This window comes from Triticum aestivum, chromosome 2B (genome assembly GCF_018294505.1).
Source record: "Triticum aestivum cultivar Chinese Spring chromosome 2B, IWGSC CS RefSeq v2.1, whole genome shotgun sequence".
Taxonomy (NCBI): Eukaryota; Viridiplantae; Streptophyta; class Magnoliopsida; order Poales; family Poaceae; genus Triticum; species Triticum aestivum.
This window is the reverse complement of record NC_057798.1, coordinates 757,506,224-757,578,312: the sequence shown is the minus strand read 5'-3', so window position 1 is coordinate 757,578,312 and position 72,089 is coordinate 757,506,224. Positions and strand designations below refer to the sequence as shown.

The window sequence follows — 72,089 nt, the reverse complement described above, 5'->3', positions numbered from 1 at the left end:
ATTAATGGATCATCACATTATGGGGGAGTGCTATGTTTTACGCATATCACAAACCTTAAATGTGTATATATGTGGGATACCACCTAGTATTGTTAGTGCAATATTATCTAGTTACTATGTGGTATGTAAAGCTCATTTGAAACTCAAATTCTCATCCATTAATTATCCTTAGTTGGGTTTCATTTGCTTCTTCTGGATAATACATGGATCATCATATTATGGGGGAGTGATATGCTTTGTGCATATCACAATCCTTGTTAATATGAACAATTGAGGGATGCCACTTAGAATTTATATTTGAGATTATCTTATATCTCCGTGGCATGCAATGCCTTGTTTACGTATGGCATTCTTGTGCGGTTTTTCCCATGGTTATCTTTAAAATCATATTTGGAAAATTGTTTGATTAAAGCTATTCCAATTGTTGGTTTGCATGATGATCTATCTAGTTGGAATGTTAATAATATGCTATCCAAGCATTGTGTTTATTTCTAAACTCTCATGTTATGCTTGTGTTAGTATAGATGATCATGTACTTATTTGGTTTCTACATTGAATGATAACCTGAAATACCATTTTGTTCGAATTCATCTTATTGCTCTATATGAGAGTTTGTTATCTCATTGTTTATAGTGTCCTATATCTACTTGAGTGAGATATTCCTATGAGTATGTGTGCAATGCATATCTTATATGCTCATTGGTTTTTTTCTTGGTTCATATGTTGAACTTTGTGTGCTATCATATGTTGATTTGTCACTTTGATTCATTTTGGACAACATGAATGACTAGTGATGTTATTGGAAGTATTAACGGTTATGTGTTCATTTGTCAAATTTGTATCTCCCTGGTTTTTGATAGGCCTGTGTTGTTGGAAATATGCCCTAGAGGCAATAATAAAAGGATTATTATTATATTTCCTTGTTCATGATAATTATCTTTATTCATGCTATAATTGTATTATCCGGAAATCGTAATACACGTGTGAATACATAGACCGTAATATGTCCCTAGTAAGCCTCTAGTTGACTAGCTCGTTGATCAACAGATAGTCATGGTTTCCTGACTATGGACATTAGATGTCGTTGATAACGGGATCACATCATTAGGAGAATGATGTGATGGACAAGACCCAATCCTAAGCATAGCACAAGATCGTGTAGTTCATTTTGCTAGAGCTTTTCCAATGTCAAGTATCTTTTCCTTAGACCATGAGATCGTGTAACTCCCGGATACCGTAGGAGTGCTTTGGGTGTACCCAACATCACAACATAACTGGGTGACTATAAAGGTACACTATAGGTATCTCCGAAAGTGTCTATTGGGTTGACACGGATCGAGACTGGGATTTGTCACTCCGTATGACGGAGAGGTATCTCTGGGCCCACTCGGTAATGCATCATCATAATGAGCTCAAAGTGACCAAGTGTTTGGTCACGGGATCATGCATTACGGTACGAGTAAAGTGACTTGCCGGTAACGAGACTGAACGAGGTATTGGGATACCGACGATCGAGTCTCGGGCAAGTAACGTACCGTTTGACAAAGGGAATTGTATACAGGGTTGATTGAATCCTCAACATCGTGGTTCATCCGATGAAATCATCGAGGAGCATGTGGGAGCCAACATGGGTATCTAGATCCCGCTGTTGGTTATTGACCGGAGAGCCGTCTCGGTCATGTCCGCGTGTCTCCCGAACCCGTAGGGTCTAAACACTTAAGGTTCGGTGACGCTAGGGTTATTAGGAAGACTTGTATGTGATTACCGAATGTTGTTCGGAGTCTTGGATGAGATCCCGGACGTCACGAGGAGTTCCGGAATGGTCCGGAGGTGAAGATTTATACTCCCTCCGTTCCTAAATATAAGGTGTATTAGTTTTTCAAAAAGTCAACTGTTGACTATGTTTGACCAACTTTACAGCAAAATATATAAAGATTTATAATACTAAATATATAAAATGTAAAAATATAGTTCATGATGAATCTAGTGATAATGATTTGGTATTCTAGATATTGATATTTTTGTCTATAAATTTGGTCAAACTTAGAGAAGTTTGACTTTTTGGAAAAATAATACACCTTATATTGAGGAACGGAGGGAGTATATGGGAAGTTGTCATACGGTCACCGGAAAGTTTCGGGGGCATATCGGTATTATACCGGGGCCACCGGAGGGGTTCTGGGGGTCCACCGGGAGGGGCCACCTCTCTCGGTGGGCCTCATGGGCCGTAAGGGGAAGGGAACCAGCCCGTGGAGGGCTGGGCGCCCCCCCTTTGGGCCCTTGCGCCTAGGGTTAGGGGGGAACCCTAAAGGGGGCGCCCCCCTTTGCTTGGGGGACAAGCCCCCTCCCTGGCCGCCGCCCCCCTCTAGATCTCATCTAGAGGGGGCCGGCCCCCTTCCCCCTTCCCCTATAAATAGAGGGGCGAGGGGAGGGCTGAACACCTGATCCAAGGCGCAGCCCCTCCCCTCCCCAACATCTCTCCTCCTCTGTTAAGTGCTTGGCGAAGCCCTGTTGGAGTACTGCCTCTCCACCACCACCACGCCGTCGTGCTGCTGTTGGAGTCTTCTTCCTCAACCTCTCCTTCCTCCTTGCTGGATCAAGAAGGACGAGACGTCATCCGCTCCGTACGTGTGTTGAACGCGGAGGTGCTGTCCGTTCGGCACTTGGTCATCGGTGATTTGGATCACGGCAAGTACAACTCCATCATCCCATTTCTCTTGAAAGCTTCCGCTCGCGATCTACAATGGTATGTAGATGCACTCTTATCACTCGTTGCTTAGATGAACTCATAGATGGATCTTGGTGAAACCATAGGAAATTTTTTATTTTCTGCAATGTTCCCCAACAGTGGCATCATGAGCCAGGTCTATGCGTAGTTCTCTATTGCACGAGTAGAACACAAATTTGTTGTGGGCGTAGATCTTGTCAACTTGCTTGCCGCTACTAGTCTTTTCTTGCTTCAGCGGTATTGTGGGATGAAGCGGCCCGGACCGACCTTACACGTACGCTTACGTGAGACAGGTTCCACCGACTGACATGCACTAGTTGCATAAGGTGGCTAGCGGGTGTCTGTCTCTCCTACTTTAGTTCGAGCCGATTCGATGAAAAGGGTCCTTATGAAGGGTAAATAGAAGTTGACAAAATCACGTTGTGGTTATTCGTAGATAAGAAAACGTTCTTGCTAGAACCCAATTGCAGCCACATAAAAGATGCAACAACAATTAGAGGACGTCTAACTTGTTTTTGCAGCAATTGTCATGTGATGTGATATGGCCAGAAGTTGTGATGAATGATGAATGATATATTGTGATGTATGAGATCATGTTCTTGTAATAGGAATCACGACTTGCATGTCGATGAGTATGACAACCGGCAGGAGCCATAGGAGTTGTCTTTATTTTTTGTATGACCTGCCTGTCATTGAAGAACACCATGTAAATTACTTTACTTTATTGCTAAACGTGTTAGCCATAGAAGTAGAAGTAGTCGTTGGCGTGACAACTTCATGAAGACACAATGATGGAGATCATGATGATGGAGATCATGGTGTCATGACGGTGACAAAGATGATCATGGAGCCCCGAAGATGGAGATCGAAGGAGCTATATGATATTGGCCATATCATGTCACTACTTTATATAATTGCATGTGATGTTTATTATGTTTTATGCATCTTGTTTACTTAGAACGGCGGTAGTAAATAAGATGATCCCTTATAATAATTTCAAGAAAGTGTTCCCCCTAATTGTGCACCGTTGCTAAAGTTCGTCGTTTCGAAGCACCACGTGATGATCGGGTGTGATAGATCCTTACGTTCACATACACCGGGTGTAAGACAGTTTTACACATGTAGAACACTTAGGGTTAACTTGACGAGCCTAGCATGTACAGACATGGCCTCGGAACACAGAGACCGAAAGGTTGAACATGAGTCGTATGGAAGATACAATCAACATGGAGATGTTCACCGATGATGACTAGTCCATCTCACGTGATGATCGGACACGGCCTAGTCGACTCGGATCGTGTAACACTTAGATGACTAGAGGGATGTCAATCTGAGTGGGAGTTCATTAAATAATTTGATTAGATGAACTTAATTATCATGAACTTAGTCTAAAACTTTTGCAAAAATATGTCTTGTAGATCAAATGGCCAACGCTCATGTCAACATGAACTTCAACGCGTTCCTAGAGAAAACCAAGCTGAAAGATGATGGCAGCAACTATTCGGACTGGGTCCGGAACCTCAGGATCATCCTCATAGCAGCCAAGAAAGCATATGTCCTAGATGAACCGCTAGGTGAAGCACCCATCCCAGAGAACCAAGATGTTATGAACGCTTGGCAGTCACGTGCTGATGATTACTCCCTTGTTCAGTGTGGCATGCTTTACAGCTTAGAACCGGGGCTCCAAAAGCATTTTGAGAAACACGAAGCATATGAGATGTTCGAGGAGCTGAAAATGGTTTTTCAAGCTCATGCCCGGGTCGAGAGATATGAAGTCTCCGACAAGTTCTATAGTTGTAAGATGGAGGAAAATAGTTCTGTCAGTGAGCACATACTCAAAATGTCTGGGTTGCACAACCGCCTGTCCCAGCTGGAGATCAACCTCCCGGACGAGGCAGTCATTGACAGAATCCTTCAGTCGCTCCCACCGAGCTACAAGAGCTTTGTGTTGAACTACAATATGCAGGGGATGGTGAAGACCATTCCTGAAGTATTTTCAATGCTGAAGTCAGCAGAGGTTGAAATCAAGAAAGAACATCAAGTGTTGATGGTCAATAAGACCACTAAGTTCAAGAAGGGCAAGGGTAATAAGAACTTCAAGAAGGACGGCAAAGAGGTTGCCGCGCCCGGTAAGCCAGTTGCCGGGAAGAAGTCAAAGAATGGACCCAAGCCTGAGACTGAGTGCTTTTATTGCAAGGGGAAGGGTCACTGGAAGCGGAACTGCCCCAAATACTTAGCGGACAAGAAGGCCGGCAACACTAAAGGTATATTTGATATACATGTAATTGATGTGCACCTTACCAGTACTCGTAGTAACTCCTGGGTATTTGATACCGGTGCCATTGCTCATATTTGTAACTCACAGCAGGAGCTGCGGAATAAGCGGAGACTGGCGAAGGACGAGGTGACGATGCGCGTCGGGAATGGTTCCAAGGTCGATGTGATCGCCGTCGGCACGCTACCTCTACATTTACCCACGGGATTAGTTATGAACCTCAATAATTGTTATTTAGTGCCAAGTTTGAGCATGAACATTGTATCTGGATCTCGTTTAATACGAGATGGCTACTCATTTAAATCCGAGAATAATGGTTGTTCTATTTACATGAGAGATATGTTTTATGGTCATGCCCCGATGGTCAATGGTTTATTCTTAATGAATCTCGAACGTAATGTTACACATATTCATAGCGTGAATACCAAAAGATGTAAAGTTGATAACGATAGTCCCACATACTTGTGGCACTGCCGCCTTGGTCACATTGGTGTCAAGCGCATGAAGAAGCTCCATGCTGATGGACTTTTAGAGTCTCTAGATTATGAATCATTTGACACATGCGAACCATGCCTCATGGGCAAAATGACCAAGACTCCGTTCTCCGGAACAATGGAGTGAGCAACAAACTTGTTGGAAATCATACATACCGATGTGTGCGGTCCAATGAGCGTTGAGGCTCGCGGAGGATATCGTTATGTTCTCACTCTCACTGATGACTTGAGTAGATATGGGTATGTCTACTTAATGAAACACAAGTCTGAAACCTTTGAAAAGTTCAAGGAATTTCAGAATGAGGTAGAGAATCAACGTGACTGAAAGATAAAGTTCCTACGATCAGATCGTGGAGGAGAATACTTAAGTCACGAATTTGGTACACACTTAAGGAAATGTGGAATCGTTTCACAACTCACGCCGCCTGGAACACCTCAGCGTAACGGTGTGTCCGAACGTCATAATCGCACTCTATTGGATATGGTGCGATCTATGATGTCTCTTACCGATTTACCGCTATCATTTTGGGGATACGCTCTAGAGACAGCTACATTCACTTTAAATAGGGCACCGTCTAAATTCGTTGAGACGACACCGTATGAATTATGGTTTGGAAAGAAACCTAAGTTATCGTTTCTAAAAGTTTGGGGATGTGATGCTTATGTCAAGAAACTACAACCTGAAAAGCTCGAACCCAAGTCGGAAGAATGCATCTTCATAGGATACCCTAAGGAAACCATTGGGTATACCTTCTACTTAAGATCCGAGGGCAAGACCTTTGTTGCCAAGAACGGATCCTTTCTGGAAAAAGAGTTTCTCTCGAAAGAAGTAAGTGGGAGGAAAGTAGAACTCGATGAAGTACTACCTCTTGAACCGGAAAGTAGCGCAGCTCAGGAAAATGTTCCTGTGGTGCCTACACCAACTAGAGAGGAAATTAATGATTGTGATCAAGGTAACTCAGATCAAATTGCTACTGAACCTTGTAGGTCCACAAGGACACGTTCCATACCAGAGTGGTATGGCAACCCTGTCCTGGAAATCATGTTGTTAGACAACGGTGAACCTTCGAACTATGAAGAAGCGATGGCGGGCCCAGATTCCAACAAAAGGCTTGAAGCCATGCAATCCGAGATAGAATCCATGTATGAAAACAAAGTATGGACTTTGACAGAATTGCCCGATGATCGGCGAGCGATAGAAAACAAATGGATCTTTAAGAAGAAGACGGACGCGGATGGTAATATTACCATCTATAAAGCTCGACTTGTCGCTAAGGGTTATCGACAAGTTCAAGGGGTTGACTACGATGAGACATTCTCTCCCGTAGCGAAGCTGAAGTCCGTCCGAATCATGTTAGCAATTGCCGCATACTATGATTATGAAATATGGCAGATGGACGTCAAAACGGCATTCCTTAATGGGCATCTTAAGGAAGAACTGTATATGATGCAGCCGGAGGGTTTTGTCGATCCTAAGAACGCTAACAAAGTATGCAAGCTCCAGCGATCCATTTATGGGCTGGTGCAAGCATCTCGGAGTTGGAACATTCGCTTTGATGAGATGATCAAAGCATTTGGGTTTATGCAGACTTATGGAGAAGCCTGTGTTTACAAGAAAGTGAGTGGGAGCTCTGTAGCATTTCTCATATTATATGTAGATGACATACTTTTGATGGGAAATGATATAGAACTTTTGGACAGCATTAAGGCCTACTTGAATAAGTGTTTTTCAATGAAGGACCTTGGAGAAGCTGCTTACATATTAGGCATCAAGATCTATAGGGATAGATCGAGACGCCTCATAGGTCTTTCACAAAGCACATACCTTGATAAGATTTTGAAGAAGTTCAAAATGGATGAGTCCAAGAAAGGGTTCTTGCCTGTATTGCAAGGTGTGAGATTGAGCTCAGCTCAATGCCCGACCATGGCAAAAGATAAAGAAGAGATGAGTGTCATCCCCTATGCTTCAGCCATAGGATCTATTATGTATGTCATGCTGTGTACCAGACCTGATGTAAACCTTGCCGTAAGTTTGATAGGGAGGTACCAAAGTAATCCCGGCAAGGAACACTGGACAGCGGTCAAGAATATCCTGAAGTACCTGAAAAGGACAAAGGACATGTTTCTCGTTTATGGAGGTGACGAAGAGCTCGCCGTAAAGGGTTACGTCGACGCTAGCTTCGACACAGATCTGGATGACTCTAAGTCACAAACCGGATACGTGTATACGTTGAATGGTGGAGCAGTAAGCTGCAGCTGCAAGCAGAGCGTCGTGGTGGGATCTACATGTGAAGCGGAGTACATGGCAGCCTCGGAGGCAGCACATGAAGCAATTTGGGTGAAGGAGTTCATCACCGACCTAGGAGTCATACCCAATGCGTCGGGGCCGATCAAACTCTTCTGTGACAACACTGGAGCTATTGCCCTTGCCAAGGAGCCCAGGTTTCACAAGAAGACCAGGCACATCAAGCGTCGTTTCAACTCCATCCGTGAAAATGTTCAAGATGGAGACATAGATATTTGCAAAGTACATACGGATCTGAATGCCGCAGATCCGTTGACTAAACCTCTCTCGCGAGCAAAACATGATCAACACCAGAACTCTATGGGTGTTCGATTCATCACAATGTAACTAGATTATTGACTCTAGTGCAAGTGGGAGACTATTGGAAATATGCCCTAGAGGCAATAATAAAAGGATTATTATTATATTTCCTTGTTCATGATAATTGTCTTTATTCATGCTATAATTGTATTATCCGAAAATCGTAATACACGTGTGAATACATAGGACATTAGATGTCGTTGATAACGGGATCACATCATTAGGAGAATGATGTGATGGACAAGACCCAATCCTAAGCATAGCACAAGATCGTGTAGTTCGTTTTGCTAGAGCTTTTCCAATGTCAAGTATCTTTTCCTTAGACCATGAGATCGTGTAACTCCCAGATACCGTAGGAGTGCTTTGGGTGTACTCAACATCACAACGTAACTGGGTGACTATAAAGGTACACTACAGGTATCTCCGAAAGTGTCTGTTGGGTTGACACGGATTGAGACTGGGATTTGTCACTCCGTATGACGGAGAGGTATCTCTGGGCCCACTCGGTAATGCATCATCATAATGAGCTCAAAGTGACCAAGTGTTTGGTCACGGGATCATGCATTACGGTACGAGTAAAGTGACTTGCCGGTAACGAGACTGAACGAGGTATTGGGATACCGACGATCGAGTCTCGGGCAAGTAACGTACCGTTTGACAAAGGGAATTGTATACGGGGTTGATTGAATCCTCGACATCGTGGTTCATCCGATGAAATCATCGAGGAGCATGTGGGAGCCAACATGGGTATCCAGATCCCGCTGTTGGTTATTGACAGGAGAGCCGTCTCGGTCATGTCTGCGTGTCTCCCGAACCCGTAGGGTCTACACACTTAAGGTTCGGTGACGCTAGGATTATTAGGAAGACATGTATGTGATTACCGAATGTTGTTCGGAGTCTCGGATGAGATCCTGGACGTCACAAGGAGTTCCGGAATGGTCTGGAGGTGAAGATTTATATATGGGAAGTTGTCATACGGTCACCAGAAAGTTTCGGGGGCATATCGGTATTGTACCGGGGCCACCGGAGGGGTTCCGGGGGTCCACCGGGAGGGGCCACCTCTCTCGGTGGGCCTCATGGGCCGTAAGGGGAAGGGAACCAGCCCCTGGAGGGCTGGGCGCCCCCCCCCCCCCTTTGGGCCCTTGCGCCTAGGGTTGGGGGGACCCTAAAGGGGGCGCCCTCCTTTGCTTGGGGGGCAAGCCCCCTCCCTGGCCGCCGCCCCCCCTCTAGATCTTATCTAGAGGGGGCCGGCCCCCTTCCCCTATAAATAGAGGGGCGAGGGGAGGGCTGAACACCTGATCCAAGGCGCGGCCCCTCCCCTCCCCAACATCTCTCCTCCTCCGTTAAGTGCTTGGCGAAGCCCTGTCAGAGTATTGCCTCTCCACCATCACCACACCGTCGTGCTGCTGCTGGAGTCTTCTTCCTCAACCTCTCCTTCCCCCTTGCTGGATCAAGAAGGAGGAGACGTCATGCGCTCCGTACGTGTGTTGAACGCGGAGGTGCTGTCCGTTCGGCACTTGGTCATCGATGATTTCGATCACGGCGAGTACGACTCCATCATCCCCTTTCTCTTGAAAGCTTCCACTCGCGATCTACAAAGGTATGTAGATGCACTCTTATCACTCGTTTCTTAGATGAACTCATAGATGGATCTTGGTGAAACCGTAGGAAAAAATTTATTTTCTGCAACGTTCCCCAACATGTGCATGCATATTTACTATGTGTAAATTCACATGCCTTGTTTGCTTTATTTGATCCAATATATATATATATATATATGGTAAATCCTTCAAATTCTTAATAGCTAAGATGTGCATGAAATTCAAATTCATATCAATATGCACATATTTAAGTGGTTTTACCCTATGTGTTGTAGTTATGCTAACTACTTCGGACCCAATAAGTTTGGGGACCATATTGTACTTAAAATGTTTTAGGTACATTTGAGAAGCATTGGGTGCTTGGCTTATTCATGAAAGTGGTGGCACTATGAGGAAATTAGAGCCAAGCTTGGACATTTTATTGATCTACGACTTCATACCAATGCTATCTCGGTAACAAGTATTTACTCCATGCATATATATATAGAAATGGGGTCAACCTTGTGTAGGTTGCATCATGGCATGGATTTCTTGACTCATTCCTGTGATACTTGTTTCCTTTCTCAAAGCATCCCAACAATGATCTCTTGTTGCTAGTTGTGATGTCTTTGATGGTTGTGTGTTTAGAGTTCATTAATATACAATAATATTATATTAAGCCACGTGCTAAGTGATGGATTCGGAGAGTAAATTGCTCAAGACCACCATCTTTGTGGCTAGGGTACTTCAAAACCACCGCTTTTGCCAAAAATCACAAATAACCACCACTTCTACGGCAGGTGGGTAACAAAATGCATTAAACGAGCTGTCAGCCGCGACTAACAACAAAACTGACAAGTTTGACCCACACGTCGGGGTGACATGGCAGGCCTATGTGGATAAGTTGCTGACGTGGCAATGGGTCCTACATGTCATTCCTACCTTCTTCCTCTCTCTTCCTACCTCATCTCTCTTATCTGCGTAGTGCCGCGCCGCCGTCCGCCTCCCGTTTGCTGCTGCACCCTCATGTCGCGCCGCTGTTCCTCATGGTTCGTCACTCGAGCGCCATGGCCGACGAGCCAGAGCAGGTGCTCGCCTCGCCCGACCCTACTTTACTCGATCTTGTCACTGACCCTGTCGTCGCGGCAGCTCCTTGCAGATCCATGGCCGCCACTCGAGTGTCGGCCGACGAGCCAGAGGAGGTGCTCACCTCACCTAGCCGTCCTCTGCTGAATCTGGTTGCCAACCCGGCTGGAGCGCCATGGCCCACGAGCCAGTGGAGGTGCTCGCCTCACCTGAGCCCTCCTCTACTGGATCCAATCGTCGCAGCTCCTAGCATGGACGGCGACAACACCACGAGGAACCTCACCGGCAGGTGCGTGCACACCTCCAGCCGCCAGCACTTGTTGCCAGCCTCTTGGACACGGGCGGCGTGAGCCGCCATCACCTCCTACAACCTCGCCCGTGCCATAGCCTGCTCCGGCAAGCCCTGCCAAGGTTGCCATGGCGCCAAGCGCTGCCCATTACCTGTTTGTAGAAATGCGCACGAAACAAATGGATTGAGAAGTACAAAAATGAAGAAAAAGAACACGAGTCATTGACATGTGGGACCTTGTCCAACTCATCATGCTGTGCACGCAAGCACGCCATGTCGGCCCGACAGGTGGGCCCAACTTGTCATTTTCGCTGTTAGAAGGAGCTAATGCAAGAATCAGTGTGATTTGTTACTCACTTGCCGCAGAAGTGGTGGTTATTTGTGATTTTTGACAAAAGCGGTGGTTTTGGAGTACCCTAGCCACAAATGTGGTGGTCTTGAGCAATTTACTCAGATTTAGATGATGTTTTAGAAATATCATCTCACATAAGCGTTGATGTAATGATGATGGACCAAACTGAAACACCACGAGAAGAGGTGCATATAACTAATCCTTCTTTATATGTATGTTATACAAAAGGTGCATGATATGATTATTGTTGCAGAACATGGGAGAAATAGAGATCTATTCTGGCAATGTTCAAAAATAATCCATCAACAAAGGTTCCGAGGCAACCTCGTTGGAAGGGGTTGAAAGTTTTCAAAACTTTTTACAACATAATGATGTGCAAGTAGTGATATCTCGTAACAAACCAAAAAAAAGTCATCGCACAAGGTAATTTTTCAATGTTATTATCGGTCTTTACTTCGTCCTGGTAAACTTTTTCCGTTGAACTAATTTGGCTCATTTTATATACCAATTTGGCTCATTTTTGTATCATGATGGTAAACTTTGTTTGTATCCCTAGATATATTACTGTCATCGAATCAATCATGACTGCCCCCAAGAAAACGATGATGATATGTTCTTGCACGATGGTGTAAAACCAGTCGCATAACCTTTGTACTTAATAATGGCAAGTGAGAGTGGGGGTCAATTATTATCCAATGGTGCCCGTGTTATATTGTCTCCACAGGTAAAATTTAATATGCATCATCTTTGCGAATAATCCCGAGTGGACATGCGGCCACGCGCGGTCGGTATCCACACCGCACTCTGCCGCGTGATTCGTGCAACTTGAATACCCGCGGGCCGTATAATGATTTCCGCCTCCCTGTATATCATCTGGTATAGCTGTGATTTGCATCTGACAGATGCAGTATATGGCCCACATGGCAGGCCAGGCATTGAATGGAGGCGTGCCCATCAGACTGACAAGAGCAGCTCATTTATTTGTAGCAGGTCACCAACACTCCAACAGCAACCTGCACCACGGGCTTAAAGGGAACATGCAGACCATCCCTTATCCATCGCGCAGCTTCACTCATCCTGCTGCTCTAATTCATATGCATGGCTAGCTAGAACTCATCCATGGTGATATGGAGCCCCTTTTGGAAGAAAAAAAATCCCCCGGCCCAGCTCATAGCTCCTCCCCTCTCATTCCTCCTCTTCCCCTTTAGCCATTTTCTTTTGTTCTTGTGATTGAGCAACTGTGTGGCGTTGTGCATAGTACACGACAGGGAAGATAGACTAGTTTGTTCTACATGAGGATCCAGCTCTTCTTGTGATAGACTAGTTTGTTCTACATGAGGATCCCGTTCTTCTTGTTCAGCTAATCATCCAATTAGTATTTCCATTAAGGTCTGCCCTACTTGTGCTAGGTAGTAATCAAGACTTAGCTGCTGACTATGTCATCAGTTAGATATTTTTTATAACTGGCTATGAACGACACACAACATTTTCTTCCAATCCTGGATTATGTTGTCCGGTGTGCTAACTAGCATCTGGAGTGCTAAATACAAAAAATAAAACAAATAAATCACATCGATTAAAATAGACTATTTGACTTAGGACCAGCTACTCTACGACATGAATCGATTAGCATGATGCGAAGAGGCAACAGTAGAGGTGGGAGTAGGAGTAGCTGCCCATAACAGAACATGGAGCTTGATTCATTCATACTAGGCGGTTGAAACCTATTGGTGAGTAACTCCACCTATTAAATGGTGAAGTGCATGTTGTTGGTGAATTAATTTTTCTGCCAGTGCATTGAAAATGCATGCAATCTCCTTAATGGTTGATACAGTACGTGGGTCAATATTATTAAGTGATAAACATTTCAAATGGACATTATAGTTAGTTTAGCATAAAAACCTGTATGAATTGGATTGCTACATTTTTTTCAACATTGATGCACATGACAGTAATATACAATACTTAGATATCACTGATTCTTTTAGGAGATGATTAACTAGAGTGCAACATGGAGCAGCTCATGAACTTAGAGTTTCAGCCATGAGATGAGCTAGCAGAGTCCCTCCGGAAAAGAATGAATGGAAGTGGTAGTCGACATCAAGAGGAGCTTCTTCTTCAGTGGTAACATATCTCACTGGATCCATCTTGTCAGCACCAAGGACAACACCCAACTCTTCTCCTCACTATCACAGTGCTCCTGCTCGCGGTTCCATTTGCGTGAGAGGGAAAGAGGTGGAGACGAGAGACACATATCCTATCACATCTCACCTGATGTTCGGCAACATTTATTGCCAATTATGTGTGTTGGCCCACTCTATGCATTTACATGTGTATTTGCAACTTTATGATTGTGTATCACCTCGTATTCAATTAATCACTATATTAAGTATGCATCTCAAAGCTTCAGTGGAATGCCTGGATATCATCCTCACGTGTAACCATGTCCCAAAAATCCGCGTCGTCATCTTTGTATAATTTTAGCAAAATATTTTAAATGTCCGTGGTAACGCACGGGCATTTTACTAGTATAAATAGTAACCCAGTAAAGTCAGGGCTGCTAGTATACATGGGCTGTTGGTCTCCCACGTAAGCCCAATAACAGGTTCCTTGACGTGGACCATCGCCTACCTCACGCCGCCGCTTCTTTTGCTGCTGCCTGCTCTGCTCTGCTCTCACTCACGCCCCCCTGCTCTGCTACAGTGCCAGTGCCAGTGCCGTATATTACTCCGCCGCAGACCAAGAACCAACCGCACCGCCGGACGACGGCGAGCCCCATCCGCCTCTTCCACACCTCTCATCCCCCTCCCAGGCAAGCTCCTCACCGCCCCCCTTGGCCTCCGCCGGCTAGCCATCGATCCGCTCCTTCCGGACTCCCCCCCTGATCTCAGATCCGCTTCCTAGCCCACGATCCCCGACTGCCTAGCGACCTAGCCAAGCTGGTCCAGAATGGCGGCATATCAGTGCGAGCTTTCTTCAGCCATCGTGGCCGAATCCGAGGACAGGTCGTTCGTGTTCAAGGTGCGTGGATACTCAAGGGCCAAGCAGCTGCTCAAGTGCGGCGAGTGCGTCACCTCGCCCCCGTTCACCGTCCAAGGCCACGACTGGGTGCTCAGGTATTACCCCAACGGCCGCTTGGCAACAGGTGCTGCTGCAGGTTACATGTCCCTGGTTCTTGACACCGCCGACGGCAAGGATGTGACCGTCAAAGCCAGGAACATCAGCGTGCTTGACAAGAATGGCCTGCCAGGCCGCTACTACGGCACCATGTTTGAAAACATCATGTTTGAGACGCCTGTCTCCTTCACCAGCAGAAATTCGTATCTGTGCCTCATGGTCAGGAAGGCAGGCTTGGAGCACTCAGGGGACATAATAGAGGACTCTTTCAGCATCAGATGTGATCTCACTCTCAAGGATATCGGCGAGCAGTTTGTCGTGGTCCCTCCGAGCGACATGCATCTGCATTTCGGCAGCCTTCTGGAGAGCATGGATGGAGCCGACGTCGCCTTTCTTGTCGGCGGGGAGAAGTTCTCGGCTCATAGGCTCGTGCTTGCTGCCAGGTCATCCGTGTTCAGGGCAGAGCTCCTCGGCGCCATGAAGGAGAAAACCGACAGCCTCATTGAAATCAGTGACATGGAACCTCATGTGTTCAGGTCCCTGCTCCATTTCATATACACCGACTCGCTGCCTGATCTTGAGATTGAGATGGCCAGCGAGCAAGGTGAAGCACATGGAGGAGATGTGGTGATGGCTAGCCATCTACTCGTGGCAGCAGACAGGTACGACATCGAGAGGCTGAAACTGATATGCGAGCACAAGTTATGCAGCCACATTGATACCAACATGGTGGCGACAAGTCTGGCCTTGGCCGAGCAGCATAGGTGCCATGGGCTTAAGGTAGCTTGTCTACAGTTCCTTGCTTCTCCTTCCAATTTGGAGGCCATGATGGCGAGTGATGGCTATCAGCATCTCAAGAGGAGTTGCCCATCTGCCCTTAAGGACCTAATTGCTAGTCTCCTGCCGGTCACAATGAAAGCGCCCAAGGATATTATCATGGAAATTTAATTTACTAGCTAGCGTGGCTCCGCATCTAAATTAGGTAAGTATATAATGTGCATGTTTCATCTTACTAGTTCTCTAGGTATGGTCGGATGTGTGCATCTATCTATCTATCTATCTATCTATCTAAGACTGTAATGCAAGTACAATGGGACTGATAGCGATAGGGTATCGCCAATATATTCTATTTGCTGAGATGAGATGCATGAGGGTTGAATCGAGCTTTCCTCTTGATGCAGTTTATTATGTTGGTATGGTATGTAAAGACTTGAAGTGCTCTATCTATATATGTGAACCTCTGTTGTACTACTTGATGCCTTGTTTCAGCTTGCAATCCTCTAGTTCATCTTACCTGGTTAAAAGTTAAATTGCTGAACCAGCTAGTTTTTTTGCCGCTGCTTTTGGTTGAGCTTCTCATTGTAGATGGCAACATATAATCCTGTTTGTTCTGGCTGGCTTTGATAGCTTTAGAGTGTCTATATGTGCAGTTGCTTTTTGGTGAGCTCCTCATTGTACAAGGCAACAGGTTCATCATATAATAAATCCTGTTTGTTCTGGGGGGAGAAACGATAACCTTGCTTTGACGGACGATATTTCGGGATCGGTCTCTCACCTTGTGGTCCGAAGTCCGAACTGAATCTATCTGTTAGTATGAGTGTAGTTTTCTGCTAACTCAAGTTTATGCGTTGGCAAGTCCTGCGTGGTGGCAAGAAAGTTTTAGAGGGTCCAAGCTGTAGCAGTAGACGTTTCAGATTTCAGAGTTTTGTTTTCTGAAACTAGTGCCGCCTCTGCACCTGGGGATGGACAAAGCCAAGTGTAGAATATAAACACTGAAGTGGAACACCTTTCAAAACAAAACACTGAAGTGGAATACTGTTCTATTCTACACCGTGTCGAATTGGCACTAGCTAGAGGTGTAGGAAAAATTGTTGGCACTCAAGTCATCACGCAGAGCAACAAGCCAGCCAGCAGGTGTAGGTTCTTTATTTTCAGCTCACAGTATCTGTTCTATTCTAACTGATCAGTATAAGCTACATTAGACTATATAGACAACAATAATGCCTCATGGGATCTGAACATTATTTTACAGGGTCGAGTTTCAGTTTGTCGAAAGGGCATCTAATCTATACTCACGGGTCAAAAGGGTGAACTGAGTACTCCCTCCGTTCGGAATTACTTGTCTCGGAAATGGATGTATCTAGAACTAAAATACATCTAGATACATCCATTTCTACGACAAGTAATTCTGAACGGAGGGAGTAGATGGCAACATATAATCCTGTTTGTTCTGGCTGATTTTGGGAGTGACGACAACTTTGCTTGAATAAGGCTTCAGAGTTTCAGATAAAAAAAATGTGTGTTAGCAAGCCCTGCGTCTGCGCGGATTATTCTGAAACTTTGAGATCTGCGTCAGCTAACCTAATCTGAGTGAATCAGCCAGTGTTCACGCTGCTGCTGTTGCTGTTGCTTTTGGACTGCATAAGTTTGGGGCTGAAGATTTTCTTGTGCGCTGTCAACATACCACTCCCTCCATAACTTAATATAAGACTTTTCAGACACTTGACATAGTGTGAAAAAAAGTCTTTACGGAGGGAGTGTACATAGCAAAGATCAAAGATCCGACAAGCATCACATATTCATTCAACAGCAGCTGATGGATTTCGAATCGATTTGTCACCCCCCTTCCCTTGTGATCCCTACCCTACCTAGCATATTTGGAGTTTCTGTCATGCACTGCCAATCTGAACTGAATCCGTTAGCACGCAGGCCTTTGAGAATGAATTCAGAGTTTTGTTTTCTGAAATGAAACTAGCTAGTGCCGACTGCCGAGTGAGAGAGGGGACCCTCCAGCCTGTGGCATAGAATGAGCACATTTTTCTTTTCTTTTCTTTGAATGTGGAAGAATAAATAAATAAATTGCTTTCTGAAACTAAATAAATAACACGAGCACTGAAGTGGACTCATACATACAGCTGGTATCAGTCCAGACATGATTTTCTCAGCTTGTTAGAAATGACTTCTAACAATCCAACTGAACTGAATCCGGGCAAGAAAATTCACACGGTCCTAGCACCCACCAACCTTTTTAGAGGTTATTATTACATCATTACATCAGTGAAAATTTAGTGCAGATCGGGGAGCAAAGAATAAGCAGCAGTACAAAGTGATCAAGATGACCGCCGCATGGGAAGGAATGGAACTTGTATTCATATTTGACAAGCCAAAACTACGGGTTCGATCGATGGCTGTGAATGAATGGGCAACTGCTCAAATTGCTGCTGATCCGCAGGCAGAGATGCACTGCAACACACGTGGAAAAAACAATCTAACAACAAACCGTTAAATCACAAGCACAAACAATGATAAAAGAAAAAAGCATGATAAATTGATTGCACATCTGAAACTGTACGAGTCATGCATATATAGGTACAATAGCATGCCCAAGCACTCTAGAGGTAGCAGCATCAGCTGGCAGAAACTGGCTTGCTCTGCCTACAATACAATACTGATCAATACTACTGTATGAGCTTAGACTAGAGAAGTAGAGATAACAACGGCTCATGGGATCTGAATCATAAGCACCTTCAATTGCCTCTTCGCTTTCCTCATACCCAGCGTATTGTTGAAGAAGGAAGTTTCTTGCACTATTGATCTCTTCTTCAGATGCATCACGATCAACACCAAGAAGCATGTAAGGATCCCATGTTTTTTGTCTTGGGAATACGGGAACATGCTCTACAAATACACATTAACTCGGCTCAAATAGAAATATAATTGCTCAAGATGGTACGGCAATACCTTACAATACAACACAAAACTGATGGAATCTCATAAGCTCTAGAGAAAAAACATGAAGTGACATAAGAGCAGTGAACAAGAAAATCATACAGAAGAGTATTCAGAACCCAAGGAAATGACAAAAGGCATGCATTCCAGGTTCATTCACCACAGGTTATGCTATACTTTGTTAATTCAGTCTCTACCACTCATTCGCAACTAGCAAAAATGCAGGCTTCAATTGCAACATTTACAATTCACCAGTGAAAATGCCAGGACAGCAAAATTATAATCCAACAAGAGTCTGTTGCAGTTAAAAAAACGAAAATGACGATTTGGATTCTTGTTTTGACCACTGGTTCAACAATACATAACACAGAATGATAACAAATCTAGTGAAGACAAAAATGATTTACATATGTACTTTACAACCTCTGGTTAATGAAACGCAGAATGATAACAAAATTACAGGAAGTTATGTTCAAAGTCTCACAATACTAAAAAAACGAGACCAGCCAGGAGCCCTTGGCGACATCTTTCTTATAGAAGAAACAACCTGAGCGTCCCATGGAGTCCGAGACTCGAACGTGCTTACCAACAGAGCTAGCGATGGCTCTGTCCTCAAAGTCTCACAATAGGAAAAGCGGGTGCCATACCTAGAACTAGAATCCACCTAGGTTTATCTCAGTAGGCCAATGAACCTAAGAAATAGCTTTGGGCAACCAGTTTGTAGATACATATGAAGGATATGGCTGGTCTACGCCCAATACAGATAGGGAATATGTGTTGATTTCACAGGTCTGCTTGTTTCTACCACATTTGTATCTCACAAAATGGCAAAAGGGTACTGCTTGATTCTACAACACTTGTATCTCACAAAATGGCAAAAGGGTACTGCTTGATTCTCCCGTGAAATTCGTCTGCTTCATGAAATTGATTCCAGCTACGAAGGACAAGGACAAGTAGTGCAAACAATTAACAGCAACATGGCAACTTCCAAGCCAAGACCAGTACTGGAAATCAATACAGCAAACATGGAAGTGACTTCGTATTGCCATCAAGCACCCTTGGTACTGCCGCTCGCGCAAATTGCTGCCACTACTTGTTTTAGTACTGAAATCGCCGTATTTGGGAGCCATACACCATTTGTAAGGGAAGGACTTGCCATTATTCGAACTTGCACGCAGTCACATATTCCCATATGACGTCTATCATGAAGGCTAGGATTCTGATTTCCACATCATTTTCCATTTTCACAAAATTGCAAGGTCCTTTGGTGTGTGAACCGCGACCTCGCGTAATTGTTTTCTTTTTTAACCACGATAAGCCGATAACTAGCATTAGCGAATGAACTGAAACAACGGCAAGAACTGATTCCTCGACTATGTCACAGTTAATATCGCATCGCCAAACCATACAAATGGTGTATTGCAGTTGCTATTTAACAGTGGTGGGGAGGGGTTTCAGCGGCAGGCGGTTAGGCGGGCATGGGATGGAGGATGGAGGGGCGGGGCAGACGCAGGTTGGAGAAAGAAGAAGGCTACTGTGGAGAGGGATTCGACTGAAACTTTTTGTTGTTTTTGTTTTTCAGTTAACTGACGCTTAGGTGCTCCTTACAGTTATCTGAAATTTCAGTGGTCTAGCAGCTGCCAAACCTATATCATCTTAAAAGTTTACCCTTGGCCTGAAGGGGGTAATTCTGCAACACAAACATGAGGTGGAGCAAGGGGGGGTTGTTACCACTGCCGGCGCCGGAGCCGGCCCGGTACCGACGGATAGGTACCGAAATAAGGCCTCTGTTGTTCTTGTACAAATGCGTGAAACATGGGGTTATCATTGAATTTTGGCCTGATTTTTCTTGAATTTGGTGGTTTTTGACAGAAAAGGTGACAGTTTGACCCTTGCATATGTTGTTGATTTCTGGCACTATGAATTGGGCTATGTTATGTACCTTGTTTATAACAACTTTCTTACTGGGGATGTCGATGTGGATGCCTTTGGCGTTGCAGAGGGCAGAAGGGATGAGCTTGAGGCTGCAATGGAACATAGTGCAATGAACGCATGCAACAGTAAGCCTAGGATGGACATTAGGGGTCAGCAAGCTAGGGTTGACACGATAAAGCCGCAAGTTTTTGCACTGTTGAAGTTAGGGAGAGAGCTTGTGGTACCGCTGAAGTTGCTAGCTACAAGTCCTGATGATATGTGTTGTTGGTGTGGTGTTCAATCCGAAGAAGTAATGCAGTGAAAGTGTGTGTTGCGTAGGCCTCGGTTAGTAGGTGCATTTTGAGCTTAATGATGTAAGATGAAGCTGATGATGTCAAGTCAGAATCCTGTTGTTCAGGTTTATTTTGAAGCTAATGATGATGTGTCCTATTTATGATATCATGTATGAACATGTTATCGGAGATATATGCAGTTTTTGCTCTATTCTCTCGCGTGGTTGTGAGTATGCAATTTACTGTTGTCAAGATTAAGGAATGGGAAGTGGATGTGAGTATGCAATTTATTTTTGTGAAGCGAATACAATTTTTTTACTTGCAACCATTCTTTGACTACTTGTCTCATCTTTGCAAATAACATATGCTTTCTACCCACTTGTAGTTTGGCGGGATTGGTATCCATATGAGGGATAACCATTGATCATTGTTAATAACATCCCTTGACCTAAAGTATTTACAGTTCATCATTTAGTATATGGATACCAAATGTTTCCCGCCACATTATTCGAGGCGTGTGCTTCCCACACAATGTCTCCCACTTGTGTACTAACAATGATCATGGTGGTTATCCACCCCCTCTCCTGCACACGCACGCACGCGCGCGCGCGCACACACACACACACCTCCTCCCCTCACATGAGTGGTGATCGGAGGAGAAGCCACCCCGGTTTATTACACCGTCAGATTGTAATCTCAACAAGTCAACATGTATAAGACAACAAGTAAAACAAAACTCCAGATATTACAGTCCAAGTCATTGCAAACCATAACAAGAATGAAGCAAGCAAAAGGAAAAGATCACGGTCCGCCACTCATTCATCTCAGTAAGTAAAGAGTATATACAAGTTTCTTTTTCCGCCAATAAACATCAGACCCAGCAAGGAACGAACATAGATAGCACTTTTCATTTGTTGAGGCACACATGCAAGCATACACAGAGAACTATGTTAAATCATGCATATATATTAAACTAACTTATTCGTGCGCAACAATACTAAACCACCGTACTAAATTTCCATGATAATATCCTTTGCCGCTTTCATTGTATCCGGAAGGAGACTAGCAATTAGCTCCTTAAGAGCAGACGGGCAACTCCTCTTCAGATGCTCGTAACCATCACTCGCCATCATGGCCTCCAAATTGGAGGGAGAAGCAAGGAACCGTAGGCAAGCTTCCTTAAGTCGCTTGCAGCTATGCTGCTCAGCTAAGGCCAAACTGGTAGCCACCATGTTGGTATCAATGTTGCTGCATAACTTGTGCTCGCATATCAGTTTTAGCCTCTCGACGTTGTACCTGTCAGCTGCCACGAGCAGATGGCTAGCCATCACCACATTTTGACGCGCCTCACCTTGGTTGCTAGCCATGTTCTGAAGATCGGGCAGTGAGTCAGTGTATATGAAATGGAGCAAGCACCTGAACACATCGGGTTCCATCTCCTTGATTTCAACGAGATTGTTGGCTTTCTCCTTCATCGCGCCGAGGAGCTCCGCCTTGAATACGGATGACCTAGCAGCGAGCACAACCCTATGGGCCAAGAACTTGTCCCCGCCGACAAGAAAGGTGACGTCGGCTCCATCCATGCTCTCTAGGAGGTTGCCGAGATGCTGATGCAAGTCGCTTGGAGGAACCATAGTTTCTTGATGGAGGGTATTATTATTCTTGATGACTGTTAGGTCGCACCTGATGCTGAAACAGTCATCTATTATATGCTCGGGCTGCTCAAAAACATCCCGTATGACAAAGTAGTCACATGTTGAATCTTTCCGTGGGAAGACACAGTCAGCGACGGCACAACCGAGTTTCTGCACTGGTAGCCCGTCCTTGCCTAGTATACAAAATTTGACTTGGGCCTTGATATCCTTGGCATCAGCTGAATGAAGAACCAGGCTGACGAGTATGTTGTGACCAACATGTTTTTCCGGGTCACCACCGTTTGGGTAATACACCATGACCCAGTGGTGACCTCCAACGCTGAAAGGGGGAGAAGCCATGTACTCACCCTTGTTGTATAGTCCCTTGGCTCTTGAGTGTCCATCCACCTTGAGCAAGTATGACCCTCTCTCATCTATATTCACGGCAGAAACCTTGCACTCATCTGCCATTGAGAAGAGATTGACTAATGGATAATGGTGTTGACGTCCACCGATTCTCGACGAAACTGCCCAAGATGCGCTGCTTTTTCTGACGAAACACGCTGGTTGATTATTATTGCTCTGCTGTGTTGATTACCAACCGAACCGACTAGTAGTACACAGCTTATATGACATACAAGCCAACTTGTACTAGCCGGACACAATTTGGCATTGTATACTAACTCAAATACAACGGCTAATTAACTCTGGCTATGGAAACCTCACCCATCGATCAAGATTTCCCCTAACATCGCTCTATGGCTAGAGGCCTTGTCTTAGTACATGTATGTATGTATAGGACCTCCAAACTAATTAGGAATGTTACTCCGATACGGCGACGAGTTTGGTGAGAAGCGGATCGACGGCTGGACGTGACCTTAGACTCATTTAATAAGCATTAAGAGCATCTACAGGCGGACCTCTTAAACCCGTCTCATGCGTTCGGACGAGCCGCTCGATCATTGCCCGATCATGTTTTTTCGACCCAGACGAACGCCTCAAGCGAGACTCAAACGCCCGGGCTGACTGACACTCTCCATATCCAGTCCAAATATGGGATGGATATGGGGGCGTCGGGCACGCCCGTCACGTCGGACTGACGAAGGGTCACAGCCGGAAACGCCCTCAAACCCGGCGGTCCGAAGCTCGTCTCCTCTGTAGGACCGGTGGTGCCGTGTGGCGCAGCTCCGGTGGGCCGCATAGTGCATTGCCCGGCTATTTAAGTCGACCGGCGGCATCGAAACCCTACCATCCATCCACATTTTCATCTTCCTGTCCGCCGCCACCACTTTTCACTCCACACGTCCGCCTAGTAGCCATGCCCCCACACCGCAGGGTGATGAGCGAGCCATTTCTGACGCTGGAGCACCGGCTCGAGCTCCTTGAGCAGATCCGGGCTAGATGCGAAACCTGGATCACTGCGGGGCTACCTCCGGATGCAGTGGATCCGGAAGAGTTGGAGGAGAAGGTGGTGGTGGAGCAGGAGGACGAGGAGGAGGATTTTGAGGAGGACTTTGAGGAGAAGGGGGATGAGCCAGAGGAGGAGGATGTGAGGGACGCCGATGACGAGGATCTGCAGGCGGAGCAACAAGCCATCCTCGATTCCCTCCGTCGGAGTTGGCTGCGGAGGCAAGACGCCGTCGGCGGCAGGAGATGGAGGCGCAAGAGACCGCGGAGGAGGCGGAGATATTTGCCTACATGGATGAGGTCGAGCAGGAAGAGGATGAGTCGGATCCCTCCTACCCACCTGTCCAGCCGGCGTCCGACACCATCGCCGTGGACATATCCGACAACGAAGAGTAGTTAGGGTAGTATATAGGATTTCTTCTGCATGCTTTCTATGGATTTAGGGGATGAAATATGAGAGAGGCAGATGCAAAGTGACTAATTTGAGGCGTGACCAGTCAATGCCTGCAGACGCGCCCGGGCGCGTCCGCGGGCGTTTGAGTGGCCGAATTTGCAAAGTTCGGCTGTAGATGCTCTAACTAGCAAGGAACATAGACGGTACTAATTCGGAAAAATACATGGATGAACCCACATATACATGAATCCACTTTGGAAAACACGTTCTAATGAGTGCTCCGAAAATTTCATGGGAAAATAATTGTTCTTTTGGCCTGTGCAAAATGGACAAAATAAATTGTTGCGGAACGCTATTTAGGACCACTGAAATTTGTCTTTCTGGCCAACACAAAATTAAAACAACATTTTTTCCGCAAAACTTTGCACCACAGTCATATTTTGCAGACATGTACACATGAAATTTTGTTTTGAATTTTTTGAAATTTTAAAACACATTTAAAATACCTTTTTGAAAAGCGGTTTCATATGTACCCGGGTTCAGGACATGCCTTCTCGTATTATTTCAGTTAAATTCCTTGCAAACCATAACTAGAACTGAGGCGAGCAAACGAAAAAAACAGTACAACCAACATGCATCTCAGCAAATAGAAAATCCAAGCAACAACCAATCAGTCACATTATACCTGCAATCCAGACATGTATATGTAGATAGAAGATTTTTGTTTTCATCAAAACCAACAGGCAAAACGAACATAGATAGTGCTTTTTCGGTTGTGGGCAGGTACACATGCAGCCATACTTTTTCTTTCTTCCAGATTTCTGCTTCGGCTTTCTCAGCCTTTGTTTTCCGAGCCGTTTTTTATGGATTTTCTGCAAGTTACTTTCTCTTTAGTTTGATTTTTGTTTTCATTTGTCTTTTGTTTATAAATTACTTTTGTATATGAATTTTCCTTTTCTTTTTTATGTTTCTTATGTGTATGAATTCTTAATTTTTTCTTTTATTTTTAATTTCTTTCTTGTTCTAATTCTTTTAAGGAATCTAAATATATGTTGAACATTTTTAAAAACAATTTTAGAAATTTATTAATGATTTTAAAATAGTAGTCGATTTTTTTCGACATATATGTAAATACTAAAAGATATTTGTATGCGAAAAGCATTTTTACTACTATCAATGTTTTCATTAAATACATGGTGATTTTTATCGAGCACACATTAAAAATGCATTTTTAATAATATATGAATATGTTTTCAATAACATGCATTCTTTTAATACAAGTTACTTATTAAAACTATAAATATTTTTAAATACATGATGAAATTATTTTGTAGAATACACGATGAAGAATTTTTACATGCATCTCAAACAATTTTATAAATGTATGAAAATTAAAAAAGTCCAAATATAGTTTTAAAATATTTCAGAAAAGAAAGAAAAACATGAAAAGTATTTTGTAAGAGTAATCTTCTATATCTAAACAGCTAGCCCCCCACTAACATATTTATCTCAACATGCAAGTATGCCACCTCATCACTCAACATGCATAGGAAAAGGCCCACCTCAACATACAACTATGCATATTAATAATTCACTTCAACATTCAAACATGCTTGCATAAATTACATTCTATTATGCTATTTACATTTAATTCTTATATACTTTCAAGAACTATCATTTCAAATATTCATGTTCCATATAACCAAAACCTCATTCAAATATTGCAAAATATACCCGCAGCAACGTGCGGGGCATCATCTAGTAATAGAAACAACCATCACCAACTCAACCCATTGTAATTAGGACCGATAATATGGCTTGTCAAGTTGTAATAGCTCATCGCATGCACGCTTCTCGTGCTAGGTCATGAGAGATTGCTTTTACTTATCTACTTATTTGTCTTGCCATTATTATCGTATTTGTATTGTTTGGTGTGTACACTGTACTTTTTTTGCGGGTAAACTCTTGCATTACTCTTTTTTTTTTTTTTTGAGAATCAACTCTTGCATTACTCAAGTCACATTGTCCATACAATCAGTTTTGGCTAGCTCCGAAGAGTCTACTGGGCGAGAACCAACCCAGGTCACCGTTCTTCTCTCAAGTCTAAAAAATTTAGCTAAGCTATTACCAACCTTATTTTGGTTGTGATTTACATAGTGACACAAGAATCACGAAGACACATAAGGTGCCTAATCTCTCTAACTATGGAAGAATAAATCGATCTATCAAGATCCGTAGCTTAAATCAGCTTGATTGCCAGGATGGAGTCCATTTCGATGATAATTTGCAAGTCACTTCCCTGATTGGCTCCATGCAAGAACAAAGTTCAGCTTCAAGTACTTCCCGACATGAAAAGAGTTGTCTACAAGCTGAGTAGGTAATGCTACATCTATCATCTCACAACAACATACCTGCTCTAGCCATACCATCCTCTGCACTATACATGGTTTGTACTCCCTCCGTCCCAAAATTCTTGTCTTAGATTTGCCTAGATATGGATGTATCTAATACTAAAACATGACTTGATACATCTATACTTAGACAAATCTAAGATAAGAATTTTAAAATGGAGGGAGTACTTTGTACTATGCTCATTGCTCGCAAAGGTATGGTAAGTGAACAACGAAGCATGTTTCACGCTGGCCCTGGTTTGTGATCTCGAGAGAATAGGTGGAAAGTGCCCACGAGATCGGATAATATGATTCCCGACCCGGCCGGCCCGGCAAATCATGCCATCCATGCAAATTGCAGCTAGCACTGGGGCATCTCCAACGGCACGCCGCAATTTTTTCCCCGCATCCGTTTACGGACAGGGGGACCAATTCGTGGACATTAGTGCGGGAGCCACCAACCAACCGTAGCCGTATACATTTTCCGCATTTAAACTAACTGAACGAAATTCTTGCAAACCGACGTATTCATTAAAGGTCGGATAAAAAATAGCACAAATCATCCATACATAGCATGCAAATTAAGTCTAGTACAAACGATGTCTCAAATTCGACTAGATTCAGATGTCCAACAAGTTTTTCATCGGCAGATCATGTCTTTCCATACATACTCCCCCTTCAGCTTCTTCCAATAGTGTGTGCACGTAAGTGGCCGTTCCTCTGCCCTGTGGTACACCACGGCAGCGCGTGCGGGCTACATATAAAGTGCAGACAAACATTGAGTGAATAAATGAATCAAAAAATTGAGCAAGAGGAAGCAAAACTTATGAACTCGTCCTTTGGCGCATGCAATGGCTAGCTTGCATCGAGTTGACGTACCGCGTCGCAAAACTTGGTGATGCTGGTCTGGATAGTGTGCCAGCGATACGACAACGGCCTCATGTTGCATTGTTGAATGATGTACATGTTGTAGGGTGCAATGTGCTTTCGTGCGTGAAACTTTTCATGTAATTGCTGCCAGAAGGCCTCCCCTTTGCTCCTGCATACGAAATCCGTGGATACGGCCAACCACGCATGGCACAACAACTCATCCTGCATGGCTGAGTAGCTCACCATCCTTCGTACTCTAGAGAACAACATAGCATTTGAAATAAGCTCAATGTCATTTGACCGAACACCTGCCGGGCGTGGTGTCCGTCATGAAGGTCTTTGATAGGGGGTGGAGTATACCTGAGTACAAACGGCTCCAGGGTGGACAACTCCGTCGTAAATGCGAGCACGCGTGTCGGTGCTGGTTGCGGACGTCCGGCAATCCCTCTGTGACGGTCGGATATGTACAACAGTGACAACGGAGGTGAAGGGTGCGGATGCAAAGTAAGAGGGAGAAAGGGCGGAGTGAAAGGAAATGAGACCGGGAGGGGGATTGGATGGGCCGGGGGTGTCAGAGTCCTACGTGTTTGTTGTCCGGACTCCCACAAATCTCCTCCCCTTTGTCTCTAATCTGCAGAACAAAACGCGTGCAGATACAGACCCACGTTGAATGACTTTCATGGTCCGGACATCACGTTCCGGACGGATGCGATTAGCAGTCCGCCTTGGAGGTGCCTTTTTTACTCTGGTAGTAATCATATCAAGCAATGGATACAGCTATAGGACAGCAAGTTGGTACTCAACAACTCTGCACAAGGTCTGCGTGGTAAACGATGCTGTGTTGATCTGAATCGTGATACTCAAACGGCGTGCGGGCCTCCCCACATGCATGAAGCATGATGATAAATGGAGGTGCAACACTAAAGCTGACGCGTTTGGTGCCCGGCGTCGTGTATAAATGAGACCTCCGCATCGCTCTCAGAACTCACACCGCTCTCCCCCCACCAAAATCAAGCACTACAGCTACCTGCGTGGTTCAGATTGACGAGAGAGTAGATAGCAGCGTGCAGGTGCACTCTGTTCACTTCGGCTAGCTCCACCTCCACCACCATGGCCAACTTCGCCGCCCAGCTCAAGGATAGGTTTTTCGGCCTCGTCGACCGTGTCGCCGGCTGCGGCCGCGCCGGGGTCAGCGAGGAGACCACCAAGTCGGCGCCGGCGCCGGCCGTGCAGGAGGTATGTTCACATTTTACCCGGAAGGCGGGAAAACACAATTCGACAGTGTTTTCTACTGTACAATACTTACAGAGTTACAGTTGTGTAGCTAGAGAACTCACCGTGCCGCTCATTACTCTTGCAGCATGTCGAGATTCGACCGAGAGGCCCCGGCGTGTCAGGAGGATCGGAGGCGGGAGTCAATTAGACACCGCAAGTGCTACTCGATCGCCCACATTCGTGTGGCTTCCCTTGTTCTGAAAGTTGAAACAAAGGCTTTATTTGCTGGAGATTTTCAATGTGTGAAGTGTGCATGTGCGTGCGTGGTCGCGTGCTGTGTTTTCAAGTGTTCAAGAAGATTTTTTTTTGTTCATGCCATGACATGACAAATTGAGTTTGATAATTTCATTGTAACATTGTTATTTGATGAAGCAGTAATTTGATCAAAATTTTACATGTTGTTCAAAAGCTATACATGTATGTCATGGTAAACGGCTACCATTGTTTCAAGAGAATGAAACAAATTCACCCCAATGAGGTAAAGAAACAGGGAGTGCCTAAAACTCATCTAGCTGAGTTATAATATGGTCTCATTCACCTGATGTAAGCTGATGTCACGTGATAGTTGTCCTAGCCCGCTTTTGGTTGTTCCTCGTAACCAGGCTACCGAAATCCAACGCGGTCTAGTGGTAGCCTCTATTGGGCTGTCAAATTGTTTTAATTCCCGCACAGGCCGTTTGGGCTTTTCGGCCTGTTCACAAGTCATTGGGTGTTAAAACAAGCCGGTCCATTGGAGATGCAGTGCTGTATCACATGGGTCATAAAAAAAGGCCGAAAAAGCGCTTATATGGGATCTTGAACTCACAATCTAACAATGCTGAATGCGTGCTGTAAGCCACCACAGCTGATGGGCATTGTTACACCATGAAACTTTCAAGAACTATCTATCATGAGAGATCGAACAGTATTAGTACCTTCTCAAATATTTCTTGAAAAATTATATTTAAAAAACTTGAAAACATCTTTAGAAATTCCCCGAACATTTTCTGGACTTATGAACAAAATTTGAAAACATTAATCTTTTTTGAATTTGTGAACAGATTTTGAACAAACCGGAAACATTATTTTGAATTCCCCAACTTTTTTGAATTTGTAAACAAAATGAAATAAAGTAAACACAATTCAAAAACAGGAACATTTTTCAAATTTCTGAACAAAATTTTAAAACGTGCGAGCATTTTTTAAATTCACGGACTTTTCTTAATTCATGAATAAAATTTCAAAATATGAACATTTTTTAAGTTTAGAAAGTTTGTGTAAACACAAAATTTTGATAAATTTGCAAATATTTTTTGAAAATAATGAACATTTTTTAAAAGAGAAAAAACTTGAAAAAAAGAAAAATAAAATGTAAAAGGAAATAAAACGAAAAAAGAAAGGGAGAGAACATGTAGTTGCAACCACCCTAAAAAGTTGCCACTGCGACTACCCTAGATAAACTTGCAGTTGCGATAGGCCTTAAAAAACATGCAATTGTGACTACCCTAGAGAAACTTGCAGTTGCGACCGGCCTTCAAAAACATGCAATTGCGACTACCCTAGAGAAACTTGCAGTTGCGATCGGCCTTCAAAAACATGCAATTGCGAATACCCTAGAGAAACTTGCAGTTGTGACCGGCCTTCAAAAACATGCAATTGCGACTACCCTAGAGAAACTTGCAGTTGCGACCGGCCTTCAAAAACATGCAATTGCGACTACTCTAGAGAAACTTGCAGTTGAGACCTGCCTTGAAAAGTTGCAATTGTGACTACCCAAGAGAAACTTGCAGTTGCAAGCGGCCTTCAAAAACATGCAATTGCGACTACTCTAGAGAAACTTGCAGTTGCGACCGGCCTTCAAAAACATGCAATTGCGACTACTCTAGAGAAACTTGCAGTTGAGACCTGCCTTGAAAAGTTGCAATTGCGACTACTCTAGAGAAACTTGCAGTTGCGACCGGCCTTCAAAAACATGCAATTGCGACTACTCTAGAGAAACTTGCAGTTGCGACCGGCCTTCAAAAACATGCAATTGCGACTACCCTAGAGAAACCTGCACATGCAGCCGCCCTTCAAAAACATGCAATTGCGACTACTCTAGAGAGACTTGCAGTTGAGACCTGCCTTGAAAAGTTGCAATTTCGACTACCCTAGAGAAACTTGTAGTTGCGTCAGGCCTTAAAAACTTGAAATTACGACTACCCTATAGAAACTTGCTGTTGCAACCGGCCTTCAAAAACTTGAAATTGCGACTACCCTAGAGAAACTTGCACATGCAGCCGCCCTTCAAAAACTTGCAATTGCGACTACCCTAGAGAGACTTGCAGTTGCGACCGGCCTTGAAAACTTGCAATTGTGACTACCCTAGAGAAACTTGTAGGTGCGATCGGCCTTTGAAACACTTGCAATTGCGGCTACCTTAGAGAAACTTGCAATTGTGGCCGACCTTTGAAAAACATGCAGTTGCGATCCCCTAAAAAACGACTACCCTGTAGAAAACATGTAGTTCTGACCCGTATAAAAATGAAAAGAAGACGGATGAACAACCACTGCCTGTCGATTCGGGTTTTCTTAAATAGAAAGCAAAAAATCATCATGGGCCGTGAGCATCGTTAACGAACAATCAGAAAAAAAGAAATTAAAGAACAGGTCACAACGGGCCGCCCGTAACGTGCATTGGACAACCTACATGAATCCCGACGCAAATCGATCTGACGGCTGATGGCGCAGATAAGGCATAGTTAAAACTCAAGTTGTGAGATGTAAAAAAATGAAAAATAGCACAAACAAAAAATTCAAGACAAACATACAAAAAATAAAAAAATAAAGACTGAGTGGGCAAATGGAGGAAAAGCTCGCGAGAAGTACATAAAGGCTTGCCTTACTCTTCCCGTTCTGCACAGTACACCGACGAAACGAGGCCAGGTACGTCCATTCAAAACAGTCAAGTATAAAAGCACAACACACCCAGCACCCCCGCCGTGACAAACCGGCCCAAGACGTGCCGGTGCCGCACACTAAGAAAAACAGATAATAGGCCGCGCCCCATATCTTCTCGACAGCGGCTCAAATCTCAGCGCGTTCTTACATCGGAAGGACGTCAACATGAATGAGACCACGGATAAATCTCAGCTAGCTGACTTTCAGCAAAACCGAAAGAAAAAATTATGGCTGACATGTTAGTTATTCTTGTTGAACGGGAAGTGGCTGGTCAGATTAGTGTTGTAAATAATCACTTAGTAGAAGATGGCTTGTCCAGCGTTATGATGGCGTCGACGGCAGAAGAGTCAGGCAATATCAGCGCATTGATTGCTCTTGAAGATGGGACTGTGGAAGAAGGCGGCGACGGATTCTACAGCGTGCGTATGCAGTGCACGCTAAGAGTTTGGTAGACTGGTTGGTGCTCCCGACTAGCCGGCGGGCGGCTTGATGAGGCCACCGGATTTCTTGGTGTGTGTGACGCGAGGTCGGGGCATATCATCAATTTTGTGGGTAGGACGACATTTTTTGCCAGGAAGGTGGCATTGGATTACTTTATGAATTTATTTTGTAAGGCCTTGTTGAGTAATGTAATAAAGATGGTTGTCTGCATCACTCGGGATAATCCTCCTTTTGGGAAAAAGAAGATGGCTTGTCTATTCTATAGTATGCAAATGACACCATAAGTTTTTTTGGATCATGACCTAGATAAAGCTAGAAACCTCAAGCTCTTATTATGTGCTTTTGAGGAGCTTTCCTGTCTTAAAATTAATTTCCATGGGAGTAAACTTTTCTGCTTTGGTGAGGCCACACCTTTGGCATTTGAGTATGCTGAAATTTTTGGTTGCCAGCTCAAACAGTTCCCTATTCTATCCCTGGGTATTCCAATTTACTATCGGCATCTAAACTGTCGTTGAGTGAAAATATGTGGTAGAGATACTTGAGAGACGACTGGTCGGTTGAAAGCCAAACTCTTGTCTTATCGGGGTCGGTTGGTCTTGATCAATTCCCTCCTAAAAATATATGGTCTTATACATGTTGTCCTTCTTCCACCTATCGAAAGGGGTTCTTCAAAGATTGGACTACTTTAGATCCAGATTTTTCTGGCAGTGTGATAATGAATCGAAAAAATATTAGGTAGCTACGTCAAATGTGTCGTGTCGTCCTAAAAGTGAAGGGGCGGGGGAGGGGGGTGGGTGGGTGGGGGGGTGTCTTGAAATTCATACTACTAGGAAAAGGCCTACTAATGGCGCACCGGTTTTGCCTACTAATGGCGCACTACCGGTGCACCGTTAGTAGCACGCCACTAGTATTTTTTACTAATGGCGCACCAGGCAGTGCGCCATTAGTATGTAACATCATGCGCCATTAGTATGCCTCCCGGGGGGGCATATGTAACCATGTGATTTGTCATACTAATGGCGCACTCTGCCTTGATGCGCCATTAGTATCCTTTGGCACCTTGTGGTGATGCGCCATTAGTATGAATATTTGGTTTTTTTGCTTTTTTGATTTTTGCACAGGTTACAAAATATATTATTGGACAGAATATAGACAGCAGCACACAGCAACAGCAGATTCATCGAATACAATAGAAGATTAGTCTCTGAATAGAATTTATCATATTAGTCTCCAAATTCAAAAGACCGAGAAAGATAAAACATTACAAGTCTCAAGACCGCGAGTATCGAGTTTGTCTTCACATTACAAGTCGATATCGATCATCTAAACTACCATCACATAAAAGAGAGCTGCGGTCATCACGATGAGCATCATCGCGATCAAACTGGTCTTCATCCGGTTCCTCCAACGCTCCCTCATCTCTCCCGCTAGATAGCGGACGTATCTAGATTCCGCCTCCGCCCTAGTGGTGTACCCTTTGTAACTGTTACCGCTGAAACGGTGAACCTGTCTCTGACACTCCTCCCAGCCGTCGTAGACTCCGGGAACCTTACCCTTGTACACGACATACGATGACATCTCTATGCACAAGCCAAACAACAGACAATACATAAGCAATATGTAAGTATGCAACAAAAGGATCGGAAGAGAAAAGCAAGACATTAATAGCACGATTCATGGTCCTACTAATAAATAATATCGATTACATCTAAGTTGAACGACTGTCCAAACCAAAGAGACATACGAATTCATTAAAGTTTAATTACAACATGAGCCAATCAATGTTTCAGAACTACACATCACTACTTTCGACTCGACTCATCGGACAGGAGCGTGGATGAAGCCGCCGTCTATCGTGATGGTCATGAAACCGCGGTCGTTGTCACCCTGCATTTGTAGCGTTCCATCTATCTCATTGTTGGACGGTTGATATCTGAGGTAGAACTGCCCCGAGGTATGAAGGACATCTTGATGGATGATGTCCGCAAACTCCGACTGGATGCGAAAGAATTCTTGTCTGAGGTCCGCGTCCTGGTTTGCCGACAACCTCGCGGCCCAATCTTTGAGACTATCTGGTAGCAGAAGGTGATGATGGTCCCTTACGATCGCCCGCATGTGATGGAGGGCGTAGAAGGCATCCTTCTGACCGCCAGGCGGCTGCTTGACGCAGCAGAAATTCGTACTGTATGAGAAGGTGTGCTTGCCGTACTTACGAACTGCCCTGGTGAAGGTGCCTCCAGATTTGGCGTAGCCGGGGAGAACATCATCAAGAACTTTCTTGACATTTGTGTAGTCTATCTTGGAGTTACGGTTCGGGTCGAAATACGTGGCCATGGAATATTTCGGGCTTAAGAGGATGAGTGTGCAATGTGTGTCACTGCACAGAACACGGAATGTTAGAAAAAAAAAGAACGATCGAAATCTAAGAAATCATATGTTATGGGACGGTTAAGGGATGACTTACTCGGGAAAGTAAGCCACAAGGAAGTTATCCTTATCTGGGTTTGCCAGAATGACGCCTTCGAGGTGTGAACTCGCAACTTGGCGGTCCCCAGCACTGCTCAAGTGCTTGGCACGCATGTAGAAGGGGTCGACTATCACGATGTCCGGGGTCTTGTCTCTAATGATCCGCATCTCCATACTTAGCGAAAACAGCTGAACGAAGGTGTAGTGCAGCGGATGAAGGTTAAACATAGCAAAGATGTCATCAAACCGCAGAACGATCGTACCCCTGATGTCGCCATCCACAAAGCCCTTGCCCTCTGGCACCTTGGCCACGAAAACCGGGTATGCCACATCATTCTCTCTAAGACGCCGCTTCTCCAAAGAAAGAACACTGTCGTGCAGACTCCGCATAGCATCGATTGCAGCATTGAGCATATTTGGCGGTAGCATGCCCTACCCGCCACATGCACCCTCCTCGAGATATCCTTAGGTGAAGGTGGCCCGTCCTGAGCACGGATCGAACTCGGTGCCGGCTGGCTCGCACCGGCGCCCTTGTTAGTCTTTCGTTTCCGTCCTTTCTTCTTGATCTCCTGTAATGGGACCGAGTTCTGCTCACACACCGCCTTCTTGAGCGTGTTGGGGCTGATAATATTTCGCACCTCAGCTATCTGAGGCTCGGTGAAGGCGGGAGCTGGAGGCGTCTCCTGAGAACCGAACGCCAGACGACGCCTGTTGCAATTGGATTTCTCCGCCGTACCAGCTAGATTGCGGTCGTCTTGGTTGGGTTCTTGAGAAAGAGGCCCGCAGAACTCGTCAGCGTACCCATGTTCGGCAAAGTACTTATCGACATTGGTAAATGTACCGTCGTCGTTGTCGTCGTCGTCCGGATCCTATGCCATAGGGATGTCCGTATCTTATGCCATAGGGATGTCCTGAACAGGGATGTCCGGCAGGTCCGGTAGCGTTGCGGCGTTCTTGCCATGGCTTGGTGCCGGCACGACTGGCGGTCTTGTCTGTGGGGTGGTGTCCCCCGCCCCCAAACGAATCTGGCTCTTCGGCCAAAGCAGGGGCCAGTTTACGCAGGCGCTGAGGGTCATCTCATCTTCTTCGTCGGCCCTAGCGGGTCGAATCGGAGGTAACATCTCGTCGCAGCCTAGCAGCACCCGAACCACTTCAACTCTATACACTGTGGGTGGCATCGGATTACCGTGGAACATGGGGTTGCCCGATTGAACGATTCTGCCCTTGACGACATCGACCAACTCGGCGCCCACGAGGTGCAGAAGAGTGCAAGGAACATCGGTGGCGCCCTGCGAAAACATGTATAGGGCGTCAGGGATGCCCAGTCAAAGGCAAGGAGATGAAGTCATCGGCCGAGAGGCTTAGTTACCGTGATGCCGTCAAGCTCGGCTAATGTCGAGGCACCGCCAACGGCGGGCGTGCAACTGACGGAGGGGGCGCTTGTTGGCGAGGTGCCGGCTGGCGTACACCCTGGTGCATTAAGCTCCAATGCCCGTGCCGGCGCCGGAGACACGAATACCGCCTCCGCCGGAGACACTAATGGCGCCGCCGTCGGAGACACCAATGGCGCCGCCGGAGACACCAATGGCGCCGCCTGCGCGCTGTGCGAGTTGCTGGCCGTGAAGCTAGGAACCGGAGGAGGCCCCAGTTGGCCGCCCGCAATCCACGTCGTCAGTCCATGAATCAACGTAGGCACCATGGCATTGAGCTTCGTTCCCAGTTGTTGTTCCACTTGCTCTTGGACAAGCTCCGGAATCCGTGCCACTTGTGCCTTGAGTGCTTCAACCTCGCGCGTCTGGCTTTCCGAGCTGGTCTTTTTCTCCTTCCACACACCAACGATATAGTATGACCCCCATTTTGTGGACAAGCCTTTGACGGCCACACGACCAGCTGACGTCGGCTTAGTGAGCTTATCCTTCTTTTTCATTACGTTCAACGCCCTATTTAAAGAGGTGTCGAAAGGGGAGCTCTGAGACGACCCCGCGCTACTGCTTTCAGTGTCCTGCGAAAGGAACGTGAACCATTTAGAAATATTGGGGATTAATTAGAGTGCAACCATATGGAGCTAATTACGCGGGGGTGTATTCCTTACCAGAACAAGCTCAAGCGCCCTGGTCTTCGGATCCGTGGTAAGCTCCTTTGTTATCGGGTCCTCCTTGTACCGGGCCCTGACAAAGTTCCTGGTCTGCTTGTCACCGTTGTATTTCTCGAAGCGGGGCGGTAGGCCTTGCTCGGCACGCTCCGCGTCCTCCTTGTCCCATATAGGCTCCGCCACTCTGTAACCGCCAGGACCGAGTTTGTGTTCCCCTAAGTTCAACTCCCGCATTTCTTTCCCCCACTAACTTGATTCGGAGGTTGCGCTACTCTCGCACTTGATCTTGAACTCCTTGTACTCATCTTTGCTCATCAAAGGATATTTCGCGTTGATCTTCTCATAACTATCACCTTTATCAATCATTCTCTTCACCGCGCTTCTCCAAGTAGACAGGGTCGTGCTCATCCTCGTGAGGGCGGCACTATTCACTTTATTCCCTGAGAGGCGTGTGTTTTCAAATTCAGTGGGGAACTTGTATCGTTTGTGCAGCTTCGTGAAGAGGAGGTTGCGCAAATTCCCGTGGTCCTTATGCCTAAGGTTCTCGGTGTTGATCGAGACAGTGCTCTGGAGAATGCACCCGAGCTGAAGCGAGTACCCCTTGATTATATGTTTGGGCTCCGTTGGATGCCCGTCGGAGTCCACTTGAGTGAATTCCTCCTTGAGGCTGCGGAGCGCATTCGGGTGCTGGTCCTTCCTTTGCTTCTTCGGTTGGCTGCCATCTGTGTGTGCGCCGCCATCATCAGTGGTGGAATCCTCGGCGGCACCATCAATGGTGTCATCCCCGACGCCACTAGGGGTTGTGTAGTCAGGATCGGTGTCTTCCGCTGCGTCCTCATAGCGGTGAGGTTGTTCCTCCATCTCATGGGACAACTCCCAGAATTGCTTGCTGCCCAAACCGCCGGCCTCATCGTTGTGGGCCATGTTTCACTCTAAATAGGAAAACAATTTGGTCAAAAAGTTGGTTATTGTCAAGGAACAAGATCATGGTCTCATCATTTAGGGTTTGTCGACACCGAGGCATCCTAAAAGCTAAGCTTTTATCATTTAGGGTTTGTCGACGCCGAGGCACCCTAAAAGCCTAAGCGTACATCATTTAGGTTCTCATCGACACCGAGGCATCCGGGGCAGCCAAGTTAAGTTTTCATCATTTAGGGTTTATCGATGCCGAGGCACCCTAGGTTGGGCCTAATCACTTGGCACTAATCACTTGGCTCTATTGCCACATATGTTGGGTTTATCATCTAGGGTTTATCGATGCTGAGGAGAATTCTAAGTTGGGCCTAATCACTTGGCTCTATTGCCACCTATGGTTTAATGCAGCAAGAATAAAGGGGCAGTTGATCCTACTTAATTAAGTACTAAGATACCCCGGCCCATGCATTAGTAGCAAGTACCCCATATGTCCGATTTTTAGCAAAGTCATGCTAAAATTCACAGAAAATTTCAGCATGACCTTTGCTGAAAATAGGATATATGGAGTACCCGAATTTGCCGGAACGGAAGTTAATCGACATTCCGGCAAACTCAAGGGCCTCTCGGGGTACCTGCAAAATCATCACGACACAATGGTCGGAGACAAAACCCAGCCACAGACCATATGGTCCTCTGCTTTCATATGGACAAAAATCAGCTCAACTTATGTGAGCTTCCATTCCAGATATAATAGGTCACCCAACAAAAAATCATCAATAGTTTAGCAAGTCTGTACAAACACAGAAAGAATAGAAAGTTTGCTGCCTATTTAAACACAGAAACAAAACACTACTTGAAACTTCTTCTACATTTGGACCATGGCAATTTACTTTCATGGAGCATGACAAATGTATTTTACGGATCGTGGCATTGTTTTTACTATATGCACCATGGCAAATTTCTTTTCTTTTTTGCAACATGGCAAATTTCTTTTGCACCGGGCCATGGAAAATATAGTCTATGCATCATGAAAATTATAGTGTATGGATCATGGCATTTTTTATTCTACATTTTTATTCTATGGATCATGCCAGGAAATTATAGTCTATGCATTTTTTTTAATCTTTGGATCATGATCCAACAAAATTGCCATCTCCCATGGCAAATATAGCATATGCATCATGGAATTTATACTGTATGGATCATGGCATATTTTTGTCTATGGATCATGATCTATAGAACATTTTAGTCCATGTCATTTTCAGAAACATATTTTTGCCATGGCAATTTTGAATATTTGCCATGCTTTTCTTAGGAATCAAATATGTTCGTAAACCTTGCCATTGTATTAAAATATGGTGCACAAGGCATGGAAGATGGTGCACAAGGCATGGAAGTTCCGCTTAGTTAAACACAATGCATATGCAAGAAACCAAATCTAATTGATCTCACATGACTCTGCTACATTGCAATTATCTAATTGTAAGATGTTGTGCACACAATAAAACATGCATAGCATACAAGAAGACAGCAGTAAAGAATTTGCATAAGTTTGGATCAAGAATTACCTTCAACCTGGGAGAAGAACACCACTGCAATCTGGGAGAAGATTACCACTGCAACCACCAGTACACCACCGCAATCTCGGACAGAACAGCAGGTCAACCTGCGAAATAAAAACCAGCAGAGGATCAGGGTTCATGTCGAGCTGCTCGAATGGAGACCACATGATTCAAAATACCTTCAACCTGGGAGAACAACACCACTACAACCAACAGTACAGCTTGGCAATCTCGGATAGAATAGTAGCTAAACCTGAAAAAACAAACAGCAGAGGGTCAGGGTTCATGTCGAGCAGCTCGAATGGAGAGGGGGTGGAGATGGGGCTCGGGAGGAGACGTGGACAGGTACTAGTTCATAGGAAAGGGATGGAGATGGGAAGGTAGCAGGCGGCAGAGGTCCGAGACGACGGCAGCGCCGAGCAGCCCGCCACGGATGCCGTGATGGGGATTAGGGCTGGTGGTGGGGGCAGCATGGACGGCGCGGGCTTTGGAGGGGGAGCACGGCGGGTGGCGGCGAGCCGGGGAGCTTCAGACTTGGGGGCGGGGCTGACGGCGGGGAGGAGGGTGGCGGGGAGGTGGAGGGCGCGGCGGTGTCGGCTGCGGGAGTGGCATTGGTGCGCCTGGGGGAGGCCGGCGCGGGCGCGGAAGCAGAGGCGAGGGCCCGGGAGCGCGCGGAAGGACGAGATGAGAGCGGCACGGGGTAGGGAAGATGGCCGGAGAGAGAGGTGCCAGCGAGGAGATGGACGACACTGACCTAGGAGGGAAGGGGTCTGGCTCGGCCACCAAGGTGCGGGGACGGTGATGGCCGGGGCTAACACGGCGGCGAGGCTCAGGATCTGGCGGAGAAGGCGAGCAGGGGAGAGGGCGGGTGAGCACGGTGGTGCGGCTATGAGCGGGCGGCGGAAGGAGGGGGCGCGCGTGAGGGTGTGGCGAGGGGGGGGAGTGGATCTCGCGAGGGTGGGACTGCCGAATTAGCTAGGGGGCAAGATTACTAATGGCGCACCCCCTGGCGGTGCGCCATTAGTATGTTTTTTTAGATAGCAATGGCGCACCCCCGAGCGGTGCGCCATTAGTAATCTTTTTTTTTGAGATAGCAATGGCGCACCAGCCAGAGGTGTGCCATAAGTAATTTTTTTATTATTATTTTTTGTTGCATCTAATATTTTTTTAGAAAATGAATATGAATATGAAACAGTAATAATTTTTTTAAAAATATCATCAAATTTTTTATTTGAAAATATTTATGAATATGAAAAAAAATATCATCAAATTTATTATTTGAAAATATCATCAAATTTTTTATTTGAAAATATAATCAAAATTGTTTTTTTATTTTTAGTTGCATTCATTTGTGACGGTGGAGCGGGGGAGGGTGCGGGGTGTCGGCGGCGGCGGTGGAGCGGGGGAGGGTGCGGTGGGTCGTCGTCGGCGGTGGAGTGAGGGAGGGTGCGGTGGTTCATCGGCGGCGGTGGAGCGGGGGAGGGTGCGGGGGGTCGGCGGCGGCGGTGGAGCGGGGGGAGGGTGCGGGGGGTGCTCGGCGGCGAGGGGGATCTGGCGAGGGGGATAGCTATCGAGAGGGAGGGGGATCGAGATCGTGTGTCCTCATGAATATTCAATATTTTTTCATATTGAATATGAAAAAATATCATCAAATTTGAAAAAATATTCATGAATTCAAAAAGTGCCCATGAAATTTAAAAATATTCATGATATCAAAAAGTGCCCGAGAAATGAAGGCTACAATTTAAATACAATCGATCTTAGCTAGCTATCTGTTCACAATCTTCTTGCCCTTCTTTTTCGCAAATGGATTTCTTTTGTGGAACGGACGTCCTTTAGGTAGGGTGGTCCTGCTTCTTCTTGTGGTGTGTGCTGCTACTTCATCGTCGTCGTCATGTTCGATCTTCGGGTCGCCGTACTTGTCGAAGTCTTGCTCATTGGCTACTCCATCCATTCTGATGATCTTCCTTTTGCCTCTCCTCATGACAACACGACTGGGCTTTGACGGGTCGGTAATGAAGAAGCATTGGTCCACTTGGGAAGCCATTACCCATGGCTCATTTTTCGCGGTGACGTTTGCGCCCGCGGTCTTGGATTTGGCTTCGGGTATAACCATGGTGGTGAAATACTGGTCTTCTTTTAGGACGCTCTTGGCCCATCTGACACGGAACATCGGGACCTTCTCTCCAGCGTAGCTCAGCTCCCAGATCTCCTCGATCCTTCCATAGTATCTGTCCTTGTCGTTGCCGGTGTAGGATTCCATCGTTACCCCGGAGTTCTGATAACCATCGCTCTTCATGTTGTTGTTCTCGGTGTAGAATGTGTAGCCGTTGATATCTTACGCCTCATAGGTCATCAGGTTGTGCTCGACGCCCTGTGACAAGGCGAATATGAGTTGTTCTTCCGCGGAAGAATCCTCATGTAAAGGGTATGACAGAAGCTTCTGCCTGAACCAACGCGTGAAACATGAGTTGTGCTCTTTGATTATATCTCCGTCCGTCCTCTGTTGGCCTCGGTCATTGTACGTCTTCTCAATAAAGGTTTTGTGCTCTACCACCCAAGGATCGACCACGTCTATGTGTTGTAGCGCGACTAGGTTTGCTCTTTCAAAGTCGGCGAGTTGACCCTCGAAGTCGACATGCATTTCGCGGCGACCCTCACGGTGACCCCATCCAGCGAGCCTGCTGAGGTGCCTATTGACAGGCAGACCAACGGGGTTCTTGATGCCTAGATAATTCGTGCAGTAGGAGATGCACTCTTCGGTCAGAAAGCCCCTGGCTATACTTCCCTCTAGACGTGACATGTTGCGAACGTATCCTTTGATGACACCATTCATCCTTTCGAACGGCATCATGCTGTGCAGGAACGTCGGCCCGAGTTGGATGATATCCTCCACGATATGGACCAGCAGATGCACCATAACGTTGAAGAATGCGGGCGGGAATTACATCTCAAGCTCGCATAGTATCACCACGATCTCTTCCTGTAGCCTTCCGAGTTGCCTCACGCCAATCAACTTTCGAGAGATGACGTCGAAAAAGTTGCATAGGCCAAATAGCGTTTCACGGACGTGCACGTCCATGATCCCACGGATTGCAACTGGAAGTATCTGCGTCATCAGCACGTGACAGTCGTGAGACTTCATCCCGCTGAACTTCTGCTTCGCTGGGTCTAGGTACCTGCTTATCTTCCCCGCGTAACCGTAAGGAAGTTTTACTCCTAGGAGGCAGGTGAAAAACTGCTCGATCTCCTCCTGACTTAGAGTGAAGCACGCGGGAGGGTAGTCATTTCCGGTCTTCTTGGCCTTTTTGCCTTTGCGACGACTTTCTGTGTCCTGCTTCGCCTCATCATCATCATCATCATTAGCGTGAAGCTCCTGCCTGATGCCCATTGATTTCAAGTCTGCCCTTGCTTTCGGCCCATCTTTGGTCCTCTCTGGCATGTTGAGCAGGGTACCAAGCAGACTCTCGCACACGTTCTTCGTGATATGCATGACATCAAGGCTGTGAGGCACACGGTGGATCTTCCAGTACGGCAAGTCCCAGAAAATAGACCTTGTTTTCCATACCTTCAGCAGCGGCTCTGGCGCCTTTCGCTTCTTTCCCGGCTCTGGCGCCTTTTGCTTCTTTCCCGGCAGTGGGCAGTCTTTCCAATTTTTCAACAGCTCGTCTATTTCCTCGCCGCTCCTCGTACACGGGCGTTTTCGGGGTTCAGTTTCACCATCGAACAGATCCTTGCGTTTCCTCCACGGGTCATCGTCGCAAAGCCACCTTCGATGTCCCATGAACACGGTTTTCGAAGACCCGAGATCTCTATCTAGCTGGTGATATGTTGTGTCATCCATGCACCTTACGCATCCAGAAAATCCGTGGACTACCTGCCCCGCAAGATATCCGTAACCGAGATAGTCGTGCACCGTCGTGAGCAGTGCGGCTCTCATAGGGAAATATTCTTTCTCTGCGGCGTCCCACGTATTGGCTGGCGTTTTCCACAGCGTGTCTAGCTCCTCCTTCAGCAGCCCCAGATACAGATTGATGTCGTTCCCTGGTTGTTTCGGCCCTTCAATTAGCATACTCATGTGAATGTACTTCCTCTTCATGCACAACTAGGGGGAAGGTTGTACATCCACAGAAACACATGCTAGGTGCTATGTGTGCTTCTCTGGCTGCCAAACGGATCGACTCCATCGGTGCTCGCTCCCAGCACGATGTTCCTTGGATCCTTCCCAAATTCTGGGTATTCGAAGTTCAACGCTTGCCACTGGCTCGCATCCTTAGGGTGACTCAGCATCTTGTCTTTTTTATTTATCTCCGGATCATTTCCGTCATCTTCCCGCTTCTTATCCTCCCTATCCGCATGCCAACGCAGGAGCTTTGCTACCTTAGGGTCCGCGAAATACCGCTGCAGACGAGGAGTGATCAAAAAGTACCACACCGATTTTCGAGGAGCTTTCTTCCTCTTCTTGTATCGAGTGACGCCGCACACCAGACATATGGTAGACTCCGCGTGCTTGTCCCGATAAATGATGCAATTATTCATGCACACATGGTATTTCACGTGCGGTAAATCCAGAGGACACACGATTTTCTTCGCCTCCTCGAAACTGGTCGGGCACTTGTTCCCCTTGGGAAGACGTTCATGCCAGAATGACATGTTCACATCGAAGCATGCGTCGGTCATTTTGTGTTTTACCTTCATCTCCAGAGCCATGAGCGTTACTTTCAGGCGGGTATCCTCGGGCCTGCATCCTTCATATAATGGAGTAACCGCGTCTATCTCCAGTTGATCCAGCTTGGCTTTCTCTCGGGCGGCAGCTCTTGCGTTATCCGTCTGCTTGAGAAGCAGCTCTTGAATATGAGGGTCCTGCACCCAGCCTCCATCGTCGTCTGCTCCGGCATCTTCATCTTCATGATCATGCCCTTCGTCTTGATCTTCCTCATCATCATGTACGACATCTTCTACATGATGATTGTGTACAGTATCACCGCCGTGATCATGTCCTGGAGATTCTTCGTCTTCTCGCCCGCCCTCGCCGCGGTGGTACTTATCTTGCTGCCCTTCCTCATTTCTTGCCCGACCCCCATGGACGACTTCATAGTCATCTTCATCACCTTGCCACCGATAGCCATCCATGAAACCACGCAAGAGCAGGTGGTCCCGCACCTGCCCGGAATCTGGGTCCACAATAAGGCTCTTCGGCTTGCATCTTCGACACGGACATCTTATCTCCGTCTCATTCTTTTGAAGCATCTCGGCCTTCGCGGAGCTCAAAAACCTATTCACGATGCCTTCGGTCATCGTGCGGATCATGGTCGCCTGCGGGGTAGAGCAAAACGATATTTTAGAACCAAGAACAAATTTGGCATGACCTTCCTTAAAAATAGGACCAAAAAGAATGCATAGTGCCAAAATTCTCGCCGAAACGGAAATGAATCAACATTCTGGCAAAATATTGGCAACTATCGCATTTCAAATACCGATACCTGCAAACACAAACATATATGCAACACCACAAACACATGCAACACCACAAACATACATAGATCTAGCTAGGCCACAAAAGGTGCATGTGCACGTTGTTGGAGCGAGCTAGGGAGAAAAAAAGTAGATGTACATCATGAAGATAGCTTTCAAAAAAAGGTAATTTCAGCACTTAATTTTGATGAATCTATGGCGGAAATGAGGTGAGGAGGAGGAGGCAGCCGAAAGCTTGGAGAAGGAGGTGGAGGGAATGAAGTGGGGAAAGTGAGTGGGTAGGTATGTGGCTGTCCAAAATATCTTGTTGGGGTCCGAGGTTACTAATGGCGCACCACAAGCAAATGCGCCATTAGTAACCCTTGCGCACCTGCAGGTGGTGCGCCATTAGTAGTTTTGCAGAAAAGTAAATATATATATATATATATATATATATATATATATATATATACTAATGTCGCACTGTGGAAAAGTGCGCCATTAGTAGTTTAAACTAGTAATGGCGCACTGTGACACGGTGCGCCATTAGTAGTTTTGCAAAAAATAAAAAAAATACTAATGGCGCACTGTCTGTCTGGTGCGCCATTACTAGTTAGAACTAGTAATGGCGCACTTCGCTCGGATGCGCCATTAGTATGTATGTAAAAATGAAAAAACAATTATCATTAGTGGCGCACCTTTTATCTGGTGCGCCATTAGTGTCTTCCACACTAATGGCGCATCACAAACTAGTGCATCATTAGTATATAGTAATGGCGCACTACAACCCTGATGCGCTATTAGTGTCAATTCTATCTATAGCCCTTTTCCTAGTAGTGTCAAGATCTTGAGATTAAAAACATTGCCCTTCTCAGTAAATAGGTATATAAACTACTATCTGAGAATGGAGTGTAGCAGAAAACGTTCGTCACAAGTATTTGGGTACCAAAGCCATTTCTCAACTCCAACAAAACCCCGTGATTCACATTTTTGGTATGCCATGATGAAGGTCAATGATTGGTTTTTAGCTTTTTCCAATTTGGCACTTTTTCGGTTAGGGGCGGCTTTCGAGTTAGGTTCTAGGAGGATAATTTGCTTGATGCCACTTCACTTATGGTGCAATACCCGAACTTGTATCGGATTGCTAGTCATAAACTTTTCACAATCGCATAGGTCATGGGTCAAGAAAACACTGTTATTTCTCTCTGTCCTATTAGGGCGTCGCCTCACACGTTTGGAGCACACTCAGCTGTCAAATGAACCAGACGGGTTTTGAGGAAACTTGCATCAGAATGGTAGGTTTTCAGTCAAGCCCTTATATGAGGTGACTGCCCACATCGGTGTTCCTGCTGATAATAATAAAAAATGAATCTCAAACTACCTCTTCAAGTGAAGATATTCCTCTGGTTTTAAACAAAGGTCTGATCTTGACTAGAGATAAGCTGGCACACAACAATTGGCAAGGTAACATGACCTGTGTCTTTTGACAACACGACGAGTCTATTAAACACCTTTTTTTGTGTAATTTTGCTCGTGTACTTTGGGCCATTGTTCAAGTAGCTTTACACCCCCCCCCCCCCGTTGCACTGTGTGTATATGGGTTGCAGGGTACAATGAATTTTTGTGGGAGGCGGCAGCCTTATGTTGGGTTATGTGGCTTACCAGGAACTATGTGGTTTCTAATTAGAAAAATGTGTTTCACCTCTTGTGCAGGTTATTGATGCATGTACGTGATGGCTCCGTACTCGGTTATCATGCATAAGCCGGAGGACTGAGACCTTTCTATGATGGCGTATACCGGGCTGGAGCATATGGCTAGGAAGATTTTCTCCCATCACAGATGATGGTGTGTTCTTCGTATATGACGTTGCCTATTTTCGGACATCCTTTTTAAATTTTTGGTATAAAATAGTATTATCATTTTGGTTCTGTTCTATTGGATATAGTTGTGTGCATCGTGCTATGCAGAGGCTGGGCATTTGCTTAGGGCATCTCCAGCCGCGCCCCCAGGAAGGCCTCCCCAGGCGTTTTTAAGCGCCGGCGGGCAAAAAACGCCCTAGTCAGGCCCCCAGAGACCCGTTTTTCGCCGGATTTCACGAAATTTACGGCCGGCACTACCACCCCGAACCCAGCCCCCCGAGGGGCAGCTGGGGACGCCGGCGCCACTTTTTCCCCTCGTGTGGCCCACCTGCAGCCTCCTCTCCCCCACGATCTCTTTCCCCCGTCGCTTTCTCCTTGAGCCCCACCTTCTCTCTCCCCATCCGCTTCGCTTTCCCTGCCCGCCCGACCCCGCCTCGGTGCCTCCCTGCCGCAGCTCCGGCCCACAGCGCCCGGCCTCCCGCGCCGCCCCCGCCAGCCCTCTGCGGCCGCGCACCCGCGTCGGACCGCCGCGCCCGGCCTCCCGCACCGCGGCGCCCCGCCAAACGGAGAGCTTGTGCGGTCGAGTTCCTGCGCAGCCGGAGCGGAGAGCTCGCGCGGTCGGCCACCGTCGCCTCCTCCTCGCCGCCGCACGCCAGGGGGCACGCCTCCGCGGCCTCCTCTCCCCCTCCCCTCGCCGGCCACCGCGCAGCCCAGCTCGAGCCCGCCGCCTGCCGCTACCGCTCGCCGCGCGCCGTCCTGCACGCATCGCAGCCACGCGCGCAGCTGCTCCGGCTCCGGCGCGCCGTGCAGCTGCCTGAGCACGTCGGCCCGCAGCTGCAGCAGGGCCTCGACGGTGTCGTCGAGCTCCTTGATGCGTGCTTGTCGCCGTCGGCCAGCGGCTGCCACCACTTGCCGAAGAAGAGCACGACGAGCGCGCCACCGAGGGCGAGCGTGGCGAGCACGGCCGCGAGCTGCATCTCCCTCTCCGGCACGTGGCGAGGCAGCGAGCAGCGCGTCTCCTTCCCCGCCGTCGACGCTCACGCTCCTCCGCTAGCTGGAGGTCGTCGACGCCGCCGCGGTCAAGGTGCTCGACAAAATGCCGCTCCATTTGTGTGAGTCCAACACTGCTCATGGGGAGGCAACGAGTGGAAAATTTTGGCGCCCCAGGCCAAAGTTCTCGCCGGCAGCCCCCCAGGAGGCGTAAAAAATGCCTCCTGGGGGGCAAACGGCTGGAGATGCCCTTAGTTTGGTAATATCAAGTTAATAGAATGAAAATGTCTTTTATCAAAAAGTGAAGTAAAGAATGTATTAAACAAAGGGCAGAATAGTTTAGCACGTGCATTTGTTCTCGTTCAATACAATTTATATTTCTTTTGGGCTATTGGCCTTTTGTCCGTTTCGATGGTCAAACGGACAAAAAGTATGATTTGCAGAACATAAAGTTAATACTGTTATGGGGTGGAAAGGAGGCATTAGCCCCCCTCCCCCGGTGTGCACTTTATCAAATTGTATTTACTCAATACTCCCTCTGTTCCAAAATAGATGTTTCAACTTTGTACTAACTTCAGTACAAAGTTGGGTCATCTATTTTGGAATGAAGGGAGTAGTTATTTATGGTTGAGTACATGTATCTTACAATTATACTCCCTCTGTTCCGTATTATAAGTCGTTTAAGAGAATCCAGTACAAAATTTCACAGTTCAGACATTTTCTGCACTTTCTAAAAGTACCCCATGTCGGAGAGGGCTCTCTCGTGCATGTTCCCTTTGTTCCCCACTCTCTCTTGCCTCGCCTTCCTTCTCTCCCCGTGCCCGCAGCGCCCGCTCCTCGGCGTCGTCGACCTCCTCTTCCTCCTCGCTGCCCTCGCCCTCTCCATCCGCGCCCGCATCCATCACTGTGCCTGCGGCGCTCAGCACCAGGCGGAGTCGGAGGAGCCCCTACTCGCGAAGCCGGCGCCGGGCTGGTCCCGTGGGAGGGGATTCCGCCACAGGCTCGTGCTCGGGACACCCTCAGTCCTCGCCGCCACGTTGCTCGTGCTGCTCGCGCTCGTGTTCCTGCTCCTCCCCGCGTACGGAAATGGCGGGGGCGCGTGGGGCGCGGTCCAGTATGCCTTCCTCGTGGCGCAGCTCCTCGCATGTCTCGCCGCCGCGGGGACCTTCATGGTGGAGAAGGCAGGGGCGGCACTGGCACGCGCCCACTGTCGTGGTACTAAGACTGACAGTAGAATGGGGGGTAGGTATGGAGAGGCAAGATTCTAGCTATGGAGTAGTTGTATACGCAAGCGATTTACAAGTTCAGGCCCTTCTCAGAGGAAGTAACAGCCCCACGTCTCGGAGCCCGGAGGCGGTCGACTGAATTATATGTGTATGAGTTATAGGGGTGCGAACCCTTCTGCCAGTGGAGGGGGTGGCTTATATAGAGGACGCCAAGACCCCAGCCAACCCACGTAGCAAAGGGTTTAAAGTACATTAAGGCTTGGCGTTACTGGTAACGCCTTACATAAAGTGTCACCATGACCATAAAGACTACTTAATTACAGACCGTTTGGATACAGAGTGGCTCTTGAACTCCTGGTGGTCGAGTGAGTCTTCATGGTCGAGTGTCTTCAAGTCCGTCGACTGGAATCCCTCTAGGTCGACTGGAAGATGGTTTCTTCTAAAGATGTCCTTGGGGAGGGTACCTTGGACAGGTCCATGGCCCTACCCTAGGTACATGACTTCATCATTAACCCCCGAATGGATCGAGGTTTGAGTGAGGAAGGAGTTGATAATCTTTCCAACCTGTTTTCTGGTGCTGTGAATGTGTCTTACTCTGGATTAACGACTTTTTAGTGATGGTGTCAACTTCTCTTTCAGTCGCCTTGATCCATTCTTTATATCTATCGAGTGAACTTTATGAACTTGGAGATTTCCGAGCGACGGATTGCAGGAGATCTTCCGTCTGACAAGTTGCTCTGCTGTTAGCGGATTTAGTGGGATCTGAATTTCGGGAAGCGCGCGAAGTGGGGAAGGCCGTGGTACTCAGATAGGATAAGGCAGAGACGCCTCGATTTCCGCGCCGCCTTTTTCGCCACGTATCGCTCGCACGTCTGTTTCGGGATTTGACAGGATTTCCCGGGCCTACCAGTTAGCCACTCGGAAGCGACTCCATATAAGGCACCGGGCGGAGGTTTTTTGAACAGTGCTCCCTCATTTTCCCCTCCCCCGTCTTCAGATTCATCTGTTGCGCTTGCTATCTGTTCCGCGCCGCTGCTCCGTACTAGCCTCGTCGGCAACAAATGGTGAAGGAGAAGACGGCGGCTTTGGAGCGGGCGAAGAAGGCAACGGCAAAGACGAAGGGGAGAGCGACCAGTCGGGCTGGATCCTCATCGCGGTCTAGCCTGCCGCAAGGTTGGATCCAGGGGGATTGGATCCGCTCGACCATCACCCAGAAGGATCTCAACGACCTGGCCAACGAAGGGTTGATCGAGCATGGAGCAGCTAGGCTTTCGGGGACGGAGTGGCAGCCTCGGCCTCAGGAGGGTGACTGTGTCCTCTTAGCCACCCATGTCGATCGCTGGTTTTCTCTGCCGCCGCATCTTTTCTTTCAGGGGTTTCTGAACTTCTTTGGGGCACAACTCCACCACTTCACACCCAACTCCATTGCCTATCTCGCCGCTTTCGTGTCTTTGTGCGAAAACTTCTTTGGCTGTCGGCCGCACTGGGGCCTTTGCAAACACATATTCACTTGTCGCTCTCAGACGGTGAAAAAGGCTAATCCGAATGACGAGAGAACCCAAGTAATCCAGATGTGTGGGGGTCTTGGGGTCCAGATGAGGAGTAAGAGTGCTTTCCCAACCATGACCCTTCCCGAGTCAGTTAGAGGGTGGCAGTCAACCTGGTTCTACTGCCAGGACCAGTCGACGCCAGGGCAGTCGACTGGGCTCCCTCCTTTCTCCATGAGTCGAGTGAACAAGCTGTCCTCTCTGAAGGTGCTTCTGGAGGAGAAGGTTCAGGTTAAAATGTTGATGGAACGTGTAGTCCAGCTCATTCGCGACGGGGTCACTGGCATGGATCTTCTGGAAGTTTTCCTTCGATGGCGCATTCAGCCACTCCAATACCGAGGTCACCCGATGTGGTTGTACTCTGGTACCGAAGACACCACTCGGGTCCACCCAGAGGAGGTCGACGACGCCACACTGGAGAGGTGGATGACTGCCATCACAGGGAACAAAGATAATCCTCGTGGGGCCACGAGGATCCCACCACTCGACCAGTCTTATGAAGCATACAAGGTATGACCACTTATCTCCGACTGTAATCATGTTTCGTCCATTCTGTTTTGCTGCAGATCAGTCGATTGACTTTTGTCTTGTCTGTTGTCTTTCAGGCTACCACTGAGTTGTATTCGATGCCCAACGGGGCGCAAGCACAGACCGAGGAGGAGGAAGGAAGTGGAGGTGAAAGTCAAGAGGAGTGGGAATCGGATGGTGATGAGGGTGATGAAGATGCTGGCTCCGATGAGGAAGAGGAAGAGGAAGAGGAGGAGGAAGTCACGCCTCCCCGTTCTGAAAGAAGATCCAAGCTTGTCCATGACCCTGCAGTCGAGCGCGGCAAGGGGGCCGCACCTGTTGTGCAATCGACCAAGCGTCCTCGGACGACCTCTCCGGCGCCGACTGAGAAAGCGCTGAAGCAATCTCGAGTGGCGCTGTCAAAGCCGACGAAGGTCTTGCCGAAGATGAAGATGGCGATTCCCACTATTTCTGGGTAATGACGTAACTTGTGTCTTCTTGTTTCTCATGGATTTATTCTTGGTCGATTCGTTAGCTGACCGACTGATTTCTGAAACTGCAGTGCTGCTACTTCTAATACCTCGACCAGACCTGAAGATCAAGAAATGAAGGATGCTGTCACTTCCAAGCCTGGTATGACCTTTGAAGTTTCGTTTTCAGTCGGCAGGATCTTTGTTTTTAACTTTGAATCTTTTCTGCAGGTCCACCTAATATCGTCATTGATCTTCCTGATGATGATGAGGAGGAACCGCTGAGGCAGAGGAGGAATAGGAGGGCGTCTCCTGGTAAGACAGCTCAGGTTGTATCAGCACCTGAGACGCTGGTTCCGGAGGGAGACAACGTCACTCGGGCTACCGTATCCTTTGCGGTGCCGCTGACGAGTGCTCGCCCTTCGTCGTCGAGTGCTGATCCGCCTTCTCTTTTCTCCACCCACCACGTCCTGGAGGACCAAGAAAGCGCTGCTAAAGAAGCCATACGCCAGGCGGGGGTCATGATGGAGCAAGTGAAGGCGATCCGAGACGCCAGTCAAGTAGCTTACGATGCCAGTTCAGCCCTTCAAAGCAATGTTCAGGTTAGTCGATCACCGCCTGTTCTGTTAGGATATGATATCTGAAAACTTTTCTTTCTGAAAATCTTAGTAGCTGTCATACACCCACTGGGTGTGTCAGTTGAATATCTGGATTGGTGGGGGCACGCTGAGTGCACCCACTGGGTGTAGTCCCCAAGGCTATGGTGGACTGCTGGCAGTCGACCATAGTCTTAATGCCTTGAACTTTTTCTCATTACTTTCTTTATTCGATCTGGTCGAATGGAATCATAAACCGGTGGGGGCACGCTGAGTGCACCCACTGGGTATAGTCCCCGAGACTGTGGTCGACTGCTGGCAGTCGACTACGGTCTGAAGAACACCTTTTTTTTGAAACTGTGACTAACTGTTGGTGGTTAGAACTAGTGAGGGCACGCTGAGTGCACCCACTGGGTGTAGTCCCCGAGACTATAGTTGAATGTTTAGATTCGGCTGTAGTCTTAGAAATAGTACGCTTTTTTTTCTTAGCCACTCTGACTTATCTTTGACGTCTGTCGATTGGTTTTTCGCAGAAATCTTGCGAGCTTGTAGCTCGTTATACTGAGCTGGAGAACAAGCATATCCAGCTCGAGCTTGATCTGAAGCTTGTCCAGGAAAACTTCACGAAGGCGAAGGAGGAGGCAAAAGGTATGTTTGGTGAGAATCTTGACGACTGCCTTTGTTCCTTGTTCACTCCCGAGCTTGATCTCACTGTGATTTTGCAGACAAACTGAGGGATTCTCTGAAGAAGAAGGACCTTGACCTCGCTGAGGCGCAGAAAGTAGCTTCAGAGAAGACCAAACTCGCAGAAGAAAAGTTGGCTTCAATCAGCAAACTTGAAGAGGAGAATACCAGTCTGAAAGCTGCTCTCGACACGGCCAACAAGTATGCCAGTCAACTGAAAAATGACAGGTTGGCCTTGAGCGATAAGGCTAGTGAGCTGGCGGGAAAGAAGAACGACTTAGAGGTTTATCTGGGGGGGCTCGCCAAGAAGTTGTTACTCATGCTCGAAGGTAACCCCTTATATCCGACCGGTAAACACTGACTTATTGTAGGAATATTAGCTTATCCTTGGATCATATCCACAGAATTCTGCCCAAACTTTGAAGAGGAGACCAGTCGAGTGGAGACTGGCTTGGATCCCATCAACTCCCCCGTGAAGGATGAAACCGCCATGAACATACTCCGACTCGAGTCTCGCGTTGCTGCTGTTGTCGACTATCTTGCAAGGCTGAAGGTTGGGACGTCACGCATCGACACAACACTCTGGCCAGGAGAAACACTTCAGAATGACCTTGAGTCTCTGATGACTCAACTGAACGAAGTTCCAAGTCGAGTGCGAGAATGGAAGAAGTCTTCTGCCAGGTGCGGTGCCGACGTTGCTCTATCTCTGGTCCGTGTTCACTGCAAGGATGCGCGAGAGGACAAGCTGGCAGCTCTCAAGGTGGCCAATACCAAGAAGCATGACTTCCGATCCTTCATGGAGACCTTCATCGCTGCTGCCACTCGGATCGCAGATGGAATCGACCTGGACGAGTTTGTTGCGCCTTCCAGCCCTCCACATGAGGGGTAAAAAACTTCTATGCTTGATGCCTTAAATTTGCCTCGGAATGCCGAGTGATTTTTGTAACCGATAAACTTTAACAGGCTTGGTGCCTGAGCACTTTTGGATCTGTAGGACACTATCTGAACTTGGGTTTGTCGTTGAATATGTTTGCATTTGCCTTCGAACGATCATTGTCCTTCACTCGGAATATATATTAGTGTTTGTGATGCACTCTTGCAGGTAGGGACGAAGCATAAATTGCAATCGACTTGTATCTTGTCATAATTAGGCGAGCACTGGGCTGCAGCTAAGCCCCCCGAGTGGGAGGTCTGCTCTCCACTCGGTAGGATTTTCAAAAACTTAGGCGAGCACTGGGCTGCAGCTAAGCCTCCGAGTGGGAGGTCTGCTCTCCACTCGGTAGGATCTTAAAAAACTTAGGCGAGCACTGGGCTGCAGCTAAGCCCCCGAGTGGGAGGTCTGCTCTCCACTCGGTAGGATTTTCAAAAACTTAGGCGAGCACTGGGCTGCAGCTAAGCCTCCGAGTGGGAGGTCTGCTCTCCACTCGGTAGGATTTTTCAAAAACTTAGGCGTGCACTGGGCTGCAGCTAAGCCCCCGAGTGGGAGGTCTGCTCTCCACTCGGTAGGATTTTCAAAAACTTAGGCGAGCACTGGGCTGCAGCTAAGCCTCCGAGTCGGAGGTCTGCTCTCCACTCGGTAGGATTTATGTGGCGTACCTCTGAAGAAGAAGGTAACAGTCGACCTGCACCCCGTCCTTCTTGCGGGTCGCACATTGTGTTTGTGGCGTAGCTCGGAAGGGGAGGGTAGCAGTCGACCTGCACCTCGTCCTCCTTGCAGAGCGCACGTTGTATTTGTGGCGTAGCTCAGAAGGAGAAGGTAGCAGTCGACCTGCACCTCGTCCTCTTTGCGGAGCGCATGTTGTATTTATGGCGTACCTCGGAAGGAGAGGGTAGCAGTCGACCTGCACCTCGCCCTCCTTGCGAAGCGCATGTTGTATTTGTACTTAGGCGAGCGCTATGCTGCAGCTAAGCCCCCGAGTGGGAGGCTGGCTCACCACTCGGCAGGATTTTGTTTAAACTTAGGTGAGTACTTGGACTGCAGCTAAGCCTCCGAGTAGAAGGCTGGCTTACCACTCGGTAGGATTTTGTTTTAAACTTAGGCGAGTACTTGGACTGCAGCTAAGCCTCCGAGTGGAAGGCTGGCTTACCACTCGGTAGGATTTTGTTTCAGACTTAGGCGAGTACTTGGACTGCAGCTAAGCCTCCGAGTGGGAGGCTGGCTCACCACTCGGTAGGATTTTGTTCAAACTTAGGCGAAACGGATTCGCAGCTAAGCCCCCGAGTGGGAGGCTGGCTCACCACTCGGCAAGGATTTTTTTTACAGACTTAGGCGAAACGGATTCGCAGCTAAGCCACCCACTGGGGGACTGCTTTATGTGGACAAAAGTAACAACAATCACTGGGAAAATTATAAAGCTCTTGTCTTTGATAAATAAACTATAGAAGTACTTTTATTACAACTCATCCGAGTGAATACTTAAGTATAAAAGGGGCGGAGCAGCTCCGCGTTCCACGCTTGGGGCTCGTCAATCTGGTGCTCGACATTGTAAAGGCGATACGCCCCATTGTGGAGAACTTTGGTGACGATGAAGGGACCTTCCCAAGTAGGAGCAAGCTTGTGTGGCTTCTGCTGATCCACTCGGAGAACCAAATCTCCCTCTTGGAAGCTCGACTCTTCACGTTTTTGGCATGGAATCGACGCAAGTCCTGCTGATGAATGGTCGATCAGATTAAGGCCATCTCTCTTTCTTCTTCTAGAAGGTCGACTGCGTCCTGCCGGGCTTGCTCTGCTTCAGCTTCGATGTAGAGTTCGACTCGCGGTGCGTTGTGAAGCGGGTCACTCGGCAAGACTGCTTCAGCTCCGTAGACCAAGAAGAACGGAGTTCTCCCAGTCGACCGGTTAGGCGTGGTCCTTAATCCCCAAAGTACCGATGGAAGTTCGTCGACCCATGCACCAGCTGCGTGCTTGAGATCGCGCATCAATCGGGGTTTCAACCCTTTGAGAATTAAGCCATTTGCTCGTTCTGCCTGTCCATTCGACTGGGGGTGAGCGACTGAAGCATAGTCGACTCGTGTACCCTGAGATGTGTAGAAGGCTCTGAATTCCTCAGAGTCGAAGTTTGACCCATTGTCTGTGATGATGCTGTGTGGAACTCCATATATGAATATCAACTCCCTGATGAAGCTGGCAGCAGTGCCGGCATCAAGATTCTTGATGGGTTTAGCCTCAATCCACTTGGTGAACTTGTCGACTGCTACCAACACATGGGTGAAGCCGCTTCTGCCCGTTCTCAGTGGTCCAACCATATCCAATCCCCATAAAGCGAAAGGCCAGACGAGTGGAATGGTCTTCAAGGCTGAGGCGGGCTTATGTGACATATTGGAGTAAAATTGACATCCTTCACACTTGTCGACTATTTCCTTTGCCATTTCATTCGCTCTTGGCCAGTAAAATCCCGCTCGGTATGCTTTAGCCACAATGGTCCGAGAGGACGCATGATGACCACAGGTCCCCAAGTGGATATCATCAAGGATTATCCGACCTTCTTCTGGCGTTATACACTTCTGACCAACTCCAGTCGCGCTTTCTCTGTACGACTGTCCCTTAATCACGGTAAAGGCCTTAGATCGGCGGACGATCTGTCGAGCCTCTTCTTCATCTTCTGGGAGTTCTTTCCTCAAGATATACGCGTTGTACGACACTGCCCAATCGGGAGTGATCACTAACGCTTCCATGATCAGGCCGATCACTGCTGGAACTTCGACTTCAGTCGGATCTGTGACACTTTTAGGCTGCGGAGCTTCTTCGGTAAAAGGATCTTCTTTAACTAATGGAGTATGGATATGCTCCAAGAACACATCACTGGGAATGGCTTCTCTCTTGGAATATATCTTCGCCAAATCATCAGCCGCTTGATTCTTCAGTCGGGGTATATGATGGAGTTCTAACCCTTCCAATTTCTTTTCAAGCTTTCTCACTGCATTGCAGTATCCAGTCATGGCTGGGCTTCTAACGTCCCACTCCTTCATCACCTGATTGACCACCAAATCTGAGTCGCCATAAACCATAAGGCGACGGACGCCGAGTGAAATGGCCATGCGCAACCCATACAAAAGTGCCTCGTATTCTGCTTCATTGTTGGAGGAATCAAAGTGAATCTGGAGCACATATCTGAGCTTATCTCCTCGGGGGGAAACCAATACTACCCCAGCACTGGAACCATTTAACATCTTAGAACCGTCAAAGAACATGGTCCAGTGCTCCGAGTGAACTTGAGTCGGCTGCTGTTGTTCGATCCACTCGGCGATGAAATCTGCTACTACTTGGGACTTAATGGCTTTCTTTGCCTCAAACTTGATATCAAGGGGAAGGAGTTCAATCGCCCATTTCGCCACTCGACCAGTTGCATCTCTGTTATGCAGAATCTCTGACAGTGGGGCGTCGCTGACGACTGTAATGGAATGATCAGAGAAATAATGAGCAACCTTCTTCATGGTCATGTAGATCCCATACACGAGCTTCTGATAATGAGGGTATCTTTGCTTCGATGGGGTCAACACTTCGGAAAGATAATATACTGGGCGCTGAACTTTGAAGGCTTTCCCTTCTTCTTCCCGCTCGACCGTAAGTACTGTACTGACGACTTGTCCTGTGGCTGCAATGTAAAGCAACAGAGGCTCTTTGCTGATTGGAGCAGCAAGCACCGGCTGGGTGGAGAGCAGAGCTTTTAGCTCGGCAAATGCTGCATCAGCTTCTGGAGTCCACTCGAACTTGTCTGACTTCTTCATCAGTCGGTAAAGAGGCAATGCCTTTTCACCAAGGCGAGAGATGAATCGACTTAACACGGCCAAGCATCCAGTAAGCTTCTGGACATCGTGCACATGCACAGGGCGTTTCATTCAGAGTATAGTGCCAACTTTTTCTGGGTTAGCGTCGATTCCTCGTTTGGAAACGAGAAAACCAAGTAACTTTCCACCAGGAACTCCGAATGTGCATTTTGATGGATTAAGCTTGATATCATACCTCCTGAGATTGGCAAATGTTTCAGCGAGGTCAGTCAATAGGTCGGAACCCTTCTGTGACTTGACCACAATATCATCCATGTACACTTCCACATTCCGACTGATTTGAGTGAGTAAACACTTCTGAATCATCCTCATGAACGTGGCTCCGGCATTCTTGAGGCCGAACGGCATGGTGACATAGCAGAAGCACCCGAACGGAGTGATGAAAGCTGTTTTGATTTCGTCGGGTCCATACAGACGGATCTGATGGTAACCGGAATAGGTGTCTAAAAAAGATAATCTCTCACACCCCGCAGTCGAGTCGACAATTTGGTCGATGCGAGGGAGAGGAAAATGATCTTTCGGGCAGGCCCGATTGATATGTTTGAAATCAATGCACATGCGAAGTGAATTGTCCTTCTTGGGGACCATGACAACATTGGCGAGCCACTCGGAGTGGTAAATTTCTTGGATAAACTCTGCTGCCAGGAGCCGAGCCACCTCCTCGCCAATGGCCTTTCTCTTCTGGACGGCAGACCGTCGAGATGTTCTTTTATAGGTTTTACCTTTGGGTCGACTCGTAGGCGGTGCTCAGCCAGCCCCCTGGGAACACCCGGCATGTCAGCAGGCTTCCATGCGAAGATGTCCCAGTTCTCACGGAGGAACTGGATGAGCGCTTCTTCCTATTTAGAGTCGAGTGTTGTGGAGATATAAGTCGGAGCAGCGCTGGGGTCGGTCGGGTGGATGTGAACTGGCTTTGTCTCACCGGACGATTGAAATGCCGATCTGTAGCTGGCTTCTTAGCTCGCAACAAATCACTCGGGTCTGCATTTTTCTGGTGTTCCTGCCACTCTTCTGCTATCATCTGAGCATCGGCAATCTTTGAGCCTTTCTGAAAGCACTCTTCCGCATTCTTGCGATTACCAGTAACAGTGATCACACCTTTGGGGCCGGGCATCTTCAATTTGAGGTATACGTAACATGGTCGAGCCATGAAACGTGCGTAAGCTGGCCTTCCCAGAATAGCGTGATAGACACTCTAGAAATCTACAACCTCAAATGTCAGCTTTTCCTTGCGGAAATATTTTGAATCGCCGAAAACCACATCGAGAGCAATTTGGCTGAGTGACTCAGCCATCTTTCCAGGAATGACTCCATGGAAACTCATGTTGCTGGAACTGAGTCTGGACATCGAAATGCCCATTCCCTTCAGCGTCTCCACATACAATATATTCAGGCCGCTGCCACCATCCATCAGAACCTTAGTCAGTCGAGTGCCTTTGATGACTGGGTCGACCACCAAAGCTTGCCTTCAAGGGGTGGCTATGTGTGTCGGGTGATCAGACTGGTCGAATGTAATGGCGGTCTGAGACCATTTCAGATAGCTGGGTGTCACCGGAGCAATCATATTCACCTCACGGTTGATAACTTTTAGTCGACTTTTGCTCTCCACATCAGCAAAAATCATCAGGGTGGAATTGACATGGGGGTAACCTTCATCACTGTCCTCTTTGTCCTCAACTTGTCCGACTCTTTTTCCTTATCCTTGGGCTATTTTCCTTGAAACTGTTGGATTAAGAGCCGACACTGGCGAGTGGTATGTTTCGGGTAAATGAAATTACCCTCTTCGTCTTTCTTCATGTGGATGTGGCATGGAAAATTCATCACGTCGTTTCCTTCGTTGTCCTTCACCTTCTTGGGGTTCCAGGATCCTTTGGGCTTCCCTTTGAACTTGCCCTGAGTCACGGCCAGGGCTTCTCCAGGAGCAGCTGGCTCGGCTTTCCGCTTATGCTTCCTGCTGGAGTTTCCTTTTTCCGACTGACTCGGCTTGTACTTGCCATTCCGGAGTCGATCCTCTTCTTCACCATTGGCGTATTTGGTGGCAATCTCCATCATTCGACTCAGGGTCATGTCTCCGGTTCGACCAAACTTCAAACTCAACTCTCTGTTCTTAACGCCTTCCTTGAAGGCACATACTGCTTGGTGACCAGATACATTCTCCACTGTATGATGCAACGTGATCCACCTCTGGATGTAATCTCTCAAGGTCTCATTCGACTTTTGCACACAGACTTGCAGCTCGGTCAAACCTGCTGGTCGCTTGCAAGTTCCTTCAAATGTCCTGACAAACACTCGGGCAAGATCCTCCCAAATATAAATGCTACTAGGTGCCAATTGATTCAGCCAGGCTCTGGCCGAGCCCTCCAGCATGAGCAGTAGGTGTTTCATGGCCACTTCATCATTGCCACCGCCAATCTGAACAGCCACTCGGTAGTCCTCAAGCCAAGTATCGGGCTTGGACTCACCGGTGAACTTACTCACCCCAGTCGCCAACCTAAAGTTGGGAGGGATCACTGCGGCCCTAATGGCTCTGCTAAAACACTCTGGTCCTGAAACATGAACTCTGCTGCTGGTGGGCGCATCTCTGTCATGGCCTTCTTGGTGAGCTCTATTCCGGTCGACCAGACCTTGCACGATAATGGATCTCGCATCAAAGCCTGGTTCCCTGGGGTCGACTGGAGCTCTTCGCCCAACATTGTGCTGGCGTCTGTCATCTTGTTGCCGAGGGGCGTAAGACCCACCCCTTGAGGGAGGAGTGGGCACTCGACGCCGATCATCGCGATCAAATCTGTCATCATATTGATCACGTCGACCCCCACGTCCCTCACGCCGCGGAGGCGATCTTGGGCTATGAGCCGACTGAACTGTATTCGCAGTGACGGATCGACTATGAATCCTATTGCGTGATTGTGATACAGCTGAACTCTGATCTCCTGCAGCCCAGAGCAAATCTCTGATCTGCATCAAGCCTCTGCCAGCCTTTGACTGGGAGGGTTGAATTGACTCTGCTATACGGGCTGCAGCTGCTAGATTCTGAATTGGGGTTCGGTATACCTGAGTCGGCGGCGGAAAGAGTTAACTCGACTGGAGTCCGGAACTCGTTGCCGCACGCGCTCGTCGAGTGCTCGCTGGAGGTTCTCCAGTCGAGTGCACTCAGCCAAGTTGGCCAAACATGCATCCTCCAAGGCACGAGCCTCGGGGGTTTCTCCTACGATGGGAGTATGTAGAGCATCCATATTCCGACGGCGAAGCTCTTCCCTTTGCAGAGAAGTGAGTGGCTCGGGTTGATACTCCTCGTGGACCTCAGCGGGGTCGCCTCCGCCATCCGCTCCGTCGGTGCGAGGGAAGCCGGGAGGACTACGAGGCCCATTGACCATCAGGACCTCCGCCGCTGGATCACTGCTGTCGCATTCGGATGCAGTCTCTACGGAGCCAGTCGACGGATCGAACAGGCCGTAGAGAGATTCGTCGGCCTCGATCTCCGTGACTTGGGTAGTGGCCAATTGGCGAGCCACTGCGTGTCTCAGCCACCGCTGAAGCCTCGACCGACCAGAGCGCTTGCGCTGGCGGGAGACAGGGAGGGAGGACGATGCAGGAGTCGACCGATACGGGGACGACGGTTGCCGCAGCAGGACGCCACGGACACATGCGCGAAAGTGTGTTGCCCTGTGGACGGGAAGCGCGTTGATGTCGAGTGGAGCCTCCTGGAGACAATCGGAGTCGTCGGCGATGAACGTGGGCGCGCCGAGACGGATCTCGCGGCCCTCGACCAAAACTCCGCCAGAAACCATGATGAAGGCGGTCGGAACAATTGCAACTTCTCCAATAAGTCGCTAAGACACCTGCCCCACGGTGGGCGCCAACTGTCGTGGTACTAAGACTGACAGTAAAATGGAGGGTAGGTATGGAGAGGCAAGATCCTAGCTATGGAGTAGTTGTATACGCAAGCGATTTACGAGTTCAGGCCCTTCTCAGAGGAAGTAACAGCTCTACGTCTCGGAGTCCGGAGGCGGTCGACTGAATTATATGCGTATGAGTTATAGGGGTGCGAACCCTTCTGCCAGTGGAGGGGTGGTGGCTTATATAGAGGACGCCAAGACCCCAGCCAGCCCACGTAGCGAAGGGTTTAAAGTACATTAAGGCTTGGCGTTACTGGTAACGCCTTACATAAAGTGTCATCATGACCATAAAGACTACTTAATTACAGACCGTTTGGATACAGAGTGGCTCTTGAACTCCTGGTGGTCGAGTGAGTCTTCATGGTCGAGTGTCTTCAAGTCCGTCGAGTGGAATCCCTCTAGGTTGACTGGAAGACGGTTTTTCTAAAAATGTCATTGGGGAGGGTACCTTGGACTGGTCCATAGCCCTAACCTAGGTACATGACTTCGTCACCCACCCGCTGCAGCTCCGCATCTTCTGGATGGACACGCCGATGCTCTTCTCTGCCTCCGTGGTCGCGTCTTCTAAATTTCTCTCCTGCAATCGCTTTGCCTGTGTATTTTGGAACAAGGGTAAAACATGTCATTTTGCTGGTTTCTGGAGCTTGTCGGAAAAAGCTAAAACGACTTATAATACGGAACGGAGGGAGTACAACAAGCAAAGCAATCATTGGCATTCAAGCATGCATTTATTACTTTAACAAAAATAATTATCATGTCATAGCAGGATTATCTAGCTTGCTTGCCGGAACGCATGGAAAATAATTTTATTTCTTGAGCAATGAAAACATAAATTGGGGAACGAAAGGCATGTAAAGACAACATGATTCTAGAGTAACTCGCTAACACACCCACGAGGCAACCAGATCCTCTAACATACAGAAGAAAAGTTAGAGAAGTTACAATACCTTAACTTGACTTCTTTCAATACATATCTCTAAGCCTAAAATAACTTGAATTAATTTGCAACTTACGGATCTATTGTGCACATTTATAGTAATTACATACAAACAAATTGATGGTGAAATAAATTCAATTTTAGATTATTTATATCTACAATAATTACCAATAGTACAAAGAAACACTTGTACAATGAACTCTTATACAAACGGTTTTTACCCCATTTTTGCGACAAGTTATAAACTGTGGTTTTGCCTGTGTGGGTGATAGGGGGTCCATCACACACGACCCAGATAAATCGTCTGGGATAGGTCGAGTGGTTGGTGACGATTTTCTAAAGTAATCGTATGCGAAGTCGTGGACTATCCCACACGTACCACTTGACGTTATGTTTGCAATCCATTAGGCATCCAAAACGATTATTTAGAGATACTCATGTGTAAAAGATGAATATCATAAACATTTAATCTACCGATTTGTTTGCGATAGGTACAATATCCCACATAGTGAAAAACTGCAAAATGTGTGTGGTGCCTCTAGTATCGTCAATGTGTTTTCATAAATGTGTGCACTAGGTATTTCTATCACACACGCGTTTAACATGTGAAACGTGTTCTTTTCGTCCGAGAACACACATGCACACGGGTTGGAAATGTTTGTGATATTATCGACAATCGCACACGCATATCGTTGGGTGGGTGGGCAGGGGAAGCCAGATGCAGATCCAGGCAGGGAGCTCTGGTTGGGCATCACAAGGGATGGCGTTGATGAGGTAGTGGGAGAGATGTGTGGCGCCGATGCGGTCAGGCCACTCAGCACCGTCAGGGTAGCCGGTCATGGACATGGTCTGCTCTTGCAATTTCACCTCTTCCCCGACCGATCTGGAATAGCCGGTCGCAGCGGCAGTTGCCGTTCGTATGGACAACCACAGCGAACAAAGTTCTAGTAGATCAGCAAAGTTCTACTCCCTCCGTTTGCAAATATTTGTCTTTCTAGAGATTTCAATAAATGACTACATACGGAGCAAAATGAGTGAATCTACACTCTAAAATAAGTCTACATACATCCGTATGTTGTGTCCATTTAAAATGCATAGAAAGATAAATATTTAGGAACGGAGGGAGTAGTAGACTGGCAATACGAAAAGTAAGAAAACATGCAAGAAATTGATAGAAACTCAGGAAAAAAAGTGTAGCAGACCAAGTTTTTTCATTTGAATACCGACAAGTATAGGTAAAACAACAAATAAAAATGGAATATTACAAATACAATGTGTCCACATTTTTCGAAATGCAAGGAGAAAAATATTGATTTCTCCAACAAAAATACAATAAGTACAAGGGATAGCACTCGGCTAAAGCAAATGTGAATAATTAGGCACAAATGACCACTAAAAAAATCCAAAAAAAGAACTTCTTTAGAAGAATCGTGCGCGTACTTGAGGCAAGGCAAATCAAAGGCTCCTAGCTCGATTTTCTCTGTTTTAATTTTCTTGCTCTGCTCTACTCTGCCTTTTTTTTCCTGTTGTTGTTGTTTTCTCATCTCATCTCATTTAAGAAAGAAAGAAAGAAAGAAAGAGAGAAAGAAACGCAGGGCCAAAGAAACAAACAAACCTTGGACTTGAAATGACAAGATTCATCCTTCCTTCCTTCAAGACCAGCCGTTTCATCCACGGACGGTCGCTTCGTTTTCTACCCCCTTTCCGCACACTTTGATCTCTCTCTCCCTCTCTTTTCTATTCTAAAAAAAGACTAGTTGTTCAATCGCCACAGGAGATTTTCTATCGCCTTCCTCGGGTCACTCGCGTGGGATCTTGATAGGTTCTAATAAAGACATTTTTGATTTTGTTGCCTATGATCATGGGGTCTTTTGGGCTAGTTCTGTAGTTTGTCATAAAGCCCTGAATACTTTGTGTGAGTTTATCGTGGTATATGGGCCTGCTGATCATTCTTTGTCTCCTTTATTTCTTAATGAGCTTTCTGTGAAGATCGAATCTTGCAACCTCCCGATGGTTATCGGGGGTGATTTTAATCTCCTTCGTTGTCCTTCTGATAAAAGTAACGACATTTTCTCTTGGCCTTTGGTGAATGCCTTTAATGACTTTATTAGCACCAATGCTATCCGTGAGCTTCCCCGGGTTGGAGCCCGCTTTACTTGGTCCAATCACCAGGCTAATCCTATTAGATCAGTTCTTGATAGAGTGTTCATATGCCCCAGGTGGGATTCCCTCTTTCCTAGGGCCTCCCTCGGCGCCAAGTGCATTGTGGGTTCTGACCACACCCCTCTAATTCTTGACGACGGTTCTATTAGTCTTAGACCTCCAGCTAGATTCCAATTTGACGCCTCTTGGCTGCTCGTTGATGGTTTTATTGATATGCTGGCCGCGAAGATATCCCTCCTACTATCCTCTAATGCCCGTTCTTTCGGCCCGCTGGATGACTGGCATTCGTGTTCCTACAACCTGCGGAAATTTCTTAGAGGTTGGTCTCGCAATCTTGCGGCGGAGGATCGGCGTTCCAAAGATTTCCTTGAGGCCCAGATCGTGGCTCTCGAGTTGGCGGCCGATTCCACCGGGCTTTTTGATTATGGGTGGTCAGTGCGGTATAACCTTGAGGCCGCCCTAATGCAGTTGCACCTCCAGGCTGAGATTTATTAGCGCCAGTGGGGCATGCTCAACTGGACTCTAAAAGGTGATTCCCACACGGCTTATTTTTTTGCCATCGCGAATGGAAGGAGGAGACGCTGTGGTATCAATAGCCTGATTATCAATGGTGTGCGTTCTTCGGACCAGTCTGTTATTATGGCTCATGTGGTGGATTTCTTCTCTACGCTGCTTGGGGCTAAACCTCTTTCGGGCCTCTCTATCTCCCCATCTCTTTGGAACCTGGGCCTAAAAATCTCGGCTGAGGAAAATGTTTCGTTGATGATTCCCCTCTCTGATCAGGAAATCTGGGATGTAGTCAATTCTGCTAACCCGAATGCTGCTTCCGGGCCAGACGGCTTTTCAATTCCTTTCTTCCAGAAATTATGTCCTCAGTTAAGGCAGCTGGTGTGCAATGTTATCCAGGGTTTTTGTCTTGACACTATTGATATCTCCCGCTTGAATTATGCCGTTATTTCCCTGATTCCCAAGTTTAAGGGTGCTGAATTAATTTCTCAATTCCGGCCTATTGCTTTGATCAATAACTTTGCCAAATTTCCGGCTAAGGGCTTTGCTAACCGCCTGTCCCCTATTGCTCATAGAGTTATCAGCCCCTTCCAATCTGCTTTCATCAAAGGTCGTTTCATCTTAGATGGCATCCTCTCTCTGCATGAAATTGTGCACGATCTCCACTCTCGGAGCTCTAAAGCTATTATTCTTAAGTTAGATTTTGAGAAAGCCTATGACTTGGTTAGTTGGTCGTTTCTTAAGCAGGTCCTGCTCGCGAAAGGTTTTGATGGAGCTTACGTGCATCATGTGATGCAGTTGGTCTCGGGTGGCCATACTACCGTGTCTGTGAATGGGCATATTAGTAATTTTTTCGCTAATGGCAGAGGCCTTCGTCAAGGGGACCCTGCTTCCCCTGTCCTATTTAATTTTGTGGCTGATGCCTTCTCATGCATTCTTGCTAGGGCGGCCCAGTGCGGTCATATCATTCCGGTGGTCTCCCATTTACTCCCGGATGGGGTCTCACACTTGCAGTACGCCGATGATACGATTATTATGGTTGAATTGGATGATGCTTGTATTGCCAACCTTAAATTCATCCTGTTATGCTTTGAAGCGGTCTCCAACCTTAAGATTAACTTCTCCAAAAGTGAGGTCTTAGTTACTGGTGTTGATGATGCGGAAGCCTTGCGTGTGGCTAGCCTTCTTAATTGCTCCTTGGGCTCCTTCCCTTTCAAGTATTTGGGCCTCCCAATCTCTCCTGTCGGGCTTCATGCTAAGGACTTTGCTCCGGCTGTCGCTAAGGTGGGAAACAGGGTTCTTCCTTGGCGCGGGAGATATAATTCTAACGCTGGCAAAGTTGCTCTAATCAACTCGTGTTTATCTTCCCTTCCTATGTTCCTTATGGGCTTTTATCTTTTATCGGCTGGTGTTCATGCTGGTTTTGATAAACAAAGGGGGGCTTTCTATTGGAACGCTGCGGATAACAAGCGGAAATATACGTTGGTTAAGTGGCAGCTTATGTGTAGGCCTAAAAACCTCGGGGGGTTAGGCATTATTAATACGCTGGTGATGAACAAATGTTTGTTAATTAAGTGGTGGTGGAAAATTATGACTAGTGGCCTATTCTCTTTGGTTCTCTATTCTAAAGGCCAAATGCTTCCCTCATTCTAGCCCCTTGTTTGCCGCCGCTACACGCGGATCTCAATTCTGGAAGAATCTTGTCAAAGTCAGACCTATATTCCTGGATCATGTTAAATTTATCGTGGGTAATGGAACTTCGGTACATTTCTGGTGTGACTGGTGGTGTGGGGATTCCCCTCTGGCTGTTAATTTCCCGGTTTTGTTTTTGTATTGTCCTAAGCCGGACATCTCCATCGCGGAGGTGGTGGCGAATAATTGGGATCTGGCTTTTCATCGGTCCCTGACTCCTGAAGAGTTGGAAGACTGGCAAAGTCTCTCTGCCCTCTTCCCTGTGCTCTCGGAGTCGCCGGATTCTGTTGTTTGGCCCCATTCGGCTTCTGGCAGGTTTTCGGTTAAGTCGCTTTATTCTAGGCTCATCGGTGGTGCCCCCTCGAATAGATTTTCTTGCGTCTGGAAGTCCAAAGTGTCGCCTAAGATTAAGATTTTCCTTTGGCAAGCTTTTAGAGGCCGCCTTCCTGCGGCCGACCAAATTCGCAAGCGCAACGGGCCGGGCTCGGAGTTCTGTCAACTTTGCGGTGCTTTGGAAAACACGGAACACATCTTTTTTCACTGCGTGTTGGCTAAGTTGGTGTGGAGCTGTGTCAGGTCTTGGCTCCAGGTTTCTTGGAACCCCTCTTCCTTCTCTGAGCTTAGAAACCTAGCCAAAGTTTTGGTTGGGGTCACCAAGAGGGTGTTCTGGGTCGGCTTGGGCGCCTTATGTTGGGCTTTATGGTCCATTAGGAACAAATTTACTATTGAGCATACCTTTCCATCTAAGCCTGCTGACGTGCTTTTCAAATCATGTATACTCTTGCAGCAGTGGAGATTATTGACTAAGGATGAAGATTGGGATGCCCTGGACCTGCTCATCGCCAAAATTCGGGCTTCGGCGTCCCACATCTCCGGGCTGGATCCTGCCGTCTGATCTTAATTGCCGCTGATCTGTCCTTTTGGTTTAAGTCTTCTTTCTCCTTCCGGCCTGCGCGCCGAGTATGGCAGGTTGCCATGTATCTCTTAAAACCTTCGTTCGCATGCTCCAGGCTCTCCTTTTGGTGGATTTGTGATGTTTCGCCAACTGTTCGTGTTTATGTTCGGACTTGTGACGCTGTCGTGTGGCTTTATTTATAAAGTCGGGCTAAAGCCTTTTCTCTAAAAAAATATCAACAGCCGTGTTTATTTCTGTCTTGTTCCTGATCCACTTACCACCATGCCGCCCAAAAGGAAAACGAACAAACAAGCAGATGGGTAGAGACAAAAGAGGTAGAAGAAGGCGAACACATGGTGATACCTGGACAAGCTACCTAGTGCCAGCACTGAGGTTGGAACGGCGTCTCGGGAGGAGCCACCTACGCACGTCAATCTCAAAATGATATGCCGGCTTAGTCTCTCAAAAATGCTCATACAGATAGTGTGCATGTGTGTTCATACGGATGAGTGTATGCGCGTACATATAAGCACCTGCATCTGTACTATATTAAAAAATACTTTATTTGCTAATTAAATTATAATTTTGATCCCCCGTACAAAACAAATAATTAAAATTTTGATGTTTATGCCTTACCAATGAAAGTATTTATTTTACTCTATTATACTTGTTAGGTTCATTGTGGCTAATTCGCACTGCGACCTCCGTAATGCTAGGGACAGCCCTGCCCGCGGCTGTGGAACATTTTATCTAGGCCTGACGTGCACTCTCAGTTACCTGTTACTTCATTGGTGTGCTTCCCTTGCTTAATTCTTCACTGAACAACTAAATTTTATCTATGTTTAGTACTCTGCAGCGTGGTACTCCCTCCTGTCCCTTTTACTTGTTTGAAGTTAAACTTCATAAAGTTTGATCAACTTTATAAAAAATCAATATCATTAAAAGTGTCATAAATTTAATTTTCATCTATAACTTTAATATTATAGATGTCGGTTTATATAAAGCTGGTTAAACTTTACATAATTTGACTTCAAAAAGGTTATATGTAGACTAAAAAGAATGGAATGCTTCTATCATAATGACAAAGCACACGTATAGTATCATCATGACCAGGCATCATCATAATATGGGATGGCTACCCTGACCCAGCCCACTAGGCACCCCGTGCCGGATGCCCCACCACGCATGCAAACGTGTCACACGTGTGTGGGATGTGAAACGTTCCTGGATGCTGTTCCCGTATACTCATGTCATTTGACGATCCTACGATTTGGGAGATCGGACGCTCTCGGCATGCATGCATAAAACAGAGGAATAGCAAATTACGGACCCCAAGCTGACGATGCAATTCGTTACACTGACATCTGTGCTTATTATACCCTATACCAGATCATCAATCAAGTTGATGGTGCAATTTGGTTGTTCGATGGTCCTTGATTATAGTATGCCTTGCCGCGGTCTTGCTGTTAATAGTGGACAATCAGCAACTCCCTGTAGCGGTGTAGCCCGGCCCGGTGCATTTAGGATGCGTTTGGTTGAAGGTGTCGTATGAATGGGTTGGGACCGTTCAAATTTTTTGGGATTGAACCATTCAATTCATGTGTTTGGCTGAATATAAGTGGTGAGCTAATTATTTAGGACGGGACCACCAGTCATGCTCACATAGTCATGCATGCAAAGGATGGCCCATTTGATTCGACCGATTTGGTTGGGTGGAACGGTTCAGCATCTTCATGGCATATTCTTTTTTTTGGCTCGAACCCTTCATGTGCTTTATAACCAAACATGTCTATTTTCTGAACGATCCCAACCCATTCATGACCACCCTTGCAACCGAACGCACCATTTGATTCGACCGATTTGGTTGGGTGGAACGGTTCAGCATCTTCATGGCATATTCTTTTTTTTTGGCTCGAACCATTCATGTGCTTTATAACCAAACATGTCTATTTTCTGAATGATCCCAACCCATTCATGACCGCCCTTACAACCAAACACACCCTACTAGTAGCTGGTGGCGTCTCATTGGAGCAAGTTGCAATAAAAAGAGGGCGGTCCATCCACTTGGGAATGTGATCGACCAGACCGTGTGGTCGTAGCGGAGTGCTGAACGATGCATGATTCACATGCATGCCGATCGAGAAATTCCGATTCCCTCCATCCAATAACGCGGGTAGTGGAGTACGTACTGAACTGTCGCGCTCTGAGTACGCGCGTGGGCCTTGTATGAAGAACGCCGGTGCGCGTGGTCGGTTGGTGGCGCCGCGCCGTGTATAAATACCGTCCCCCCGGCGATGCCAACATGACTCACTCACCATTGTCACCACTCACAGCTGAGCTAAAAGCAAAAGCAGGCCAAGCAGAGCAAAGCATTAAGCAGCCAGCACTGTTCGAGAAGCTAAGCTAGTGGCAAGGTAGCACAGCAGCTTGAATTATGTTGTTGCCGCCAGTCCCTCGCCGCTGCTCTCCTCACTCTCTGCGTTGCCGTGGCTCGAACCAAACGAATGAGAAAGGGAGGAGGAGGATGAACACGAGGACTCGGTGATTTTTTCCGGCGCATGAACGCCAACTCCACGAAAACCACACCATTTACAGGCGAGCACCACACGGGTTTTATACCCTGGAGCACGCCGGGCACGACCCGCACGCGTCCACTCCCCCACGTCCGCGTTCTGGCTCGCTCTGGTCGCGTCCACCCCGCGCATGCACACTCCCGGTGCGCGCCGAGCCCTCAACAGAATGCCGTGGTGACCCGGTCCAGCTCGCCCTAGTCCTACGGTGCAGCACGCACATCGCACGCCCGCACCCTAGCCTGCTCACGCACGCACACACGCACGCCCGCCACACTCCTGATCGGTCCCTTGCGCGCACACACGCACGCCCAACGCAATCATCGTGGCTTATGCCCAACACTCACCCCCCCTAAGCCACGAACTACAGCAGGTGAGTCCATCGTCGTCGATGTCGCCATGGCCACCGCACCGCACCGCTGCGGCCTCCGCCGCGCTGTCGACGTCGTTGTAGCCGCCACCGTCCTGACGTCGCTGCCACGCCTGCCACCATGCCCTTTGCGCGCACTCCCCACGTCCCCGCGCTCCCGGCTCACGCTCCTGCCGCGCACGTACGCGATCTGCGCAACCAGGTCCAGCGCTCCGACGCGGTTCACTCCCGGGGTCCCAACCCGCTCGACGCATCCGGTGCGCACCCATAACACGCAACAGTCGCGCCCGGCTCGCTGTCGCGCCTCATTCTCCATGCTCCGCACGTCTCCAGCTCGCGCCATGATCGCGCTCCGACGCTATCAACGCGGCCGATCCGGCGTGTCCAGGAGCTTGGCCTTCTCTCCGCTGAGTCACGCCGCGCCACCGCAGCCTCTGCGCCACGACGCAGGTCCGCCACCGGCCGCCGCGCTCCCCGCACACACGGCATCACTGTGCTCCGCCGCCGCACGGGACGAGCGCCATCGCCGTGAGCTCCTCCGAACCCGATGCTCTGATACCAAATGTTGTTGCCGCCAGTCCCTCGCCGCTGCTCTCCTCACTCTCTGTGTTGCCGTGGCTCGAACCAAACGAAGGAGAAAGGGAGGAGGAGGATGAACACGAGGACACGGTGATTTTTCCCGGCGCACGAACGCCAACTCCACGAGCTCGTACTCGCAAAACCACACCATTTACAGGCGAGCACCACACGGGTTTTATACCCTGGAGCACCCGGGCACGACCCGCACGCATCCACTCCCCCACGTCCGTGTTCTGGCCCGCTCTGGCTGCGTCCACCCCGCGCATGCACGCGCCCGGTGCGCGCCGGGCCCTCAATAGAACGCCGTGGTGACCCGGTCCAGCTCGCCCTAGTCCTACGGTGCAGCATGCACCGCGCACGCCCGCACCCTAGCCTACTCACGCACGCACACACGCATGCCCGCCACGCTCCCGACCGGTCCCGCGCGCACACACGCACGCCCGACGCGATCGTCGTGGCTTATGCCCAACAAATTACGCAGCACCAGCTCCGATCCCATGGCCAGCTTCGCCGCCCAGCTCCTGGGCGTGTTCTATGACCTCGTGGAACGTGTCACCGGCTACAACGCCCGCACCGAGGACGACAAGGGTACGTAAACACGCACATGTACGCGACACTCTGAAACGGCACTGCTGAAGTATTGCACTAGTTGCTAATGATTCGCTATGTGTCCAGCGGATGGAGATCTACAGAAGCACAGCATGCTGGCAACTAGGGAGGCTTTCCGGACGGAGGAAGTTGTCGAGATCCGATCCAGAAATCACCCGGATGTACCAGGAGGGTCAGGCGCCCAGGTCAATTAATATGGATGTTGTGTAGAGCTATCTAGCCTCTACGTACGTCAGAGACATACATAACGGCCGTGTGGCTTCTCATAGACTCGAGATCAGTGTGCTCAAGATAGTGTACTTGCTGGTGTGTTTCGAAACTTCAGATAATAAGCTCGTGTGTGTCCCAGCAGTAATGTTTCAGTTTGTTGATTCCTTATTACCGTTTATTGCTATCTTAACTTCCTGATCGAGTTTTATGGGTGTTGTTCCGTTGTGTGCTTGTTACTTGTAAGGCCAGTAAAGCAGTAACTTGATCGACAGGCTTGTTAATTTTCTAATGATCAAATATTTGTTTTGTAGAAGCTACTGTCTTAAGATATTTTTTCCGTTTACCAACACGGTGAAGCTAGTATGAAAAACATGGAGATCCTCTCGAAGACCAAATAAAAGCAAAGACGATTGGCTCAAAATATCTTTTTCCGACCTTCGCACGTTTTGATAATACTAGATGACACCCCGCGCGTTGCTGCGGGAGCTCTTAGGCATATTCACATGATAATACATAAATCAAATAACTTTGTTTGCATAGTAGATATATAATCTTAAGATGAAAAAATGTTATGGAAACAGTACTTGGAGGATAATTATAAATATTGAAAATGTGAATTATGCGATTAGGATATGACATAAGTAATCTCATATGACTTACAAAAATATTAATTTATGTAAAGACACTAAGAACAGGGATTTCGAAATGGGGA

At 47.4% G+C, this 72,089-nt stretch overlaps 1 protein-coding gene, 1 long non-coding RNA gene and 1 pseudogene across 2 annotated transcripts; 2 read left to right on the top strand and 1 right to left on the bottom strand.

The window, feature by feature from the left end:
* Positions 1 to 14,017: 14,017 nt before the first annotated feature.
* LOC123047186 (BTB/POZ and MATH domain-containing protein 1) lies at positions 14,018 to 15,789 on the top strand. Its single transcript, XM_044470681.1, has one exon. It carries the CDS (start codon positions 14,359 to 14,361, stop codon positions 15,472 to 15,474), a length of 1,116 nt encoding a protein of 371 aa, XP_044326616.1. The 5' UTR covers positions 14,018 to 14,358; the 3' UTR covers positions 15,475 to 15,789.
* A 2,882-nt stretch (positions 15,790 to 18,671) lies between these two features.
* LOC123039561 (BTB/POZ and MATH domain-containing protein 2-like) lies at positions 18,672 to 23,868 on the bottom strand (annotated as a pseudogene).
* Positions 23,869 to 28,153: 4,285 nt separating this feature from the next.
* On the top strand, positions 28,154 to 28,826 carry LOC123042498 (uncharacterized). The gene is made up of 2 exons (XR_006418807.1): positions 28,154 to 28,393; positions 28,518 to 28,826. It is a non-coding gene; the product is annotated as an uncharacterized lncRNA (long non-coding RNA).
* The last annotated feature ends 43,263 nt before the right edge of the window (positions 28,827 to 72,089 follow it).

What these genes read in the sequence shown, in the direction of transcription:
- LOC123047186 (XM_044470681.1), top strand. Translation starts at nt 14,359, where the DNA reads ATGGCGGCATATCAGTGCGAGCTTTCTTCAGCCATCGTGGCCGAATCC.